The sequence below is a fragment of the Panicum virgatum genome, chromosome 4N (genome assembly GCF_016808335.1).
Source record: "Panicum virgatum strain AP13 chromosome 4N, P.virgatum_v5, whole genome shotgun sequence".
Lineage (NCBI taxonomy): Eukaryota > Viridiplantae > Streptophyta > Magnoliopsida > Poales > Poaceae > Panicum > Panicum virgatum.
In genome coordinates, this window is record NC_053148.1 from 13,485,449 (window position 1) to 13,539,432 (window position 53,984).

The window sequence follows — 53,984 nt, forward strand, 5'->3', positions numbered from 1 at the left end:
AATTAATTAGCATTACGAACGGAGGGACGAGAGAGAGGAGATTAGGAGCAATGGAGCAGCGGTGAGGAGCGTGGTTTGATATAATTATATAAATGGTGGTATAAAAGAGATATGCTAATTTTCAATAGCATATAGATGATGAGCTATATTTCTCAATACCATAAAGGAAATTTGCTCTGTACTTCATTGGTTAAGATTAGACATGGCTAGGGTCTTAATTGGGTACGATTAGACATATGGCTAATGGGTGTCAGGTCTAGATCTAATAATTGAATAACGTAAGAAATTAAGTAAACTAGAAACCTTCCCATCACTTAAACGGTAGACAAAGCCTGTTCTCTGCTTTAAAGTTCCTGAAAACATTCACTGTATCAATGTGATCCCAACATACTGCACTGTCCGTGCAATAGGTAATAAGCTAAACCTGTCCCTTTTTCGTGGAAAAGCTAACCCTGTCCTTGATCACACTAGGATCTCGAGATGTGTCAAGATAAAACAAACGCCAAATCGGGCCGTGCTGCCGTTAGCATGCATGCTTGAACCAACGAACCCGTACCTGGTATCTCCGCGGGTACCTTTTGTCATCCTAGCTTAGCAACCCTTCCAACACTGGTATCTGTTGGATAAAGTACAACAATGTATTCTGTTGGAGAGTGCTTATATATTCTAACGAAAATATCATGACAATGTCAGCAAATAGATACAAGGGGTCAGACCTTATGCAGATACACTCCAATCAGTATTTAACTCAAATAACTAACGGTAACAACGTCATCTGCATCCACAGAAAGTGGAAGTTGCGGATGGCGACCTGCTATCAGGTCATATGACTTTCAAGTCTACAAACCACATACGCATGAGTTGCCCAGCCATGGTGCCTTGGCGCATCTGCAAAAAGGAAAAATTATAGCCACCTCATGAAGTCATAAAGATCTCAGTGGAAACAAGTCAACAACAACAGTATAACACCGGATCAAATGCCATTGGCTAATCTACAGTCTATCCCATAAACGTACAGAAATAAGAGTATCCTGTAAGGGGGTTAGTTCTGTCATTCACCATTAAACCATGATGACTGAATTCAAAGTCCGCATCTGCAACTTTAAAGCATACATGCAGTTCTTGAGTCAGCTACACATCACTCATTGGAATCTTGGTCTTTTTGCTGGGCCTTGATCAATGATAGGGTCAAGTTGAGGCGGTGCCTCTGATGCCAGCACATCATCAGGTGCTTTCTCTTGTTCTGCTGATGGCGGGACATAACCCTCAGGATAAGGTGGAGGGGGAGGGGCAACGCCTATCTGCAAAGAAATTGTGTCAGAATTTTAAAATTTTAATTAATCAACAAGGGAATAGATAGCAGTTCGTCGGGATCAACAATTACCCTACAATTTCAAGTCACAAGTTAGCCAAGGAGGAATATCTGCACAACATTTATTCTTTTGTCTAATTAGTGTTATCATCTGTACCAAGTGACCATGTAACAGTCTAACAGAAGGCATTCCCCCCCTGAACCACAATCCCACATAACATTTTAAGTTATTAACCGCAGAAAAAAGAAACATATAACCTTCCGTTTCAAGGATGAGAGGATATGATCGATTCTTTTAAGTTCCTTCAAGTCAATTGCTTCCTTTTGTGTCTTTGATTCAGAGGCTGCTGCATCAGAGTCGGTTTCCACTGCAATGTACAAAACAGACATTCCTAGTGACACCTTTTCAAAGTGAAGCAGCATGTGATTTATGAATAACTCAGCAACTATTCATGCAACTATCACTACCAAGCATGACCAAGTGACCAACAGGTTAAGATAAAAGAAACTTTTGCATCAAAACTTAATTGCACCCACTATTTTGTTTCTGTTTTCAGCTCCAATAGTAGCCAAGCCAACAGGAATTATAAAAATAGCCAAGCCAAGCACTAATAGGCAAATAGATCAAGTTAACAATTCAGTTCCAGACTACCGCCAAAGATTGCAAAAAGCCTGTATCAAACTATACTCTTCTTCATGAGGGGTAAAAAATACAACTACTTTATTCACCTGTGCCAAGACCCATGACCCATACAAGGACAACAACAAAACCTTTTTCCTAAGCAAGTTAGGGTTAAGCTCTACGGTGATCCATGTGCTGCTAATGTATGCATAAGTTGCTGCTGATTTCTAAGAACACTGCCAAAAGCCAAGCATGGAACAACTATAGCCGCACCTACAAAAATGTTCACTACGGCCAGCACTCACTGTTCTGTAATAACAAAAATTACAGAACTTGTGCTCTTGGACTATGTTCTGTAAAGTTGGGTTCAGAGAGTTAAGTTCAGTTGTCAAATCAAACATAAAAACTAATACTCAGTAAGGTTAAAAGCCAACAAATCGGTAAAAATGAAAAGAAAACACACTTGACTCAGTAACATGAAACTGACAGGTAATCTATTTTCTGTTGGGAAACCAGATCGTAAAACATTGGTGTAAAAAGATGTGCATAGCTTGCAGCTTAAACCAATTTGGGCATCTCTAACAAATTTAATGCTCATGTTCTTTAGGAAATTACAAATTTCTGGGATTCATATTTGATGGTGCTATCATAAAACTGGGGAAAATTGAGAATGAAAATTCTTTTGTAAGCTAACTATTGCTTTTGCAATTAATTAAGCTATTTTATAAATCGAAAATATCAGATGCTTTAGAGATAGAATGACATGTTTCCATTTGAAAGTCTATACAGTCGTTTGCACATGATGAATCTGTCACAGTTTTTTCTGTGAGTATTGACAGTGGCAAATGTTTGATTCAGTAGGTAAACTATGGCACACCATGAAGAATTAGACCAGTTGATTGTTCCATGGGAGTATCTCGCTAGCGATACAAACAAAATTTTGGCCGCAAAGCTATTTAAGACACCAAGTTCTTTAACCAGGAATCATATACCACCATGGGGATGAAACACTTTTATCATCGATATGTGAGAAGCAGGCAAACAGCAGAGTAATGTAAAGAACAGGTAAGGAACCAGGATCATACCATTCCCAATCTTCTCCAACTTTGAGCATGCCACAGTGAAGGCTTTTGATATATGATGCATAGCCCTACTCTGCATGTTGCAAGAACAGTTCCAAGTAAATCTCGGAAGGACCAAAAATACACAATCCCATTAGCACAGCCTACTGAAAATGTCCACAGGATGAAATGCTCAGCTAACAAAAAAAATGTTCACAGCACATTTGATCGAATTGACAATCTAGAAAAGAAGCAGAAACTACAATCCCCTTGCAAAACATAGGAAAAAGAGGAGAGGACATACTATGCGTGAGGCGAAGACGTTGCAGAGCTGTGGCGCCTGGTAGATGGAGCCGAAGGATGTAGTACGCGAGCATGGGGCTTGATTTCTCGGGGCTCTCCCGCTTCTGCTTCCGGATCACGAACAGGTGCGGCTCCATCACCTCACTCAGCACGTACTCCATCCCGGTCATCTTCCTGCGACCACCGCACCACACGGATTGAACATCAAACCGAAAATTCCGACGAATTTTTTTTTTCAAAAGAAAATTCCGACGAATCGGTGGGAGATGGGGAGCCGAGCTAGGATCATACGTGAGGTGGGACATGTCGAGGGGGTGGATTTGTCGCGAGCGGAGGGACTCGTTGTTGCAGGTGATGTCGTAGAAGGGGGAGAGTGCGAAGTAGTCGAAGACGAGGTTGCGGTCGAGTGGGTAGTTGTTGAGCCATATCTGGTCGCGGAAGCAGATCCCCGTCATGTCCGTGCCCGGCGGGGGCGGGATCCCGCCCGCGCCGTCGGTCCCCGGGGGCGGAGGCGGCTGCCCCGGCGGGGCCAGCGGCGTCGCCGACATCGCTCCGCTCGGGGACTCTCTGTACCTCTTGTAAAGCGCCCTCGGAACACCGAACCGGATGGATGCGAGGACAGCGCTAGGCTAGAGGCATGGAGGGATGCCCGCGCTCTGGCCGAGCGGCACCGCCCTGGGCCTGCCGCCGCCGCTAGGGCACCGGTGCACCAAACGCGAGAGAAAACGAGTGAAGACAGAGGCTTGGCTCAATCTGGTTCGCAGAGAAGAAATGGAAAAAATTTCCTATGTAGACTAAAAAAATTGGGTCAATTCCCTGAATGGCCCTATAACAAATGTCAATCCCTGGCTTTCGAGAATTTAGACTCTCTTGTATGGCCTTGTTTTTATTTGACATCACTTCTATGACCCTGCAGTTATCTCTCCATTATCTCTCAGTTAAGTAGGCATAAAAAGACCAAAATACCCTTAGCACATACAACAGATATTTACATGTCACAAAGAGCATATAATCTGACTCCATGTACAAATCATATCTAACATATATGATCTTGGTAATAGCAGGATATTATGAATCAAATTTCCAATTTTTGAACACATTAAAGAGATTACCATGCACAGCAACATAATAGATTCACATTTAGTAAGTTGAACATAGAGTTAAGATATCTAATAAGTGCAACAGTACATTATAGAGCTTACATTATATTAGGTTCAGCCACTTCACTTAAAATGCATGATATACATGTTCACATACAACTCCACAAAAATAAGTGAATATATAAGCACAACTAGTCCAGAATTGGGTAATTCATAGACTGAGCCTTCTTTTGCTTCTTGTGCTCATTGTAGGGCTGCCAGGATCAACTTTTTTGCTTCTTGTGCCCATTGCAGGGCTATCAAACAACACATCATTTTTCTTTTCCTTCTCTTTAGTTTGCTTCTTAGCTTTGGGCTTTTGGAGGTTTCCTTTATCTTTATCCTGTTTAGCTTGCTTCTTCCCTTTTCCTTTGGTTGGAAAAAGTTGATTTGAGCCGCTAGACTTGGGAAACTCAATACTGATGGGCTTAGGCTGGTTTGTACTACCTCCTGACTTGCACCTATACATGGATAACAAACAAAAATGATAAAAATCTATAAATCGAACAAGACTGGTTTGTATTCATGAATTAATGTGATTCAGCTTAAAATTGCAGATTGCCGGTTCTAGATTGTAGGTTCAGATTTAATCTAAAATTCAGCAAAATAAGAAGCATGTATTACCTGTTTGAGCCTCCAGATTCCGATGTACCTTTCCACCTTTCTTAGTTTTCTTAGTTGTAGGTTCTACATTTTGGCTGTGATGGAAAGAGAGGTAATTAGAAGTGAAAGTATTAAGATGTGAATAAACAAAAGTGTAAAAGAGAAAACCTTGGTGGAAAAGTCATAGAGGATGCTGGTGCTTCATGATCAAAACATACAATGCTTTCCTGAGTTGATGATTTGGTGGTCTTTCTCTTCTTCTTTGGTGGACCTCTGCATGGGCATGAAACAAAGATGTAATTTTTAATGCAGAAATTAGTCTTTTCAGCACAGTTTATTGTACCTCAAACAAAACATAGTTTATTACCTCACAGCCAGCATTGCTGCAATGTCTTCTGGATTGCCCTTCTTGCAATTTTGCCAATGATGCCCATAACCTGTACAAATAGGACATTTGTGCTGTCCTTTTTTCTTTGTCTTGTCTGTGCATCCTTTGTACCTCTCAGTCTTTCTCCTACCAGCGGTAGCCTTTAACAAGGGTCGATGCATGAAAAACCCATGGCAAGATTGAGGCCACTGTGACTTGTCTTCCATAGCTGGGACTAGTTGAGCATAAGCTACTCTAAATTTTTCAACATAGTAATATATGTCAACATAGTTCTCTAGAGGCACATTGCTAAGTGAGGTAATGAATGCAATAGCATGTTTGCAAGGAATGCCAGAAACTTGCCATTGTCTACAAGAACATGTCTTCTCATGTAAGTTCACCACAAACCTAAAGCCACTACCTCCCAAAGCAGTAACCTCAACTACTTCTTCAGAGCATTCTACAACCTCCAAGTTTAGTTCTCTACTCTTCTCATTCAAGTGCTTAATAATGTGGGGTAGGATCAAGCCTTCCAACTTTCTAGAAACTTTTCTCCACTGGTTCCACTTCACTAGGAGCAATTGCCTAAGCTTGTCTAACAAGTCATCCAAATTCATAGCCTTGTGCTCTTTAATCCAATTATTAAAGCACTCTGCCAAATTGTTGGTCACATAATCAACCTTGCACATGGTTGAGAATTGACTCCTAGTCCACAACCTAGTGTGACAAGTCCTTAGATATGCAATTGCAGCAGGTTTTTCTGCATCCATGGCAGCCCAGTGCTTCTCAAATAAGTATGGGTTCCATGAGTAAGCTGCTGCCCAAAGATGTTTATCAAACACTTCGCCACTATATCTCTTCTTGAAGTTGGTAACTAGGGGATACATGCATTCCCTATGTTCTGCTTATGGATAAATAGTTTTAACCCCATTCATCACTACCTGCCCAGCATCTGTGCATATAGCTAATCCCCTTGGCGATCCAATGGCCTGCCTAAGGTTTTCCATGAACTAGATCCAATTTTCATTATCTTCAGAATCAAAAACCCCGACACACACTGGATACATCCAATTATGGCCATCAACAGCGGTGGCACTAGCAAATTGCCCCTTGTACTTGCATGTTAAGAAGGTGCTATCTATTGCCAAGTATGGACGACAACCATTTAGGAACCCCTCTATGCAAGGTTTCAAAGCAAAGAATAATCTTCTAAATTTGACCTTGCCATTGATTATATAATGATCAATAATTACTAAACTACCAGGACAAGACTTCTCAATTTGTTCCTTGAATCGAAATAGATTATTGAAATTGTTATCCTAATCACCAAAGAGTTGTCGCTCTGCTAGTACCTTACCCGCATAAACTCTCTTATAGTTGATCTTCACCTTGTGGTGCTCTTTAATTTTCTTCTGCAATGCCTTTGCTCCAAGACAAGGATCTTCAATGAGCCAATCCTTGACCTTCTCACATATCCAAAACTTGGTTGCATTCTTCACTTTCTTGCTCATTCGACTGCTCGAGTAGCAATGAACAAATGGATTTTTTTCACCTACAAACATGAGATGTAGTCAAATAAATACTATTGGCAAATAAAAATCACAGTATGTACATAGGAAAAAAAATTACCACAACATGGGAGCTCTTCTTCCTGGTTGAAGCATGCAGCCTCCAAGGACATTTATCTTCCACTTTCCTTGCACAATATACCGTGCATCTCTTCGGTGCACTTTTCACAGTATTATACTCAAATTTATGTTTGATTGCATGCTGAGATAGTGTCACCTTGAATTCATACATGTTCGGATAAGTTGAGCCTATTGTCATTGGAGGGTCTTCCTTGTCATAGGCAATTGGTTCCTCATGAGCCTCACGGTCACCAACCTCATCATCATCCTCATCGTCCTCATCCTCGTCCACATCCTCATCCTCATGAGCCCCATCCTCATCCTCATCCTCATCCTCATCCTCGGGAACATGGTCATGTTCTTTGTTACAAGCAACAACGATACCAGCTACGGGTTCAATGTTTATGTACATACCCTCCTCATGAACACCAACATATTCATTCTCGGTAAATGGATTTTGTAGGCTAGCTTCCAAATCTGGTTGTGTGCTGCTAGATATGGTTGGCTCAACCCCAGAAACCTGATTTCCATTGCTAGGATAACCCTCCCACTCAAGGATAGGCTCATAGCATCTAGAGGGATCATTGTATGCAATGAACATGTGCACGACCTTGCTGTTACTATGTTTCTCAAACATTGATATCAACTCTTGGTCTGTGTTAACTACTGGAAAGGTTTTCAAATTAGCATCATAGTATTGAACATGTGCTACTTCTAGATAACCAGGTGGATATTGATCTGTGATCTCATCAACTAAGTCCTTCAAATTTATTGTATCACTATCAACAGTCTTGTCAAAGCACCAACAACGGACATCCTTTCTAACTTTCTTTATGTTGGCAACAAGTTTGATTTCCAACAAATAAGTTGAATCTAAATCCATCCTGTGAATTAAATCATCCCACACGCATGAGCTATACTATTCTATCTTTCAATCTTCTAAAAATCTAAAAAACATATGTAATCTGTTGCATACAGGATACTAACCTTTGACAATCTAGATGCCGTAGCGGTGAAGACACACTACTAGGGTCGGGCCGCCTCCTCCTCCGAGCCCGCAGCCGTGAAATAAGGCTGCTGGCAACGCCGCCTCGCGCGCGTCCGGGCCTCTGACTGCCGCTGCCTGCGCGCGGCCCTCGCACGCGTGAGGGCCACCGGCCACCGACGCCTGCGCGCGGCCCTCGCGCGCGTGAAGCCCCCTGGCAGCCGACGCCTGCGTGCGGCCCTCGCGTGTGTGAGGCCCCCCGGCAGCCGACGCCTGCTCCCGGCCCCCGCGTGTGAGGGGCACTAGCCGCCGCCGCCGCCTGCGCGCGGATCTCGCGCGCGAGGGGCCCCGGCAGCCGCCGCTGCGCGTCACCGCCTGCACGCGTCGGGCCTCCGCCTCTTGCGGGGTCACCAGGCGGGGCGCGGTTCTTGCGGATCCGGGCGGCGCGTGCTGCGCCTGAGCGTGGGAGGGGCGCTCGGGTCGGGATTAGGGTGGGAGGGATCTGAGACACAGGGAGGGAAGGGTATTTTAGTCGCAAATTGTTTCAATAGGGGTGAGGCACAAACCCTAATGGAATATGCTTAACGGAGGTAACAGCAAGGCCATAGAAGGGATGCAAACTTAGAATAGTACCATAGAAGGGACTCTATATTTTTTAGGGCCATAGAAGGGTTTGGCATTTCTTTTAGGGCCATACAGGGAATTCACTCAAAAAAATTTGCTCTTCCCTGTATTTTTTTTAAATAAAAGGCAGGAGCACTGTCACATCATATAAGAAGAAGAAGAAGCATCCGTACATAACGTGCCAAAGCGAACACCACCACCACACAAACAACGCATGCAAACAACGCACACAATAAAACACTACACCACCACAACCTGGGAGAGGAGCCAAAAGTAGCCACCCGCGAATTGCGCCGTCGTCACCAACGCCGTGCCACGCCAAATGTCACAGCCCGCTACAGGCCTGAGCGGCAGCTCGAACTCCTCCACCATGGGACTATCACCCTCAAGCTACGCACACACGATCGTCGATTCCCCTGCTCCAATGGTGCATCAGCAGAACACTCCCATCGCAGCGCCGATGGAAAACACTGATCCTGGCCACTCTGCGTGGGGGCCTCGCCTGACCCACCGCCTCACACTTCTCTGCCAAGGACTCAGGTACCTGAAACGGCTCTGAAAGCAACAACCTCCATCCAGCCGTCACGGGGATCACCACTGCACCATATGCGCCAGCTCAAGACCTCCAGCACCTATGGGTCCTCAGCACCTCCCTGCTAGAACGGACCACGCACACCTCCTCTATCGTTGCGCACGGGCAACACCACCAACCACCACCACAGCCTGGCTAAGGCGGGACTCCAGATGCGGCGCCTCCAACGAGGACACAACGCCAATGGAGCCGCCGTCGCAAGTCCATAGATGGACAGGGTTTTCACTCTAAAGAGTCCAGTGTAGTAGAAACATGGTGCCCCCAGCAGGGAGAACGACGCCACACGGGCGCCGCCACCATCGCCACTGACAAAAGCGTCAGGGAAGGCTTTCGCCCGACTCAGCACCATGCCTGCTGCACGATCTTGGCCAAGTCCATAGCCCGCTCCTGCTTGCCTCCGCAACACCTCCACCGGAAGAAACGCGGCACAGCCCGAAGCACCACCACGGCGCCACCAGCAAGCACCAACCAGGCCCCCGACCCCACCACCAAGGCGGCGCCGGACCAGCATCGCCGTCGAGGAGGAGAAGGGGAGCACCAGCCTCCACATCTCAGACCCCGTTGCCCGCGCGCAGAAAACGCCCCCGGCCCCACCAACAGGCGAAGGCGGCGACATCCGACCGCAGTCGCCGCCGACGCCACCGCGCCAGCCGCAGCCGCCCCCTGTGCCATCACACATCAGCCACCGGTGCCGCCGCCATCGACCAGTGCCAGCCGCTGCCTAGTGCCCCCCATGCACATTCGCGCGCCTCAGTCGCGCAGCCACCAGATCCGCCCAAGGCCACGCTGGGGTCTGGGGGCCCCAACCTCCGCCGCCGAGAAGATGCTCGCCGCCGACTAGGGAGCGCAGAATTGGATCCACCCCCTGCCGCGCCCGCCCGATCGCCGCTGACCCCGCGCCCGCGCCCCAAGGCACCCGCGGGAGCCGCCGCCGCGAGGCCGCTGCGGAAGGCGCTGCTGCCATGATGACCCGCCCCGCCCAGGCCGCAGGCAAGCCGGTCCCCGGCCGCGGCCGCGGCCGCGGCCGGAGCCGGAGCGCGACCCGCCATGCCAAGGTCGCCGCGAGACGCAGGGAAGGCGGATCCGGTGGCCGCAGGCGCGAATCCGGCCGCACACCACGCCGCCGCCACCAGATCCGCCGCGGAGAGCCGCCTTCGACGAGGGAGCATCGGAGGGACCGGGCGGTCGCGCCTGCACGAGCCGCTGGTGAAGAAGAGGGAGGGCCCCGCCACCGCCTTCACCGTGGGTCGTGCGAGCACCGGCGACCCGCTCGGACGGCGTCGCGGCGGGAGGGGGCGGCGGCAGCTAGGTTTAGAGACCCGCTCGGTCGCCCGCGCAGGGGACGTCGCGAGCGGCGCGCTCTTTGTTAAAGTTTTGCTCTCCTGTATAGCATCCAAACTTCAAAAGTTTCCTATTTGTGCACTAACAAAATTCTGGGAACATATCTGGTGAAAACCACAACTTCGTGAAAACTCATGCAAACCACGACAAAAAAGTCGTCTAAATTCACCAAAAAATCACACATGTAGATGACATGATGATATACAATCTAGTAAAATATCTTGTCCAAACTCGACTTCATTTGTGAGATATAAAATATCTTGTCTAAACTCGAACTCCGTGCACTCTTAAGGGTCGGATCAGGGGCGGTTCGTGGTCGCCCGTGCTGCCGTGCAGCCTCCGGCGCAGCAGCCCGCGCCCGGAGCGTACCAGGCGGAGATTGACCCGCCCGTGCTCCGAGGCTCCCTGCGGCCTGCTCACCCACGCCGCCTGCGCCGGGTTGGCTGCTCGCCCACACCGGCCAGGGCCACGCCGCCCGCCGAGCGCCGGCCTGGGGCCTTGTCCTCCCGAGCGCCCCAGAGTGAGGGAGGGAGATAAGGGGTATTTCAATCTTTTCACACCGGATCCACATCCAAAATCAGGGTAGAGGCTGACAAATTGGACGGAAATGTTAGATACCGAATAAAATTCTCGATGGTGCACAGATAGGGTACTTTTGAAGTTTAGATGCTATACAGAGAAGAGCAAGTTTTTTTTATGCTATATAGGAAATTTTCTCGAAGAGAGAAAATAAGGGTATATTCATCTTTTCATAGGGTTTTATTATTTTTCTAATTATTTTATTTAGGATGCAACTAACAGTGTTAGAAATAAGGGTAGACGGAGGCTTAGTTTCCAAAAAGTAAGGATAAATATGCAAAGTAAGAGGGAGAGAGTAAAATCATAATTAGAGCTCAAAGTAGAGGCAAGAACGTAATAATCTCATATTAAAAGGATGTAGATCTCTACAGTAGGCACTAAATGTTGTACAGCAACAGGATGTCAAAATAGCTGCAAGTTTTTACAGTTGAGTTCTCTGCAATAGTTCGCACTTCGAAAAAAAATGAAGATTTACTTGGTTGGACGAAAGATGTACCAAAGTTTCAGTCATAGGTAGGGTAATTTAACCAATATTGTGAACAGCGGTATAGCCTTTGATTACGAATTTACGATGAGCGGCAATTCAGAACTCACTCCACAATAATAATGGAAAATCCTTCTAATAGAGAAATTATAGAACTTTCAAGACAAAAAAACAGAAAGTTCATTTATTAGAAAAATATAGAACTTTATTGTCAAAACGACGTTCAGTTTATATACGTGCACAGTTAAATTCTGCCCAACAGAATGCGAACATTTAAATGTGTTATTATTTTTCACATATATACCACTATATCCATTTTGCTGATCAGAAAGGTCAACATCTCCCTCATAAACGGGGTCCGGAATAGCAGTCAGTCAAAGCGCGCTGGGGGAATTGCAGTCACGAACCATTACTTCCTTGAGCTGGAAAGTAATCAGACTTACAGCAGTGCAGACATTTATCTACTGCAGCTACATTGTATTTCGGGACCTTACACATACATAGCATGACAGTTGGCAGGCACAGGCAAGGAATATCTCTTGCCAAAGAATAGTGTTACAACATAGGCTTCCTCTTAGTATAAACAAAAACAGTTACAAGGAATGCCATCAAATGGCATCCATATAGATCACATAACTCTACAAATGAACTAACTCTACTATGACCGGACATCCTTGAAAACACCACCTCTTTCCATCTCCGCAACGATCTCTTTCAAGGCTGGCACTTTGCTGGCTAAGGTTCTGTACAATCTTGAATACCTGGCTCTTGTACCATCGGCTGTTCGGGCCAAGGCAAGCAAGCTGACTGCCTCTGGCAATTGCTCAAACACGCCTTTTATTTCCTCAAAGCTCAAGTCTGCAAGAACAGATGGTCTTGGAACGACACGGATTACCTCACCACCTTTAGGCTCCTGAACTCGCAGATCAGCCTTAATCACCAGTTCACTGCTCGAGTTTGCTCCACATTTTATGATGAAAGGCGCGGTTGTTCCTGTGTTGAACTGCAGGACGTTCCACTGTGACACCTCGTTTTCTCCCAATGCATTAGACTGCAAGGCAGGATCATCGGGGTCTTCTTCCAATGACTGCACCAAATACATGGCATTATTGTGCAAATAGGGTTGAACTGCACGTTGTTGTGAAAATTACATTCTTTAAAGAAAAGATACTATGGAGACTGCATTACAAATGCTTGGAGTAAAGCTTGTGCAAATCATATACTAGCTTTATTCATGACTGACAAAGTGAAGGTATTGCTTAGTCTAATATATGCTACTCCCTCCGTTCCAAATTGTAGGTCGTTTGGGCAAATCTAGATGTATAATTTTTGTTATGCATCTAGATAAACACTATGTCTAAATACATGATAAAAATTATGTATCTAGATTTGCCAAAACGACCTACAATTTGGAACGGAGGGAGTAGAAGTCTTTAGCTAGTTCTAAATTCTAATTGTCTTATATATTGAATATTGAGTGCACTTATTTACATGTACTGTTGTTCCGCTCGTCTCTGTAGGAAAACTGTAGGAGAGAATAATTGTGTGTATTCCACCAAACCCTAGAAGGGTGGGTAATATAGTAGCTATACATGGGCCACTAGATGGGCCTCTAGACATGGGCTCACATATACACCAACACCCCCCCCCCCCCGGCGCAGTCTGAACAACCGGCGCAGCGGTGTTCAAGACTGGACAATAAGAAAGCCAACACCCCCTCGCAGCCTGAACAACAAGGACATTGGGAAGACGAAAAGAACTAGGAGTAGAACCCACGGCGGTGACAGGAAGGCAAGACCCATCACCAACCATGATGGAAGAAGGACAAGAAGGGTGTGGGAGTCAGACAGAAGAGAGGATGCCGGCATCAGGGGTGGTGTGGAAGGAGGCACCCGAGTCAGCGATCCACTCGGTGCTGCCCGGCAGTGTCAGCCCTATGGTGCTGAAGGATTGCGCCAACGCGGCCTGATCCCACCCCCCAGGTCAGGTCGGAGGCTGGCTAGGATGGGCGGGTGGAGTCCAGGACGACGCGAATAGCGGAGCAGTACCGGTGAATATGGCCGCTGGCTGGAGCTGAGGGCGAGGCCCCCCCCCTTGACCCTGAAACGGCCACATCAAGATGCGCCCCGACCATGGGTTGTTGAAGGATGACCAGGGCGTACCTCCAGGGGCAGGGGCAGGAGCAGGAGCCAGAGCCGTAGCCGGCGGGCCCCGACGACCCCCACCAGCACCACCAGGAGTAGTGCCTGCAGCACCCCCACCACCATAGTCACAGGATTCGGGGTCGATGCCTCGTCCCTCGACCCGGGAACACCGTTCCGATTCGAGGGTCGGGGTCGAAGAGGGTCAGTGTCCCATTCAAGGTTGGATCGTGTCCCGGTTTGAAAGGGGTCGCAGCCCCATTACTAGCAGATTTAGTTGGGATAAGGAGGTTAAGGACAGTGGATTGGTGTGGTTTTTGTTAGACAATGAGCTGAGTACGTGTAGCATGGTCTAAATGTACTCTTTTATACGTTTCTTATATGCTTGTGCAGATTAGTTTCTTCATTAGTAGCACATATATAGTTTTTGTCTTTATCGACCCGAAGATATCGACCCCGATGAATCAGGGTCGCGTTCCACATAATAATTTATCGTTCCATAGATGTATACCCTCTTCGTACCACAATTTTATAAAGTGACGACCCTCGACCATCGACCCCGTTCCTCGACCCGGTCGACCCAGGAACTTTGTGACTATGCCCACCACCACGACCGCCACGGCCCCCCCCCCCCGCCGACGATGGCCACACCCCCCCCCCCAACCGTCGTGCTGACCGGCAGGACAAGCACCAAGGAGGGAGGTGACAGGCGAGGCAGAGGGAGCCGGTGAAGCAGCCACGAGCGCGGTGGAGGTGGACGATGACGAAGCGCCGTGCGTGGTGAAGGGAACAACGACGAGCTGCTTGTCGGAGGAGACAAAGAAGTAGTGCTCCGACTCGGCGACCCGACGAGTGAGAGCGTCGGCGGTGGAGCGCTCGCGCTCCCAAGTGAGGGTAGCCGCGCGAATCCGCTCCTGAGACGCTGCAGCCTCGGACTTGGCGGCGAGGAGGGCCGCGGCGAGTGCAGCTTCGGCCGGAGCAGCTCGAGCGACGATCGGCGGCCCGCGGAAGGCAGTGGCGGCGAACGGCGCGTCCGCGCGGGGCATGCCGAGGGCAGGCCATGGAGGAGGAAGAGCAGCGGCGGCGGCGGCGTGCGCGGCGCCCGCGGCTGCCGCAGCACCCGCGGCGACAGCGTCCACGGGGGGCATGCCGAGGGCAGGCCATGGAGGAGGAGAAGCAGTGGCGGCGGCGGCGCCCCCGGCCAAAGTGGGCTCGAGGACGGCCAGGGCGTCGGCGGCGTTGCCCACACTGTAGGAGAGAATAATTGTGTGTATTCCTCCAAACCCTAGAAGAGTGGGTAATATAGTAGCTATACATGCGCCACTAGATGGGCCTCTAGACATGGGCTCACATATACACCAACAGTCTCTAGTGTGACAAGATATGGAGATGAGGCAATCTCTTGTACTTTCACAGGGTGATAGATATTTAACAGTTTCGCAATTGTAAAAAAAAATGTCTGGTGGATGCTGTGACAAACATTAATGACTGGATTAATTGTTGCAGGATGCTACTACCTCCGTCCTGGAAATAATGCAATTCTAATTTTGTCCTAAGCCAAATTTTCTCAAGTTTCACCAAAATTATAGAGAATTTGATCAACATTTGTAATATCTAACATGTGTACTATGGAAATATATGTCATGATCAATCTAATGATACTTATCTAGTATCATAAATGTTAATACTCTTCTCGGTAAACTTAGTCAAACTTATAACAGTTTGACTTAGGATAAAACTAGAATTGCATTTTTTTTCCGGGACAGAGGGAGCACCTCACAAAAAATAGCTCGCTTCTCGTACTTCCTGATTCTGAAAGTTAATTTCAATCTGGAAAAGACTGCCAAGATTTGGAGGAAATAATATGCTTGGGCTATATATTTGCCAATGTGCTTTCAAATAACCATAATTCTAAACTGGGATGTGTTGAGTTATACAAAAGGCATGAATGCCAACATTCATGCCTAAGAAAAGATGCAGAATACATGTAATGTCAAATCCTAGTTCCTGTTCAGAGACTCATTAATGTAGATTATATGTGCAAAGTTGGGCAGAAAAAAAAGGTAGGGCCTTGATTAGTTGCGAAATTCAAAATTCCAAATCTATCACATCAAAAGAGAATCTTACATGCACGGAGTATTAAATCTAGACGAAATAAAAAATGAATTGCATAGTTTGCTTGTAAATTGCGAGACGAAGCTAATGAGCCTAATTAGGCTATGATTGTACACTAAATTGCTACAGTAATTGCTACAGTACACATGCTCTAATGATGGATTAATTAGGATCATTAGATTCGTCTCGTGGTTTACAGACGAGTTCTGTAATTAGTTTTGTGATTAATCTATATTTAATGCTTCAAATGTGCAAAGATTCTATTTTTACAATTTTACACGGGCAACTAAACGAGGCCAAGTAGATAACTGAAAAGTCAAAGTAAGATGGGCATGCTTAAGTTTTACTCATAAATGATAATGGCAAAGATGTAGGGAAAACAAACTCATTGAGGCCTAGTTTGGAAGCCCGAATCCCCGCAGGGATCCTCGTCGATTCCCGGGGTCGGCAGCCCACGCAGAATTTTTCCACGCGAAGCCCATCATGCGCTTTTGGAAGCCTTGTGTGTGGGGTTTTTTTGGCCCGGGTAAGCCCAATTTCCCCGTGGAAGCTGGCCCGGCCTCTAGACAACGGGCGGCGCCCCCCCTCCCTCGTCTCACTCGCGAGTCATGCGACTCCGCGAGGAGAACGCCGCCGCCGCCTGGATCTCCTCCTCCGACCTGCTTCTCCCTCCGATGTTCCTGCAGCCAACTCCTCCTTCGCATCAGGTGATTCCCCTCTCCCCATCCCCCTGCATCTCCTTGCCCCCACGCTAGGGTTTCTCCTCTCCTCTCCTCACACCTTTTCTTGCAGATCCTGCAAAAAATCGCGGTCGGGGGAGCCCTACGGCGGCTGTGAGGGACCCGACGTTGAGCTCCGAGGCCACTTCGTCGGTATGTACGCACTCCTCCGCATCGCCCCGCACACGCACACGCACCTGGGCACACGCACCTCCGCAATTTTGCTTTGTAGGCTCTCGTCTCTACTGAGGATTAATTAATGTTTCTGAACAAAGCCTTTTTGCGTGCATGACGAGCTGGTTCCTGTTAATTAGACATGCATTACGAACTGGAAAGGTTGCTTAATCTAGCTAGTTGGGTCAGATCTTTGATTCGAGTTCTTTGTATATATCATCACATTCTTGCTCATCGATCCTGTCCTGACTGGAATGTCCTGAGTACAAGGTTGATAATAGCTTTTGTTCTTTTCATTTTTTTACATTACAGCTTCATCTATAGTCTGCCAGCTGCCAGGAAGTTCTGTTTTCTTGTTTTGATATGTATAATTTAGAAATGTAATTCTCACTTTGGTGCAGCCTAATCTGATTACAGCATATGCAAGTTGATTATGTAGTTCCTTATGGAATTAATTCCCCAAAGAAAAGAACTTTTTTTGTTGTTGCAAATGTTTGGTATATTCCTTCCTAATGTCCGTCAATGAGTATGAAACGCTCTGGTTATGTATGTGGACTGGGTATGATGGTCCGGAACATGGTTCAGACTCACCTAAATGAATATTTTGAAATGAAATCTAGAGGCCAGACGTAGGCATTAAAGAACCAAGCTGAGAGGTTGAATCAGCCGGCACTGCAGGAGCAGAAGCGTCACTTCCTGTTCTAACTCAATTATGCAGATATGCATAATAACATCTTCAGTTTTCTGATATAGATGCCTCTGACACCATCTTTGATTAATAAATCTACTGGTGATCAAAGTCTAATACACCAGATATGCATAATAACTTTTTTAATCTTTCTGCTTGCGTGAAATGTTAAACTTTAATATTTATTTTTCGAAAGATAAACTTTAATATTTACAACCTTCTGTTTCTATTTGTTCAAAGATCTGTTGATGGTACACTGACAACACATATAATTCTCTCTGTGATGCATATATCTTCCCACATATTCTTATCTTGAGGCAGATTTTGGTAACCACCTGTATTCACTAATGCTAGCAGTATAAAATCAATCATAAATTTGATACTTATTATTTGCTTCATCTTTTTAAATCTCACTGATACACCTGTGTGGATCATGACAGGCAAGGAAGAATGCTGCTATATTCGACAAGTAACAAGGATGAATGATGAATCAGAAATCTCAACTCCGCCTATGCTGACTGGAAGACTCTCTCTCCTGAGTCGTCTCAACATAGCCGGTCCCAAACCCGGGTAAAGGAGGAGGGTTGCGTTAGGTTTTGGCAAACCAGCATAAAAAATGCCACTCTAATGGATATGAAACCTACAAGAAACTCGTTGGGGCGTAACCCTCTTAGCGACGCGCTACATCGGAACCCGGGTGTGGTGATAAATGGGCAAGGGCCGGGTCGCCATCCCCCCAAGGGCGCGTCGTATCATGACCTGGGTACGATGATAAGTGAGCAAGGGTCGGGTCGTCACCTGAATGGCGCGCTACATCTACGCCCGGGTGTAGTGAAAAATGAGCAAGGGTCTTTGCACTTCCCTCGACGGGTGCGAAGGGTAAGGAAGCTAGCCGAGCCAACTAGGATTCGTATAGGTAGCTGGAACGTAGGGTCCCTAACGGGTAAGTTGCGAGAGCTAGTTGATGTAGCAATTAGGAGGCGTGTAAATATTCTATGCGTTCAAGAGACTAAATGGAAGGGCCAGAAGGCGAAGGAGGTTGAGGATACTGGCTTCAAGCTTTGGTACACGGGAGCAACTCCGGGTAGGAATGGTGTAGGCATCTTGATTGATAGGAACCTTAAGGATGGAGTCGTAGAGGTTAGAAGGCAAGGCGACCGGATTATCCTAATCCGGTTGGTAGTTGGAGATTCGGTTTTGAATGTGATCAGTGCCTATGCCCCTCAGGTAGGCCTTAGTGAGAGCACCAAGATACAGTTCTGGGAAGATCTAGATAGCATGGTTAGTACCGTGTCTACCAGCGAGAAACTCTTCATAGGAGGAGATCTCAACGGCCATGTGGGTGCGACTAATGTAGGGTTCGAGCGAGTGCACGGGGGTTTTGGGTATGGTAGCAGGAGTCAAGAGGGGGAGGATGTGTTGAACTTCGCGTTAGCCTACGACTTGTTGATAGCGAATACCGTGTTTAAGAAGAGGGAATCCCATCTTGTGACTTTTCGTAGTGGACAACACTCGAGCCAGATCGACTTTATCCTTACTAGGAGGGAGGATAGACGTGATTGCTTAGATTGTAAGGTGATACCTGGGGAGTGTGTTGTCCCTCAACACAAGCTTGTGGTGGCGGACTTTCGTCTTCGGGTACGTATCCACCGGGACAAATGTACTAAGATTGCGAGAACAAAGTGGTGGAAGCTTAGAGGGGAAGCGGCACAAGCGTTTAAGGAAAGGATGCTAGGTGAGGGGCCTTGGGAAGAAGGAGAAGACGCAGATGACATGTGGCTAAAGATGGCAACATGTGTTCGGAAGGTGGCCTCAGAGGTGTTTGGCGTGAGTAAGGGAGGCAAACAGGAGGGGAAAGACACCTGGTGGTGGAACGACGAGGTGCAAAAGGCTATTAAGGAGAAGGAGTGTTTCAAGCGCCTCCACCTTGACAAGAGTGCAGCCAACATCGAGGGCTATAAATTAGCGAAGAGGGTTGCAAAGCGAGCTGTGAGTGTAGCAAAGGGTAAGGCGTATGATGACCTGTATCAGCGGCTAGGCACGAAAGAAGGGGAGAAGGACATTTATAGGATGGCTAGGATCCGCGAGCGGAAGACAAGGGACATCAACCAAATCAAATGCATTAAGGATGGGACAGATCGACTGCTAGTGAAGGATGAGGAGATCATGGATAGATGGAGAGAGTACTTCGACAAGTTGTTTAATGGAGAGAGTGAGAGCCCTACCCTTGAGTTAGATGACTCTTTTGATGATACCAACAGACGTTTTGTGAGGAGAATTCAGGAGGTAGAGATCGGGGAGGCTTTGAAGAGGATGAAGAGAGGTAAAGCGATGGGTCCTGATGGTATTCCCATTGAGGTGTGGAGATGCCTAGGAGATAGAGCAATAGTTTGGTTAACTAAGCTTTTTAATCTTATTTTTCTGTCAAATAAGATGCCGGAAGAATGGAGGAGAAGTATATTAGTACCTATCTTCAAAAACAAGGGCGATGTTCAAAGTTGTACTAACTACCGTGGGATTAAGCTGATGAGCCATACGATGAAGCTTTGGGAGAGGGTTATCGAGCATCGCCTAAGAAGAGGGACAAGTGTGACCCAAAACCAATTTGGGTTCATGCCTGGAAGGTCAACTATGGAGGCGATTTTCTTAATACGACAATTGATGGAGAGATATAGGGAGCAGAAGAAGGACTTGCACATGGTCTTCATTGACCTTGAGAAGGCATATGACAAAGTACCGAGAAATGTCATGTGGTGGGCTTTGGAGAAGCACAAAGTCCCAACTAAGTACATTACCCTCATTAAGGATATGTACAAGGATGCGACGACGTTTGTCCGGACATGTGATGGCAACACCGCTGACTTTCCTATTAACATAGGCCTACATCAGGGGTCAGCATTGAGCCCTTATTTATTTGCTTTAGTGATGGATGAGGTCACAAGGGATATACAAGGTGAGATCCCTTGGTGTATGCTCTTTGCTGATGATGTGGTGCTAGTTGACGAGAGTAGGGCAGGGGTTAATAGGAAGTTAGAGCTGTGGAGACGCACGTTAGAGTCGAAAGGGTTCAGACTTAGTAGGACCAAGACCGAGTACATGATGTGCGATTTCAGCGCGACTAGGCATGAGGGGGGAGACGTTAGTCTAGATGGACAAGTGGTGGTCCAGAAGGATACGTTTCGGTATTTAGGATCGGTGCTACAAAAGGATGGCGACATTGATGAAGATGTTAGGCATAGAATTTCAGCTGGCTGGTTGAAATGGCGGCAAGCTTCTGGCATCCTTTGTGACAAGAGGGTGCCACAAAAGCTAAAAGGCAAATTCTATAGGACAGCAATTCGTCCGGCGATGTTATACGGTGCTGAATGTTGGCCTACAAAAAGGCGACATGTGCAGCAACTGAGTGTAGCAGAGATGCGGATGTTGCGGTGGTTTTGCGGGCACACAAGGAGGGATAGAGTCCGGAACGAAGTTATTCGGGATAGGGTCGGGGTGGCACCAATTGAGGAGAAACTTACTCAGCATCGGCTGAGATGGTTTGGACATGTCCAACGAAGGCCTCCTGAGGCGCCGGTGCGTAATGGGGTCCTTGAGCTAGTCGATAATGTAAAAAGGGGTAGAGGTAGACCTAAACTAACGTGGGTTGAGTCGGTTAAGAGAGACCTTAAGGATTGGAACATCTCTAAAGAGATAGCTTTGGATAGGAGCGCTTGGAGACTAGCTATTAATGTGCCTGAACCTTGAACTTATTTCTTTCGGGTTTCATCTCTAGCCTACCCCAACTTGCTTGGGAAAAAAGGTTATGTTGTTGTTGTTGTTGTTTGTATTCTCCTGAAGGGAATCGATCTATTTTTGGTGTCAGTTTCATATGCTGCTGAAAGCACTAGGAGGACGTAGTGCTTGAACGATATTGTATTCTAGTTATGCCCATCTCTGTTGGATGATGACATGAATAGATTGGCAGTAGTCTACTCTATGATCTCAACGTGCTCCTGAAGCCGGAATTCATGATGCAACAAATTTATTATGATTTTATCAAGCATTTTATGTGTTTTCCTGAATTTTCAGAGCAGCTTTTTTTATTTGTTTGAATTTTCTAGTATTTTCTTGAATTTCCTTGATTTTTCCATGGGCAAACAATTCCCTTCCTCCCAAATCAGGCGCGGGGATCACCAGCCTGCAGGGGAGGGAGTGCCCCAGGGGTGGGAGCGACAGGTATTTCCCCGCGGGGGGAGCCTTGCCCCGGGACATCACCCCTTGGTTGCCAAACTAGCCCTGAGGGATAACGGGATAAAATACCTTCATGATGTCATCATAATAATTTTCAAAGGTAGTATGTACGTTTCTAGCTTTCTTAATAAAATTAGGTAGTGCCCACTCCACCTAAACGGTGATATTTATTCTATTACCGTGTGTTTGGTTGCGGGATGAGTGGGTTGGGTTGGATCCAACCCTCATTTTGGGGACGGAGTCAACCCATCTTATTGTTTGGTTGCAGCTCTGATTTTGGGGACGGAGTGAACCCATCACATGTTTGGTTGAGGGAATTGGGAGTACGGGTTGGATGGCAACACTCACTCCGTTAGTGGGCCGTTAGTGGGCCCCACATGTCGGTCTCCTCTCCCTCCCCATCTCCTTTCTTCTTCTTCCTACCCGCTCCGCTCCCGACGCCACCGCCCCGCGCCCCGGCTGCCCGACATCCTCGCCCCCCGCCGCCCCCGACGCGCCGAAGCTCCCCGCCCCCGCCTCCCCGACACGGGCCCGCGCGCCGCCGCCGCCCCCGACGCGGGCCCGCGCGCCGCCGTCGCCACTTCCCCGCCCCGCCCCGCCGGACCTCCCCGCCCCCGCCGGCCGGCGCGGCCCTCGCCGGACCCGCCGGCCTGCGCCCGGCCCCACGCCGCTGGCCTGCGCGGCCCCCGCCGAAGCCGCCCCCGCCAGATCCGCCGTCCGTGGGCCGCCGCCGCCGCCTCGCGAGCTGCCCTGCTCGGCGCGCGCGCGCACGGCCGCGATTGGGAGTCCGGCTCTGCTCCCCCCCCCCCCCCCCCGCCTCCGCTGCGCCGGAGCCCGGCCTCCGCTGCCCCGCATCCTCCATCGCCCGTCATCGCAGTCTCCGTCATCGGACGTCGCGAAAAGTGGGTTCGCTGCAGGAGGTTCGCTCCGTCCGTCGTTTTTCGAGGAATCGGCCGAACCCGCATATTGGAGGAATATTCCTTCGCGGAGCCAATCCAACCCACCTCAATTGCATCCAAACAGCCATGGGGATGGGTCCAACCCAACCCAGCTCACTCCAACCCCCAACCAAACACACGGTTAATTCAGAAGCAATAATTCCAAAGTACTATCTACATACCTCTACAACTTTCCGAGCCTCCATGATCTGCTTCTGAGCACATGGATGATCTATGTCAAGTAGAGATGGCATCTGTGCCAAGAGATCATCCAATGATTCCAGCATAGCTTTCTTTTTTGATTTTCTCATAGGTCTTGTAGAGCTTTGTCTCATTACTTCCTGATGTCACAGGATGAACAAGCACCGCAAGTTAGCAAACATATTAAAAGCTAGATAACTATATCAGCATGGAAAAAGTATCAGACCTTGATTTGCTTCAAGATGTTATCTAGAGATATGAGAGATGCTAATCGCGCATCCTCAGCAGCAGTAGGAGGATTTCGAATAGGTGAACCACCTTCTTCTTTGGCTAATAAGGCCGTGTCAGTTCGCATTTGTTGCATGATCTGATAAGAGCACGAAATACTTTGGATCACTTAAGCACAAATGTTACACACACACACACACACAAAAAAAGAAGAAGCATGTGAAGCTACAGAAAGAATGCATCATCGCTTAAATTTCTGATTGCATAAGAATCAGCAATTTAAGATGCAGTCAAAGATCATTTGATTCAACGAAGCAGACAGATCTGGCAAATGCAACAGGTTAAAAGATGAATAATGGAGGGCATCATGCGGATTCAGGTAAGCACCTTTCTCCTTTTGTGATCAACAGACTCCAGAGCAGAACGGAGTTTACTGACATGTGCAGGATCATCAGCCTCCTCCGTTGCCAATGTGCCAGCTATGTCCTGAAAAATTATAAGATAAACAACTTAATGTACAAAATAGCGGGCTAAAGTATTTAGAGTTTGGTCTTCTAAAACAGCCAATAGTTGGCTAAATGAAGCTATAGCGGCTAAAATGCATATGGAAGCAAATAGCAGCACTCTCCCCAATCAGCTATAGCTGGAGATAGCGGAGCCTATAACCAGCTATTTTGAACTAAACTTTAATAAATTTGGTCGACCAGATGATGGGTCCAGGAAACAAAACCTTCAAGTGCTGTAGTTGTGATGTGTAGACACGCTTTGTGTATTCCGATAAAAGCTGGCCTAAAGCATCAGTGGTGGGGGGCTGTGCTGTACCAAGGCCAGCCATCCATCCATCCATAATAGCAGTTGACAGCAGTTCAAGCTGTCCTGAAGCTCCACCAGCTGCATCTCCACCAGTTACAGATAGAAACTCAAAGTTCTCAGCAAGCCATGCACGGATTTGGCGCTGTAATTCACCAGCTGGTGTGTGAACAAAGAGAGCAGCTAAAGCCTTGTTTCCAATTGAAAAGGCCTTGGCATCCTCAGTAATTTCCCGAAGCTTCCCTCCAGTTACATGTTGTCTCCAAGTCTCCTGTCCATTATTATGACATTAGCACTAGACTGATCCCAAAGGAAAATAAATGCCAGGTCAGATGGCTATCAATAGATCAGCATACCATGTGGAAGCTCAAGACATTGACTTCACTACAACTACCTAAATCCATATACTAGGACATGGTTACATTGGAAACAATGAAGCATAGGATCTCATTGGAACATATATGTGCTGCGAAGGTCCACTAGAATGGTATGTAAATGAGTTCCATAAAAATGATGCAACTAAGATTAAGGAGAGGCTAATAGAGACATAAGAAACATTCAAAGAAAAATATTTTACCTCCTCAATACCACGAAGCTTCAGAACAATCGAGGAGAATTTTGATTTCTTTTCCGGCCTAATGTTCACCTTGAAACCATGCACATGTTCATCAACTAGGGCAGCTCGCGAACCATGATCATGGTGGTAAACAGGAGACCTGCCAGGACTACTTCCCCTGCTTGAACTTCTACTTCGACCAGTATTTGATTTCTCCAAGAAACGCTCAACTGGAGAGACCTTTATGAAGCAAGGTCAGAGAGACATATACTGTTATTATTAACACAAAATGATAACATAGCTGCTTAGAGTTCTTATATATATATAGACACACACACAAAAAAGAGTAATGTCATCATACTTTGATGGACTGTAGTTCTGGTGACCTAGCAAGCAAAGATCTAATGTATAATATCCTGACTCTTGAAACTAGCATAGTATCCATAACTTTTCTTGGTTCCATTTTGCGAATGAATGAAAACACAGCATCACGGATCTCAGCAAGTATCTCATGCTCCCTAGCTGCACCAGCTTTGATAACTGCAGCCAAAACCTGCACATAAAACATTTTCACTATTGCTTGTGCTTGGAAAACATGAAATTGTAAAAATAACAGACACGAGCTCTGTACAAAATAAGCATTCAGAAGAAAAGGTGAATGGTATGTGTATGTACTCAGGAATTTCTTAGGGCAAGGGAGGGGGGACTATATAAGGGAAGAAGCAAAAGTAGTTTAGTTTCAAAAAAAACAAAAATAAAAGGAAAATCCAATATCGATACTATCTGTTGGGGTGGTATTCATTACCAGCATCAAAAGCTTGTTAGCACCATCAGCTATTGCAGCAAATCCCTCAAACTGGTCCGGATCAAAATCCATCAGTGCAGACGTAAGGTACTCCCCAGCAGGCGTAGTTTTTGCAAGCTCATTGCTTGATTTCACAATAGCTCCACTGATTCCAGTTTTATCCTGAGATACCGGTGATGCAAACACATCTGGCGATCGACTTTTGCTGCTGTCACTCCTGCAGATAGAGTTGTACATTTTGACTCCATCATATCTCAATGCTCTTTACATTCAGTAAGTATTGACTAATTGTATGTGTAGCAGTTAATTACCTGTCTATCACCCTTCCTTGAGCATTAGCTGGCTTGTTTGCTGAAGGGCTTGAAACCTATGAAAGTAGACAGTAAATCCCTGAGAACCTTGTAGTAATTTCTTGGAAACACAAGTACTAATAGGTCACATATTCACATATGTTAAGAACAAACTTTAGCACTATCACTGTTTATATAGAAAGTATTGTCCATTTTTAATATAGAAGACGAGATTTGAGATTTGACAGTGGGGGAAAAAAAGAAGGCATCAACTACAACTCTCATGCCGGTGCAATATATCTACACCGTAATAAGCTTCGCACAATAGAGTTTCAGAAAAATTGTTGTTAGAAATTCAAGTTTACTGAACATTGCAGAAATGAACAACCAGCAGTAGGCAAACTAGGGGCATTTTTTCTTAATATGTACAAACAGGTCCTTACTAAATCCATCACGTTAAAAACAAAAAAGAATATGCCAAAAACCTATGCTTCATACACTAAATTTGGGTAGAAGCTTAGACACCACAAGCAATGAATGATTTGATCGTCAACTACAGAATTTAGAATGTTGAATTTTTGTTGTTTCCTTTAACAAAAAAAGTAAGTTGCCACAAGATGTCCGACAAAGATCACAGACACAGCAAAATGTGACATGAATCTTTGGTGCTTTCCGCATGCACCATGCAGGAAGGCAGTCCCCCGAAACAACCAAATAATCGAAATGGAAGTTAAGAACACAGAGCACAACAAAAAGGATAAACAATACTTGTGACTACCTGTGGCGTGCTTCCCAATCTCGACTTCTCTGTAAGTCTGTCAAAAAGCTTCTCGTTCTCTTCATGCAATTTCTGCATTTGATTTTGCAGCAAGAAAAAAAAGGAAAGGTATGTAAAAATGAGATAAAACAAATGAAGGAGCTACAAAATAAATTTAGACCAAATTGCAAGAAAACGAGTTTCAACTCGAGGTCAACATGAACCTTGAATTTTGTTAACCTAAACATAAAGAATGGACAGATCATGCATCAGCGGTCACAATCAATCGCACAAGCATGGAAAGAATTTTCAAAAACAAAAGTGGCCAAAGGTAGGGAAAAGTCAACTTCTAATCAGCAAAAGTTCGAAAAAAAAGAATCAGGTACTCAGCCAAAGGTTTTAAAATAAACCAGTGTCAACAGATCTCTAAACTTATAGCTGAAGATAGCAAAGTAAATGTGAAAAACAGAGCAGTTAGAATTAAACTGGCAGGCCATATTTTCTCAGTTCAGAAATCAGGTAACAATTAAGAATATTGCACTTCCGATGATACCATGACAAAACAATAACATCCTTAACAAAGGAAACTTGTTCTACTACTCAACTTGCAATGCCAAGTTGCTCCGGGTAGGGAACCCATCCTATCTGCAGATTCTGTTCTATCATGCAACTATTGTTTCAAACAACTCAAGGTGGCCAAATTTAGGTCTCTCTATACAGGTGTACATTAACTGGCAATCAGAATAAGATTCTGTCCATCGTTCAAACTTTCAAGCCTTAGTGAAAGGTTCCATGGAGTATCTATACCTCAATAAGGGCATCTCTTTTTGCCAATTCCTCCTCAAGCCTTTTAGTCACTGATGATGAGTCAGCAGTTGACTCCATTATCTTTGGGGAAGAAATAACTGAAGTAGTTTCAGACCCAATAGTTGATCTGGCGTCACTAGCATTAAGGGCCTCATTAAGCTGAGATTCAATGGACTTGAGTTTTGCCTGCAAATTATATAAAAGAAACAAAAATGGAAGCCATAAGTGATGGTAGGACTAGGGATAGCAAGAAGAACTGGAATGATAGGGTAGATAGAACAAGGGCAAGATAAACCAGCTCGCCCTCCCTTGTGGAGGATCTGAACTATTTAGGTTGTGAACAAGGCTGTCTCTTTTACAGGGAAAAAAATGTTCATTTTACTCACCTCATCTATTCACTTTGTCCATCCCACCCCGTCATCAAACTGTTGACTCAATTTAAACCCTACTATTAATAAATTAACCCCTAAGCAGGATTTCCAACTGGTTTTGCTTATATGGACATGGTTTCGACCGAGTCCAATTTAGAGGCCAACTAATCCATTGATGTGGATAAATAGATCTGCCGATCGGGTCGACCACAGTGCCACACGCCAAGAACAGCCACTACTTCATCACCATCACCCCCAATTCACGACGCTCTGCACCGCACGAGCTGAGCCCACCAAAACCGACGCGTCGCCCCCACCCCACGCAACTACTTCATCACCATCACCCCCAACTCTGCCTCTCTGTTAGACGGATCAGTATCATGTGCTACAGTAACTGCATGAGCAGTACACAGCTAACCTATGTTTTTGATCCCTGTCCCACTACCATAACAATAAGGGAATATCATGGCATGGTAAAAAGTATATGCTTCAGACATTACAACAATTAGCAGAAACACAATCTCTGACCAGTCATCATGTTTGAGTATTTTATGCGCAACTAGTAAACACAATTAGCAGAAACACAATCGCTAACATTCAAATACTATCCCTAATGAACAAAGAACTACTAGAAAGAGATAGCAATTAAGTTTGAATATTTTATGCCCAACTACTAAATGTTTGTGAAGTCACTTAGGCAAAACATAATCTTAGCAGAGTTCAAATCTGGAATGTTTGGACATAGGACAAATAGGCACATATAGGATAATGTCACGGTTAAAGGCTTAAAGCAACAACTTCAAGGAGGCTGATACTGAGTTACTAAATGTGGCACAAAGCATGTCTCGGAAAAAGGGAGTATAGTGGCTGCATTCCGAAAAGCCCTCATCAGGAAATGATGTGATCCCATCCCATTGTTGTCTTCACTATGGAGCCAATACTTTCTAAATTGAAATTAAACTGCCCACCAATTAATGGATGCTTTATGTAAACAGTGGTTGCCATCTCGGTGAATTACCTAACATATACATTAATGAGAGTGATGGCATATAAGCCTAGTGTTTGTATCTTAATTATGTTTAAGACTTGCCTTGGCTATCAAGTTGATGCCTTGGCTTTATGCTTTTGCTTTAGCACTTTAGTGGTTGAGCTGCTGGCAATATAAGCACAGCCAACCCCCCTTTTGTAACCGTGAATTCAGTTGTTCAATTCAATCAAGCGGCCTTGGTCAAGCTGACCTCCGGCCTTTACCATGATTTGTGTGTGTTCTGGGCAACAATTGGCATCAAGAGCCTAGGGTTTTAATGCCTCTCCCTCCAGCGCCGCCGCCATGTCTACCTCCAGTTCTAGGCGCGACGCCGCCGCCGCGCAGGCACGCAGGGAGCGTCTTGAGGCCGCTGAGACAGCTGCGGCTCAGGCGGCCAAGGATGCAGCGGCCGCGGCCAAGGCTGCGGCGGAAGCCGCTGCAGCGCTGCGCGAGGAGCAGCAGGATGGCGACGAGGACGCGGAGGGCTCCATCACGTTGAAGGATCGCCGCCGCCGCGCATCGCCGTCTCCACCACGGCGTCGCAGGCGTTCTCCGGTCGTGCAGGTCTACCGTGAGATCGGGACCGGATGGCCGATGCTCACGCGCTCCAATTACTACGAGTGGAGCCTCCTCATGAAGGTGAAGCTCCAATGCTCCAGGCGCTCTTCCTCTGGGACGCCATCAAATACGACGGCGCCGACTATGAGCAAGATCGCCACGCGCTGGAGGCTCTCTGCGCCGCCGTCCCGCCGGAGATCGGCGCCACCATCGCCACCAAGCCCACCGCCAAGCTCGCCTGGGAGGCGATCGAGGCCAGGCGTGTTGGGGGAGACCGCGTGCGACGCGCCGCGCTCCAGCGCCTCCGCGGCGAGTGGGAAGGTCTCACCTTTCGCCCCCGACAAGCAAGTTGAAGACTTTGCCGTCCGCCTCACCAATCTGATGGAGCAGATGGTGCGCAACGGCGACACCGATCTCGACGAGGGATGCGCCGTGGAGAAGTTTCTCCGGTGCATGCCTAAGAGGTACGAGCAATTGGTCTTCTCGATCGAGACCCTCCTCGACCTCCAGGATCTCACCATCGACGACGTCGCCGAGCGATTCAAGGTGGTGGAGGATCGGGACCGCGCGTCGGAGGAGCAGGGCAAGCTGCTGTACTCCGAGCAGCGGCGCGCCGGCAGCAAGAAGGGGGACAATGCCAGCTCGGCCAAGGACGGCCAGGAGCGGCGTCGTCGACCCCGTGGCGGAAGGAAGAACAAGCCTAGGGGAGAGCGCGAGGCCGGTGCTGGTGATTCCGGCGGCGAACCGCGACGACACCTGCCACAACTGCAACCGCGCCGGGCACTGGGCAAGGGACTGCCCCCAACCTCGCCGGAACCGCGGCGCGGCTCACGTCGCGGAGGGAGACGTGGACATCGGGCTGTTCCTGGCGCACGGCGTCGTCGAGCTGGGCGCGCACCAGGCTGCTGCGCACGGCCACGTCCTCCAGCTTGACAAACCGCGAGCCCAGGCGATCCTCAACGCCACCATCGACGAGGAAGCGATCGACGGGTGGTACCTCGACAGCGGTGCGACCCACCACATGACTGGACGCCGCGAGCTCTTCGCCAACATCGACGGCGACGTGCGCGGGTCGGTGCGGTTCGGCGACACGTCGAGGGTGGACACTCAGGGCATCGGCTCCATCGCGTTCGAGGGCAAGAACGGCGAGAAGTGGGTGCTGCACGACATCTTCTACATCCCAGCGCTCAAGAACTCCATTCTGAGCGTCGGCCGGCTGGATGAGGGAGGATCGGAGGTGAGGATCAAAGGTGGGGTTTTGAGGATGTGGGATGAGCGCGGACGTCTGATGATCAAGGTCCAGCGCAGCCCCAACCACCTCTACATCCACCACTTCGTGGCGGCCGAGCCATCTCGTCGTGACCAAGCCTCGTCGCAGCAGGGTGGCGATGTGCTCTGTCTTGCCACACGCAAGGACGAGCAAGCCTGGCTGTGGCACGAGCGCTACGGCCATCTGCACTTCGACGCGCTGCACAAGCTAAGCTGTGCAAGGAGAACATGGTGCGCGGGATGCCAGTGATCAAGCACGACGGCCATCTCTGCGACACCTGCGTCGTTACCAAGCAGAGGCGTTCCCCCTTCCCCGCTCAAGCCAAGTACCGCGCGCAGAAGCAGCTCGAGCTCGTGCATGGCGACCTGTGCGGGCCAGTGTCGCCGGCGACGCTTGGCGGCCGACGCTTCTTCCTGCTCCTGGTGGACGACGCCACGCGCTTTATGTGGGTGTCACTGCTGACCACCAAGTCGGCCACAGCGGACGCCATCAAGCGCACGCAGGCGGAGGACGAGAAGGTGTGCGGGCGCAAGCTGAACGTGCTCCGCACCGACAACGGCCGGGAGTTCACCGCCGGGGAGTTCGCCGACTACTGCGCCGACGAGGGCATCACGCGTCACTACTCTGCTCCCTACTCGCCTCAGCAGAATGTAGTGGAGCGGAGAAATCAGACCGTGGTGGGCATGGCGCGGGCACTGCTCAAGCAGCGGGGCATGCCGGCCAAGTTCTGGGGCGAGGCGATGGTCACCGCGGTGCACCTGTTGAACAAGTCGCCGACCAAGAGCCTGCAGGGCAAGACGCCCTACGAGGCATGGTACGGGCGAGCACCGGCGGTGGCACACCTGCGCGTCTTCAGCTGCCTCTGCTTCGCCAAGGAGCTGAACCAGGTGCGCAAGCTCAATGATCGCAGCCGGCCAGGGGTGTTCCTCGGGTACGCGAACAATGCCAAGGCGTATCGCGTCTACGAGCCAGTGTCCCGGCGCGTGCTCGTGTCCCGCGACGTCTTCGACGAGACGCGTGGCTAGGACTGGAACAGCAGCGCAGAGCACGCTGCGTCCATGGCGGAGGAGCTCAGCATCGACTTCGAGCTTGCCGCCGCAGGAGTGCCAGAAGATCAGGACGCGCCCTCATCATCGTCGGCTGCCACGTCAACTGTCACGCTCGCCAGCTCCGGGGGAGCTCGGTGACGCTGTATCGCCGGCTGGTGCGTCGACTCTGCCTTCCCCTGCCTCGACGTCGTGCGCGTCGCCCTCCTCTGCTCCGGCACATTCCCCTGCTCTGGAGACTCCAGCGGCAACAGAGCCGGATCCGGCGGAGCAGGCCACTCCCCTGGAGGACGACGAGAAGCGGCTGGATGCGTTCTACGGCGGCGAACCCCTCCGCTACCGCACAATGGACAACATCCCCAAGGTGGAGCCTCGGATGTGCGCGCAGCTGCACTTGACGCATGCTGGCGAGCCGACCACGCACGCGGAGGCGCAAGGCGATCCAGCGTGGCGCAAGGCGATGGAGATCGAGCTCGAGTCCGTGGAGAAGAACCGGACCTGGGAGCTTGTGGATCCGCCGGCTGGATACCGCCCAATTACCCTGAAATGGGTCTTCAAGCTTAAGAAGGACGAGAAAGGGGCGGTGATCAAGCACAAGGCGCGGCTGGTGGCGCACGGCTTCGTCCAGCAGGAAGGGATCGACTACGAGGACGCGTTCGCGCCGGTGGCGAGGATGGAATCCGTCCGAGTTCTCCTCGCCCTGGCGGCTCAGGAAGGATGGCGCGTGCACCACATGGACGTGAAGTCCGCCTTCCTCAACGACGACCTCAAGGAGGAGGTGTACGTGCGTCAGCCGCCGAGCTTGGCCGTTCCCGGAGAAGAAGGCAAGGTGTACCGCCTGCGCAAGGCGCTGTACGGGCTCAGGCAGGCGCCGCGGGGCTGGAACGCGAAGCTGGATGCGACGCTTAAGGAGATGGGCTTCCAGCAGAGCGCGCACGAGGCGGCGATGTACCGGCGGGGCAGTGGGCGCTCTGTCCTGTTGGTTGGGGTCTACGTCGACGACCTCGTCATCGCCGGCGCTGATGCGGAGGTGGAGGAGTTCAAGGCGGCCATGAAGCAGAGATTCGACATGAGCGATCTTGGGCTCCTGAGCTTCTACCTCGGCATTGAGGTGCGCCAGCGCGCCAGCGGCATCTCTCTGTCCCAGGCACACTACGCCAAGAGGATCCTCGTGCTCGGCGACATGGTGGACTGCAACTCCGTCCACACGCCCATGGAGGAGAAGCTCAAGCTCAATCGCGAGAGCGAGGCAGAGGAGGTCGATGTCACACACTACCGGCGACTGGTGGGGAGTCTCCGGTACCTGGTGCACACCCGGCCGGACCTGGCGTTCGCGGTCGGGTACGTGAGCCGGTTCATGGAGCGGCCTACGGCGTAGCACCTGCAGGCTGTCAAGCGCATCCTCCGCTACGTGGCTGGGACGCTGGACTACGGTTTGGTCTACAAGCGCATCCCCGGCACGGCGAGCTTCGTCGGCTACTGCGACAGCGACCTCGCCGGCGACGTCGACACAAGTAAGAGCACCAGCGGGACCATGTTCTTCCTCGGCGGATGCTTGGTCTGCTGGCAATCCATCAAGCAGAAGGTGGTGGCGCTTTCGAGCTGCGAGGCAGAGTACATCGCCGCCGCTTCTGCAGCAACTCAAGCATTGTGGTTGTCCAAGCTGCTCGGGGAGCTGCTGGGCAGCAAGGTGGATGTGGTGGAGCTCAAGGTGGACAGCAAGTCTGCCCTTGCGCTGGCCAAGAACCCGGTCTTCCATGGCAGGAGCAAGCACATCAGGATCAAGTACCACTTCATCAGGGATTGCCTGGAGGATGGGAGCATCAAGGCTGATCACATCCCCACTACTGATCAACTGGCCGACATCCTCACCAAGTCGCTAGGCAGAAGCAGGTTCCTGGAGATAAAGAAGAGGATTGGGCTGGAGCAGATCACTCAGTACTAGGCTTAGGAGGAGATTGATGGCATATAAGCCTAGTGTTTGTATCTTAATTATGTTTAAGACTTGCCTTGGCTATCAAGTTGATGCCTTGGCTATCAAGTTGATGCCTTGGCTTTATGCTTTTGCTTTAGCACTTTAGTGGTTGAGCTGCTGGCAATATAAGCACAGCCAACCCCCCCCCCCCCCCCCTTTTGTAACCATGAATTCAGTTGTTCAATTCAATCAAGCGGCCTTGGTCAAGCTGACCTCCGGCCTTTACCATGATTTGTGTGTGTTCTGGGCAACAGAGAGATTGAGCAGCCCACATATAAACCACAAAACTAACATTATCTTAGCTCTCATATTACCATAAATAATAGACTGACAGTACAGTGGAGGTAAGGACATGTCATATATATGTCACAATGCATGTTTGCAATCATGAAGACAAATAATAGCAAAAACCTAAAACATTTATACATAAGTGACTGGAAAAAAAGGCAATACAAAAAAAATGTAAGTGCTCCCAAACATGATTCAATGAATATACTTGTTAAAAAAATATACAGATTGATAAAATTGAACCTGCAGTGACTGAATTGTTAAATCGCGTTCTTGCATCTTTAGTTTCTGTTCTTGTTCAACTTTCAAAAGTTGAGAAATCTGATCCCTTAGCTGGTTATTCTGCTCTTTCTCAATCTTGTGCTTCTCAGCAAGCATTAAATTTTCAGACTGCAACCAACAAAGAGACAACTAAAATGTCAAGTATCTTCAATATATAAGAACTCAAAAAGAAATGGATGGAATACTGTATATCAAGTCTGGAAGCTATTGCTAAGTAAACTGCAACCAAGAGTCAGGGTATCATATTGCATGGATTTTGTTAGAAAGGAGTATTAGCCCTGTAGGGCCGGCCCATGCGGGCTGTGCGCCCGGCCTGTTGCCGCGGCTAGGTTTTATGGTATTATTGATAGGACAGGCCGGGCGCAAAGCCCGCATGGGCCGGCCCTACAGGGCTAATACTCCTTTCTAACAGATTTAATAAATGCATCGTAACAGGAGTAAGAATGAATAGTGAAGGTGAAGCAAATATGACTATCCACTTAAGCAAGCAAGGCCTTCTTCTCAGGGAATAGCAGGTAAGGAGCCTAGTGAAATATACTGATGATAACATTAAGATCCACAGGATCCAATGAAAAGGTACATACGAGACAACAAGAAATGACCAGCACAAGAAAAAAAAATGGCTTATATAAAGCCTGTCTCTAAAGAAATATCAACAACTCCTCTTCTTGCTCCTCAAGAACAAACAATTACGATTCAGTATATGTACCTTTTCAGAACAATGTTTCATTGCTTCATCCATTGAGAGAAAAAAAAAAGATTCCACTGGTGAGAGAGAGAGAGAGAGAGAGAGAAATCCACTAAATATAGTATCTGAATGTGCATCCTTATTGCTGCTAACATATTAGAATCAACTAGTCCCAGGATGCTGAAATCTCTGACCTCAGAGAAATTATCATCCAAACTTCAGATAACTCAACAGAAGAATTTCTAATTGCATCATGATTGACTGTCTTGGGTACTAATTTAATAAAATCAGAAGCAAAAACTGCAGACAAATCAAAAGCAACCTTGAGATCAGCTTGGAGTGTAGAAGAAACTCTCCAGGCCTTCTGAACTTCATTGAAGAGCAGTGTGCATTGGTTGTTAGCCTCTTTTAGAGAATGTTTTAATCCCAGAACTTCTTGCCGCAAGTCTAGAACCTCCTTTTCTTTGTCATGCAATTCTTTGCGTGAATCATTTGCCTGTAAATAAACCAGAAAGGTGGTTACAGGTAGTTATACTATGAATGATGCTGGTGCAGTGCCAGACTTGCATGTGGGTTGTTCAACAAACAAATGGGATCCAAGGATCAAGCTTCCTAACATATTTATGCTAATAAAAATATTATTTAATAATTCTACCCACTAGATTGGATGTTTATGCAGCACTAAAACTAGCAAAACATTGTTAGAGTATATTTGGTAGACAGCATAGCTCCCAATGGCTCTTCTTTCCCACCTCCCTTCCCTTCTTCCTTCCCAGCACTACAAACTTTTACTATGGCTGTGTAGCATGCTAATTATGAGCACCCAAGAAGAAAATGTGACACGAAGCCAACAACATCGAACATGTAGACACACAGGAAAAAAATCTGGGATTGAGTGTATCAGTAACACAGGTTATTGGAACAATTTAGATATCAATCAAAATATTCAGAATCATACCACATCTTTCCATTTCTTTATTGTGTCACGATTGCCAAGGCTCAGTTCAGCGTTTCTTGCTCTTGCAGAAAAACTGAGTGTGGACAAAGTTTTTGACAAATTTGAAGCACTTGGACTTACATGCACAATCAACAAGATCTTTGAGCTACTTCCTGCACCAATGAAGGTATGTCAAAATACAGGCACTAACAGAGGGCAAAGATCACACTATGCCTCTGCTTCTAATGGAGGAGCAGAAGCACTCCATAGTCAAAAGACGACTTTGTTTTCCACAACAAAGGTGCATTTTGTTTGGGGGAAAAGAAGCTAAGAAAAATTATTAACTAATTCAACAACTTACAGTACTTAGCATTTCATTTTGTTCCTTGCGACTATTCAGGTGGATTACCTCCAATTCATCAAGCAACAATTTTTCCAACATGTTTACAGCAGAAAGGCATCAAAACAAAGTAATAGCCCAAGAACAGAGCTACCTAGTGAGTCAGCTAAGATTTGTGTGATTCTTGAATTCCCTGATAGAATAGGCTCCTTCTTGGCGCTTAAAGAGGCAAAAGCATCACCCAACCTATGCAAACAAAAGATGGGGGCAGCTTTAGGTACAAGGAAAATAATGCACCATCAAAGGTAGTATGCCACATAACAAGGACCCAGTTTACTAGGAACCAAATGGCCAATGATTATAACAAACAGAAACTAAGAAATATGGTCTCAAATTGAACTACTTACGCAGAAAGTGACTTCGAGACATGAAGGAAATCTGCTACATTGTCCCTACTGGCATCTTCTTCAAGCAAGCATTCACTTGCTGACAAATCCACTAGAGAAAGCTTACTGTACAGATGCTCTCCTGTTACGTAGTTTCTGTAGTGTATATGAATGGTAATGATCCTGAGAAGAACAATTAAAACAACAAACCAAAAACTCAAATTTCAATAGACAGGTGACGATGAAGGAAACAGAACACTGCAAAACAGAGTATTAGCAGCCTATAACCAGCTGCTGAGAAGAAAAAAAGTGACTAACAAGCAAGCAGGAAAGAGCCTCATTTTTATTTGCAGAAGAGAAAGTGTGCTATTATTAAATTATCCAGCAAGCAAATGGAGCTGGCAGTTTATGTTCAAGGAACAAAGCCCGAGATGGCAGTCTATCACCTAACTTGCATGAATCATTACATGCTAAAAATAATTATATCAAGAGTTAAACAAGTAAATTAAAAAGAATATAAGTATACATAATAATAAACAGTGATAGCATACTACAGAAGCAAAACAAGAAATGTTTCACGTACAGGTGAGAAACCATGGCCTTTGGCAAATTTACTGATCGATTTTGAAGTGCTGTCTTTAGTGCCCCAGAAAACTCCAGTGGATTTTCAACCTTTTCTTGGACAAGTTCCACAAAAGATTCTTGAACACCCATTCGAACTTTTGGGACAGTGCTGCTAGATTCTGACAGCAAGTCCCTAACCTGTGTTGGAAAGAATACGCAACCTTAGCTCCTTATTAGACCACACACAGTAAAATAACATGGAGCATGTCTTTATAGCATAAAGAAAATCAGTGACAATATTGTAGAGCTCAAAGGCACCTGATCATTGTAAAGCTCACAGGCAGTAAAATAGAAGTTAAAATGCGCAGTACAAGTAGTATCTGAGTTTGAAAGATCAAACAGTTCTTCAAAGCTCCGCAGATATAAGCCACGATCGTGACTAGATCCTTCCTGGAAAGAGCACATGAAAATTATGTAAAAGATGTTGCACACATGTATTTATACACATGTCAGAAAACAGCTAAGAAATCATGTAAGAATATCAAGTAGACTACTGATACTAAATGACAAAGTGGTACATAGATATCCGAGGAGTCGAAATCAGATTTACCCAAACAAAGTAATTCTAAAACATTAGCATCACCAGACAAAGAAACCGTAGCATCACCCATGAAAGCTCATAACATACAACATTTACCCACCAAACCAATGTAAGAGTGTCACTTCAGAAGTCTGCTATGTTTCTATGTGCAAGCAATTAACACTTATGTTTTATTCTGGTAGCTTTGTAAAATATGTTTCTTTTGTGAGATGGCATAAATTTGCGAAAGACCAACATATAGCAAGCCATTGTTTAGACATAGGAAATGAACTTTGATTGAAGTATGAAATCAAAGTGTCAGATTGCATCAGATCCCACAATTCATATTAAGTTGGGAGCTTGGTGGTTCAAATGCTGTGTAGCCTTGCCCTATGAAGAAGTATTTAAGACAGTATCTGCCATATCAGGTAAGAAATTAATATGGTTCTAAAAGACAGTTTGCACATGACTAATCCAAAAGAGTAGTTAAAAAGTGGCACGTGCGAAGGTGTTAAAAATAACCCAAGCAATGAACTTTCTAGTATGGGAGTTAAGGGGGGATAAAATGTGACAAAAAAAAAGTGATGCTTACCAGTGTATGTGTTTTGCCGGAACAGCTTTGACCATATGCAAATATGGAAATATTGTAACCATCCAGGGCAGATTGCACAAATGGTTGAACATCGTGGAAAAGTTCACCTGAAAGGAAAATTGAATGACTGAAAAATGTATGGGCAATATTGTAGGACAACATTGTATTCAATGACGATTTTGCACAATGTAGATCCTTTGAAGTGCATCCTACATTGCTGTACAGCTACCAATAAGAAAGAATATTTAGAACTCCACTCCACAAGTCTTACCTTGCCCAATGTGGGGCCCATATACCCTATCAAACTCATAATCCTTTTTAGGATTGGTTAGAGATTCATCTCCTGTGTTTACACGGATAGTAAAATCATCTGGAAACTCTACTACTGATGGACCCTCATCTTCAAACAGTGGCCTGCTACGACAAAACACTTTGACATTGCCTGAAAGATGGTGAAATTTTCTAAATTATTACAAACAACTAAAATATGCCATATATAAAAGAAATTTTTAAGCTGGAAAATACTAGAACATTGCCTGTACCTTTCAATGTCAATAGGTCATTGAAAAGCCTTTTCTTCTCATGAATCAAAGGGGTGATCCTAGCTTCAGTCTCAAGGGCAGCTTGATCTAAACCAGAAAAAAAAATCTCAGAAAACAATGCAAGAGAATACAAAGCACAAGGATGATAACTCAAAAGAGAGCATGAGTTTGGGGATATGAGAGTTGCCACTATACAATAAGCCTCCTTGGCACCTGCACAATTGACTGGGATACAAATAGGGAAATAAAGGTATCCCAACCGCAATACCATATGGTGTGCCAATCAACTAAATTTACTAAAATAAGGACAATGCTTCAGTTTACTGAAAGACGTGAAGAGTGAATTTACCTAATTTTCGAGTTCTGTCAGCAAGAAATCCAAGATAGCGGGTGACACGGCCCAGTTTCGCATTAGAATACTCAAGAAGATCGCTAGCTTCCTGTCTAAGCTCCAAGCAGTCCTCTCTAGCAAGCTAAAAGAGTTTAAAAATGTAAGTTGGCCATAAATGAGTAGATGGCAACATAGAGAGAGAGAGAGAGAGAGAGAACATGAACTGGATAAATACACTATCAAGGACAATAGAATGAATAGATCACATTTTTATGTGATACTACTATCGTGCTAAACCATGGCAGTAAACATATAAAACTGGATTACAGTGTTGCCCAGGAATTTCTTTTTTGGGACTCTATAACTCATTTGCACTACTTCATTCCTTGTGATCAGGTCGTACATTACTTCTAACACTGTCCTCCCATCACACAATAGTCAAACGGAAGCGCACAACACTATCACAGTATCACTAATGGCCAACCACATCAGTAGCTGAAGCAAATTGGCTCCCTAATCCCCTGAATTTACAGCAGTGCCAATCAAACACGCTCCAATTTAGTTCACACATCCAACAAATTTTAAATTTCCCAACATTTATCTGCAACAGAACCACCACGGCGAGCTGACCCACTATTATACCTTCACTAAGGCCCAAACAAAATCGACCAAAATGGTTTCCAATCAAATCACCTCAACTGTCAGAAGCCCAAATCATCTGCGTCAGTAAACTCAACAGATGCAAAATGCTTCATCAACGGCGGCACTCCAGCACCTTACAAGCTACAACGCCAGCTCACAGCGGCTCCCGCGAACAAATCGAGCAAACCCCAGACACGCCACGAGCATCCGCCGTCACCGAATCAGAACCCAAGAGGCGGGAGACGCGCACCTGGACGCTGTCCGCGAGCTGCTCGAGCCGGTCCGCGACGAGCACCGCGTCCCCGGGCGGCGCGCGGGGCGCCCCGGCGGAGGGGCGGAGCACCATGGCCGTCGGCGGCGCCCGCGGCATCGCGGTCGGGGCCGCCGCCGCCGCCGGCGTCGCAGGCTGCGGCGGCTCGAACCCCGGGACGTCCCAGGACCAGCGGCCGCGCATGTCCGCCATTGGCGCCGCGGCGGCCGGAAACCCTAGATCGCGAGGGGGTTTAGGGGAGGGGAGGGAAGGCCGGACCGAGGAGGAGGAGGCGGTGGTGGTGGACGGAGGAGGGAGACGCCCGCCTCTATTCTATCTATCGCTTCGAATGGGGGAGAGAGCGGAGGACAGGGGCCAGAAATTTTTCCGCTCTCGCATTTCGTTTTGTTCCTTCGCCTTCTTTTGTTCGGGTGACCCCGCCTCGGCCGATGGTCGTGGTGGGAGCTTTCCAGCATCGGTTTCTGGACGTGTTTAGATGTTTTGAAAAAAAAATTGTTATGGAATTTTGTGAATTTGAAGTACTGAATGAAGTTTATTTATAAAACTTTTTGCACAGATGGGTTGTAAATCGCGAAACGAATCTAATGATGTTAATTAATCCATAATTAATTAATAATTAGCGAATGATACTGTAGCATCACTGTTGCAAATCATTTATTAAGTAGGCTCATTAGATTCGTCTCGCGATTTACAACTAATCTATGTAAAAAATTTTATAAATAGACTTTATTTAGTACTCCATACATATGTCGAAATATTTAATATGATATGATGTTTTTTTGTTTACGGAGTGGGAAGAGCCTCCGTTCGTTTCTGGCCGGGGTTTGAAATCGACGGGCTCGACGCGTGGGGGCGCAGGGTAGTGAAGTCGTGAAGGGAGTAACTGCTTGGCGTACCCGGTGTTTTACCTGCGGGGTCATTAATGCCCCTTGACAAACCTTGGGAAACTGTTTGGAGTAATAAATGGAGCGTGTTGGCAAATCTTTCGGGTCTTGTTTAGATTCCAAAACGCAAAATGTAAAATTTTTGTAAATCACTTGCATAGTATATTAAATGTAGTCAAAAAATAAATCGCATTACACAAATAAACTGTAAATCGCGAGACGAATCTAATGAGCCTAATTATGATGTGATTAGACACTAAATTGCTACAATAATGCTACAATAAATATACTCTAATGATGAAATAGTTAGGCTCATTAGATTCGTTTCGTAGTTTACAGACGAGATCTATAATTAGTTTTGTGATTAGTCTACATTTAATAGTTCAAATATTGAAGATTCCTTTATAAAAATGTAAAATGCAAAGTGATCTAAACACACCCTCAATTTTGGAGTTCAAACGCAAAGGATAAATCGATATCTTTTTCTATTATTTTTGCCAATTCATTCTTTCCTTGAGAAATGAGAAAATTAGTTGATCGGCATACTTTGCCACTTGCCACCGGAGCAGGTGGTGCGGCTATCAATTTCTCAATTGTTGTAGAAAAGTGAATGAAAAACTGATGATCAATTATTGTACTGTATATATATATATATATATATATATATATATATATATACCTATGTGCTAATCTACACCCTAGGTGTAGAATAGCATTCTACACCCCAGCCACATCAAATCAGCCCACTCAGCCACAACCGAACCGAACCAGTCCACCACCTCCGGCCCGACCCACCAGCTCCCACCCCGCAGGCCCACGCCACCCCCATTCGCGCTCACCCCCCCCCCCCCCCCCCCCCGCGCGGGCCCGACTGCCCCTCCTGAAGCACCCCGAAGGCCCGACCCCCACCCACCCCACGCAAAACCTAATCCAATCGCGCCCCTCCAGGTCTCGGCGACGGAAGCGCGCCGCATCCCAGGCGGGCGGGGGACGGCGGCGGAGGCGCGGCCGCAGCCCGGCGTCGGGATCCACTCCCGCGCCCTCGAACGGCGGCGTCCGGAACCGAGGTATCCCCCTAGCGCCCTCGACCTCACAGCGAGCCGAAGCTCGGCCGGCCTGGACCCTCGCGGCCAGGTGCGCCCCCGGAGGTGTGAGAGGAGTCGCCCCTGCTAGGGGTGGGGGAGCGCGGCTTGGTGTGAGCGCCACTCGCCCAACGCGCCTAGCCCCCATTTTCTGCACATTCCACGATGAGCGTGCGTTTTTCCGCTGTGCAATCCCCCGATTCCGGAATTTTCCATGCAATTTTTTTATTCTAATTCGATTTTTTTGGGCGCATATCGTGCAGTGTCTTGCTAGTGTTTGAACAAGCAATCCAGTAATCCAGTAGTAATCAGTAGTTAGACTTTACTGAATGTTTTTGTTAGGATTTCAGCACCAATAAGTAATTTGTTAGACTTTACTAGATTTAGTATTTTTTTTGAGATTACTGAGTGATGATGATTTAAACCGAGTGGTTAGTCTAGTAGGCTAGCATTTAAGTCTTGGTAATTTTTACCGAACGTTGTTCGCTCTAAATTTATGACCTAGTCTATTATTTTTGTTATGTCAGTAGTTCAGTATCTCTTATTTTTCTTAGGGTCAGTAATATTGCCAGCATCACTTTTTTATTTTGGTCATTACGGATCATGAACTGAGTAGTAGTTAGTCCACTTGCTATGTTTTAAGTCTCAGTAATTTTGTTAGTTCCTGCATAAAGATTTTTCTTACTTAGACTAGGTCATTAGTCCAGTAGTAGCTAGCAGCATATGCATTCAGTATTTTTCATTTTCTTTATGATCCATATGTAGTTTGTTGGCTTTTAGTATTTTTTTCATTTACTGAACATTGATAATCTAAATCAAGTAGTTAGTCTAGTAGTTCGGTAATTTGATATTTCCAGCACAATTATTCTTTTTTGTTGTTTATTAGTTTAGGTTCAACACTATGTTAATCAATGTCAGCAGTAGTATAATTTTTGAATCATTACTAAATATTTGATGCTTGATTTAGTAATTCAGAGTTTTCAGTTATCCAGTAATACCTATGCATATGTAGATTTAGTAATACACCAAGTAGTACCTATGTATACATATGTATATTTTGGATTCAGCAATACAGAGATCTGGTATTCCAATATTTTTTGCATGCATCTAGTTGATTTTCACATTTTTTCTTATTACCAAGCTTCGATAATCTGAACTGAGTAATTCAGTAAAGCAGTAACCCAGTAATTCAGTAGTACATCCAGCAATTTTCTATGTACGTCTTGAATTCAGTATTCTGGAGATCTGATATTCATTACCTATGTATATCTTGATTTCAGTAACTTTTAGGTTTGTATAAATAGACTAGTATTTTTTTACCAATTTTAGTAACCACATTAGTGATCACACAAATATCTTGAACTCATTTTTTGACCAGGTGTATTAATGGATGACCCACTGGAAGATGCGGAGGGTGCACAATCGTCCACCAGACGTAGGTGCACTCTGCGGAAGGCCCCTTCGAGGAATGCCTCCCAAGAAACAAATAGAAGCACTGATTCTGATTTTGTTGATGCTCGTTCAAAGACTCGAAAGGCAGCTGCTATCAAAAGTACCAAGCCTGTTGCTAGGGCTGCTACCAAGCCTGTTGCTAGGACCGCTACCAATCCTATACCCACTGCTGCTGCCGAGGTTCGCCCCCCCTCTCCCCCACATTTTCTTCTCATGATATTGATTTTGTCTCAGCATTTTTTTTAGTTTTTTCTGTGTGCCCTTTCAGTTACTTAATTTCATGTATTTAGTTCATTGTCTAGGCAAAAACTATTCAGTTTTTTTTATCCGGAATCTGTCATAAATTAAATTCAGTACTACCATTTGGTTACGTGCATTTTTCCAGTATTTTTTTAGCTAGCATCACATGTATTTTTTATTCGTGTACTCCAGTAATCCCATTAATTCTAGTATTTTTTAGCTAGCAGCACATGTATTTTTCCTGTATTTTTTTCATTGGTTCCCTTTTTTTTGTAATGACATGAACAGAAGGGAAACTATGCCACCATACGTTGTGCTCCCGGTTCCATTTTTGATATATTGAATGGCATGGACAATGCTATGAAGGATAAGTTGAAGGATTTGGGTTTTGAGGATTTTCTTGGGTTCTCATTAAATGCAATCGAAGACAGGTCGTTGGTCATATTCATCATGGACCACCTCAAGGTTGACCCTCTTCGTATTGCTGTTGAAGGGAGGGAGTTGCCAATCACCCCGCACGTGGTGAAATCCGTGCTTGGCATTCCAAATGGCCCCAACACTCTCCCGGTTGTATCTGGCATAGAAAGGAAGAATCACCAGATTGAGCTTAGGCGTATATGCGATGAAAAAGGAATGGAGGAATTGCACGATGATAGGCAATTACAGAAACCTAACACCAGGGGTTACAGTGATCTGAAGCCAAACGAGGTCCCTAGGTGGGTTATAGAATATTTTGCAAAACATGGTGATGGTGACGATTGGAGCATCACCTGCTTCTTCATGGCATTGTTTGATGGATTGTTGTTCCCGACAACTAGCTTGTCGATAACTGGTGACACCTATTTTTACTGCAAGAATATAAATGATGTTTGCAAGTTTGATCTTTGCTCGGCTGTTGTCGATGATCTGGCAAACAAGGTACCCAAATGGAAGAAATCGTCATCATCCAATTCACCTTCAGTTCAGGGCTGTGTCGCACTTTTATTGGTATGACCGCTCCTTTTCTTGCCCTTTTAGTATTATTTTTTCTGTTTAAGTAGGTCAGTAATTCTACCGAATTTCAGTATTTCAGTAATCCTGTATCAAAATAATTCATTGATCCGGTAATCATGTAATCCACATGAATCTCAGTAATTTTAAATGTTCATTAGTATTTTTTTTGGACGACACTTCTATGATTTCAGTAGTATATTTTTTTAGCTTATGCATTTCTTTGAACAAGCAACAATATCCCTGCCATTTGTTGCTTTTCCTATTAATCTTAATGGAGACATTGACAACTCCTGCATGTGCTATTTTAGAATTCATATGCACCATCCAATGTCTTGAAGTGCATCCAGTTCATATGAACATGCATGTGAAATCAATTTGTTCTTTGCAGAATTCTTGTGCACATTAGCACACAAATGTCTTCAGTAGTTCAGTAATTCTTTATCATACTTCAACAGCCCATCTTCTTTTCTTTCTGAAATTGACTATAGTTCAGTAATTCTCATTTTTCAATACCTCCAAAGTATTCAATCTGGGGTTCAGCTCTTTAACTACTGATATTGCACATTTAGTACAATGTCTTTTCTCAGTAATTATGTTTAGTAATCCAGCAGATTCTTATTAGTCGATCCAATGTCTTCTGTAATTAATCTTTATTTAGTAATCCATGTTATATAATTCTGAAATAATTTCTGAACCAATACAATTTAGTTGTTCCAAGCAAGAGTAAATATTATGCTTTAGTAGTTTGAGCTATAGCAGTACCACCCCTCTTGTAGTGTTCAGTAGTAAGCTTGTAAAGTTTCAGTAACTTTGTTTCAGTTATTTTTGGATTTGATACTTAGCTAAGCTTGTTCACAAAAGAAATTAAGTAGTCCTCTTTTGTCCAGTAACTCCTTAAGCATGCAATTTTGGGTTTGGTAGTCAGTAGTTACAGTAGTTTTAGCATTTTTTCAGCAGTTTCAGTAATTTTTTTTGTTAAGCAAGCCGTTCAGCATTTTTCAGCAGTAATTTCCAGCATTTTCAGCAGTAATTTTCAGTACTCATTGAAGTTTTTCAGTAATATGAAATGCAGCATTTTCCCTTTTTTTTCTTTAACATGTTGCTCTTTCTTTTATTAGATATATTACTTGGACAACCTTTTTTGTCCTTCGCACATGCTCATAGATGCAAAAGAAACTCCACGTGCTGTATTGTTCAACAAGACAATTGTCGACAAGCTTGCAAAGGCTGACAGGAAACAATCCCAAGATGACGGAACCGTCACATATGGCAATCTCCCAGTAAGCGATAATCTTTTTTTTTCTCCACTTGAATGTCTTTATTCTTTAACCTTTTTTCTAATTAGTTTTTCTACTTTCACTACTTTTTTTAGTTTCGCAGCAAAGTAGGAATGTGCTATGAAGATGTGCGTGGCGATGATGCTCCCAGTCCCGAGGAGGTTGTGGCCCCTCCACCAAAGCGCAGTCGTGCAAAGACAAAGGAAGCTGCTGCCCCCATCGCACCCAGCGCCCCTAGAGTAAGCAAGCGCATACGATTAGTTGCGCCATCCACGCGCACTGCGCACCCAACTGGAAATGCGCCTGGGGGCACGTGTGATGTCACAGCTACCTCGATGCGTCTCTTGCCCCATTTCGCTGACTTCATCTCTCAGATTGGCAATGTCAAGCAGCAAAATGATGCCTTGAAAGCTCTACACGATTGTGATAGAAGAATTTATGCGGGGATGGAGAAATTTGAGCAGGGCAGCAGACTTGTAGCCGAAGGGAAACTTGAAATCAACGAAGCACACAAGCATGCTGTTGATGAAATCAAGAGGATCTTTGGAGGCGTTGGAGCGGTCAGTTTCCTAACTATTTAACTTTTTGTCAGCAATCCCCCCTGCCTTTTTTTGTTCAGAATTTTTTCTGAAAGTTGTTTCTAGTAACTATAGGGTTACATTTTTTTTCTTATTATTAGGGAATGTTTGGTCGCGGCGCTGATGTAATGCAAAAGGGTGCTGCGTCTAGTTCTACGGCACAACCAGCAGCAGCAGCACCACCACCAGTGCACCACCCCCTCCCCCTCAGGTGTGCACTCACACATAAGTTTTTCTTTTTTTAGTATTTTTTTGAGTGGTCTGATTCGTTAGTAATTTGAGACAGTTCAGTAACTGTAATTCTTTCAGTAAGTCTATCTCTTCAGTAATTATTCTTTTTCAGTAATTCCAATCTTTTCAGTAGTAATTTGATTGTTGACTTTTTTCAGCAGCCCCCCTTTTTTTGTTCAGAATTTTTTATGAAAGTTGTTTCTAGTAACTATAGGCTTATATTTTTTCCATATGATTAGGGAATGTTTGGTCACGAAGCTGATGTAATGCAAAAGGGTGCTGTGCCTAGTTCTATGGCGCAACCAGCTGCACCACCACCACCACCACCCCCACCTCCGGTGTGCACTCACACACAAGCTTTTCTTTTAATTATTTTTTTCTGAGTGGTCTGATTCGTCAGTAATTTCGAGACAGTTCAGCAATTGTATATTTTTTCATGCTACATTTTTTAACTTTTTTCTTTCTGCATGGGTGGGGGGGGTAGGGGGACATGAGGATGCCCGTGGATGATAGCGGAAGTGGTCAGGTTGACGTGGAAAAGGAACATGGATCAAGCTCTGGGACACCGCCACCACCGCTGCCTACTGTAGGGACTTCACTTTGATGTTTAGGACCTTTGTAATTCAGTCATAGTTCCGGATCAGCATTACTTACCTTTCAAATATGTTAAGTATTTTTTTTATTTCCAAGACATCTCCAGTATTTTAGTAAATTATAATACCCCAAGCATTCAGCATTTTTTTCACTGTTTTGACCGATCCAGTAATCCAGCCAATTATTATTGTTTTATAATTCCTCCCATCTAATAATTTTTTATCAGATTGATAAATTGGTGCCGGCCTTTGATGCAACGCCCTCATTTGAGTAGCAAAACACTCAATCCACATATGGTTCTGCTGGTGTAGTTGAGCACTTGTTTGATCGGGAGACATGGAATGACAAGGCAAGTTTGCTCCGTGAAATCAGCGAAACCCCGCTTCCAACAAATGATGAAGGCAGAACGATGAAACTTGCCTTTGATGCAACGCCCTCATTTGAGCAGCAAAACACTCAATCCACACATGGTTCTGCTGGTGTAGTTGAGCACTTGTTTGATCGGGAGACATGGAATGACAAGGCAAGTTTGCTCCGTGAAATCAGCGAAACCCCGCTTTCAACAAATGATGAAGGCAGAACGATGAAACTTGGTGCATGCAAGGGACATGGATCCAGCTCTAGGACATCAGTTCCTCCTCCACCACCACCACCACCACCACCACATCCTGTTGTATGGACTTTTTTCACTCCATGTTTAGCAAGGTTCTAAAAAACGCTAGACGCTAGGTGAACGCTTGCCTATGGTTTAGAGTTTTTTGTGATTAAACGTAGATTGAACATGATTAAACGTGTGTTGTGATTAAATGACACTGTGATTAAACGCAACGCTTGGCCACCATTCAGCATTTAATCAAGATTAAACGACGTTTAAAAATGTTTTTTTAGAACACTGATGTTTAGCAGTTTTTTTTAATTCATACCGTGTCTAGTATTCTATTCTTGATTCTTTGCAAGTTATGTCCAGTATTTTAGTAAATTATGTTCATTATTTTATCCAGTAATTTAGTAATCCAGTACTTCAGTATCCCTTTTTTTGCATTTATCTTTTTTTTTGCTTTATATGTGATCCAGTATTTTATTTGATCCAGTAACCCAGTACTTCAGTATCCCTTTTTTTGCATTTGTCATTTTTTTTTGCTTTATATGTGATCCAGTTTTTTATTTTATCCAGTAATGCAGTATTTTTTAATCACTGTTTTTATACTAGTGTATTTATATTGTTTTCATTTTTCAAACCACCATTTATTACTTTGTAATTTTCCTTTTTTCCATGAAATTTTTTTGTTTCCAGATTGGTGAGCCGGTCCATGAGGAACATGATGCACCCAGTCTGACAGCACCTTCACCTCACCCACCGATGTTTGACAAAGTCGCCACATTCGCTCGATAAATCATATCCGGCCTTTGATGCAACGCCCTCATTTGACCATCGAAATACTAAATCCACAAATGGTTCTTGTGGCGTCGGTGATCATTTGTTTGATCGGGAGTCTTGGAATGATATGTCAAGTATCCTCCGCGAAATCAATGAAACTCAGAGATCAACAAATGATCAAAGTGGAATTTGTGAATCACTGACAAGGCCACGACATAAGATAACCGAGGTCATTTTCTGGCACCCCCTCTCCCCCCAGCTTTATTTTTTTTTCACACAAAGGAGAGTGCTTTGATGAGGTCTTTTTTTTCCTTCTCTTTTTGTAGGGTGACATGTCAAAAGAAACAATCTATGATTCAACCCCAGTGCACACCTATAAGAGGCGGTATCCGAAAAAAAGATGGACATACCAGAGGAGTATCGGCCCCCTGCCGAGTTAGGATGTGAATTGGTCACATTCCAACTGACTAACAAGGTTACAACTAGAAGCAGCAAGTTCGTGTCCCCTTTCAAAGCACCAATTTTATATCGCCAGCCACCTAATGTCGAAAAAGCAATGAAACTTCGGGACATAATCTTGGCATCACCTCCGAGCAAAGAGTTGCGCACGTAAGACTCTCCACTAATAATCTTGGGATATTTCCTTTTTTTTCTTGCCCTTTTTCTTTTTTGACATTTTTTATTGTTTTGTATATGATGCAGGCGCAGGTTTCTGAAAGCAAAAGAAGAGTACCACGTCCACATAATTGATACCTATCTCGAGGATAGATCAAACGTTTGCGATTCTTTCGCGGACAATATGCCATGTAAATACTCATTCATCCAGTTCTTCGGGATGTGCTTGATGCTAGACGAGAAAGAACTAAACCCCAATTCTACTGGATATAGGATCATCCTACCACCCTCACTTACGGTATGTCTGCAGTAATAAAGTACTAGTCTCAAATTTCAGCAAAGCCCCATCCCCCTAGCAATTTGTAATTTATCCAGTAATAAAGTACTAGTCTCAAATTTCAGCAAAGCCCCATCCCCCTAGCAATTTGTAATTTATCCCAGCAACCTGTAATGCACATGTATTTTTTTAGTAACCCAGTAATTCTGTTATCAAGTATACTTGATAATTCAGTAACCCAATAATTCAGTATCTTGCCTGGCTCCTTATACTATCACGCTCATTTCAGTAATTCAGCAACATGCCATTTCAGTAATTCAGCAACATGCTGTTATATCATTTTTTTAACAACTTTTACTGACTGAACAAAAAAAAAAGGATATGGTACTGTATAAACAGTATTGCACAGGGTCCCTGTACTCACCTGAAATCGCACTTTCATATTTGGAGGGTTCTTTCGACCCGGAAGAAATACTGCATGCTAAAATTGTAAGCAATGCATTTTTTCAGTTACGTTTGTTTTCAGTAATTCAGTAACTGATACGTTTGTTTTCATTTATTAACAATTCATTTTTTACTCTTTTTTCTACTATTTCCCCCAGGTTTTCCTACCTGTTCTATAGAAAATGCACTGGTCAGTATACTGTGTGAACTTGGTACACGGACAAATTGATATTCTGGACCCATCCCCGTGGACTGACCAACAACAAAAGGAGATCCATGGAGGCATAGCTCATCGGATACGCAAGAGGCTTAATGATATTTTTCAGAGCTTTACCGGTGGCAGGTTCATAGATTTCAGCCATTGGGGTTTGCCATACGTTCCGGTCCCGAAGGTTGTGGTTAGCAATGATTGTGAATTCTTTACCATGCTTTTCCTAGAACATTATGATGGTGAGAATCGGAAGTTGAATATCAACATAGATCCGGTGAGATAGTCGTTCTTTCACACAGTTTTTTTCTCCATGCCATCCCCCTTTTTTTTGCTGTTTTCGCTCAACTGATTTTATACGTGTTGTTCAAATGCAGCTACATGGAGCACAATACAGGGCCCAACTCCTCTACTATATTGTGTTCCACAAGCGCAACGACATAACCCCTCTACCTGATGTGATTGAAGAACTAGCGCCATGGCATTCGCATCATATTGAGATGCCACAGTAGGACTTGTTGCCTCATTCACATGACACCCAAGTTCACAAGGGAGACAGTTCCAAGTGAAGAGGATGGATGCTTTGAGTTTTCTGTAGACTTTTTCATTTTTTTAGAGTTTGCATGAGATAACTAGACTAACTATGTGAATATGCTCCCCCACAGATAACCAGTTATTTTCAGTACTGTCCACCTTGTACATGCGGAGGTTCAGTAATCAGTAGTTTCAGCATGTTTTTCCTTTTTTTTTACTGAAGTCTGGATTCAGTAATCAGTACTCCAGTAATCTCATGATTTCATTAACCACGAGATTCAACTTTTTTTTTCGTGTACATATCTGGATTTAGGAATCAGGAGATTCAGTAACCAGTTATTTTTCCAGTACCGTGCATTTTTGTACATGCGGATGTTCAGTTCAGTATTTTTTCTTTTTAGACGTGGCAGGATTCAGTAATCAGTAGTTTTTAGTTGTAATGCGGAGCAAATGCATAGCTTTTTTTCCGCGTACATATCTGGATTCAGTAATCAGGAGATTCAGTATTTTTTTCCTTTTTTTTTGCTTACATGTCTGCATTAAGTAGATCCGAAATTTCAAAACACAATTCAGAAATCCAGTTATAGACATTCACGCAATCCAGTAGAATAGGCTTTAACATCTATAAACAAAGATATCTACTTTTGCTCTCATCATCTTTACCATCTTCTATTGTGCTATATCCAAAAATAGGTCACCACTAACTACATGATAGGATTCAGTAATTCGAAGAAGCAGTAATAAATACTTTTAGCAATCCAGTAATACATTTGTTTCATTTCAAAAAATCTACTCGGTCTCGTCATCTTCCATTTCAGAAGCAAGGTCATCTTGTGTGTCATCGCTCTCATAGCTACCCTTCCTCTTTTTTGTTCCACTCCCCACGGGCCTGCCCCTAGGCCTTTTGGGAGGTGGGGCTTCTCTCCCACACGTAGTAATATTGTGTCCGCTCTTGTTGCATCTTTTACAGCAACGCTTACGGTTTCTTCCTTGCGGTCTTTTGAAGTGTGGGGCCGGGAGATCAACACCCTCCACCCCCTTTGTACGGCTCCCTTTTGTGCTAGAGATTGGGGGGGGGGGGGCGATGCTGATACAACATGATTCTGCCCAGCCGGCACCCCTGATGCAGCAGCTGGTGGATTCAAATCATGTGCCACCCCTAATGCAGCATTTGGTGGACCCAAATCATGAGGTATCTGGTCAACAACTTGAAGTGCCTGGCGAAGCAATTCTTTGCACTTGGCTACCCCCTGCCAGTAATCCAGTAATATATATATGAGATCATCAGCCCATTAATATAAGAGAGTGTCAACAGCATACTTAGTAATTCAGTAATACAGCACCAAACATCAAAAAAAAATTTCTAACCTCACTGGACATGACAGACTTCTGTTGCAGTGCACACCAATCAGGTAATAGCTCCAGCATGCGGCTTGCTTTAGTGTCTCCACTCGGTCCAACATATACTTTATCGTGTCTATCAAAGGGGTAGCTTCCCTGGCATTCCTTGTATACCTTTTGGGGATATACCGGGATGGGATATGCGCCACTTGCAGGTTTGTAAGCACACACAAAAGATGCGGGCAAAACATACCTGCAAGTTCAGTAATTCAGTAAAGCGGATAAACATTTTTCTGCAACGAACGAGAAAACACAAGGAACATTTTTCTGCAAGGAACATACCCGTGTGCTCAATTCTCATGCACTCGCAATTAAATTCTGATTCCTCAGGAATTTCCTCATTCACTACAGCTTTCACCCAAAATTCATGACATAACCAAGGGAAATCAGTTGGGGGCCTTGTGTGCTTCACCAGGTAGTAACCAGCCTTGTCCGGGTCTGGACGCACACGGAAAGCAGTGCTTGATTTGAGTCTACTCGCGAACACCTTGTACACAGCTCTGGTGTACACTCTGCTAAGCTGATTGTCGTAGCCATAAAATGTCGAGGCAATAACTGGGGCCTGCAACAGCAAAAATCATTTTGTTAACGCACAAATTACTGGAAGTTCACATTTTTTTCTATCCCTTTTTTTTCTAAATTTCTTTGGACTTAGGTTTTCACCTGCGAATTGAATTCCTCTTCTGCCTCTTTCTCCTTATTATGCGCCAAAAGTTCCAAGAATGACTTCGCAAACTCATGTATTGCCGTTGAATTGTCACAATAACCATGCTTGACGGTAGAATTGACACTCTCACTTCTTTGTGTCGAAGTCATCGTCCCGCAGAATATCTCTTTGAAATAAGCACCCACCCACATGTTCCTTTCGTCGTACAACTTCATCAGCACTTTGGACTCATGAACTTCATATTTGTCAAGCATTGCAGCCCAGGCTTGCTCAAATTCAATCGGTCTGAGTGGATGATTGATAACAGAAGTTAAGGTTTCAGACAGGCCGGGATGTTGGGTATTAAGCTGATTCAGCTCATTCCGAAACTTGTTCGTGACATGCCAGCGGCAATATATGTGGTACGTCTTTTCAAATACCAAATTTATTGCCTTCTCAATTGAAGAATCTTGATCTGCGTCAAACAATCAACATTAGCATTTGTATCAGTAATTCGGTAATTCAAATTTCATAGCAGTAATTCTACGAACAAATTCAGTAAACGATACACTTCAGTAATTCGGTAATTTAAATTTCATAGCAGTCATTCTACAAACAAATTCAGTAAATGATACACTTCAGTAATATTTTTCGAGTATCCCAGTAATTTTTTTATCCTCTGAAGTAATCAAAGCAAATCCATTTACGCAATATTGGTGGATTTCAAAATAAAGCAACAATCCATTCAGTAATCCTTATTTTTTTTTTAGTAATCTGAGCAAAACTCAAGCAAGCAATAAGCCAATAATCATGTTAAATTCAGTAATGATTACCTACGAGGCACAAGTCATAGCATACATACCTGTGAAGATAACAATAGGATCCTTGCCCCCCATACAAGCTCTAAATTGCTTGAACAACCACTCAAAGGTATCTGCTCTTTCGTCCCTCAACAATGCCTGACCAAAAACAACATTTTGCAACTTGTTGAATCCAACAAACATTGCTAAAGGCATGCTATATTGATTGGTGCGGTACGTCGTGTCAAATGTCACCACGCTAGAGTAGTCTGCATACACACGGCAAAAAAAACCCCCAAAGTCACTAATCCAGTACGTGTGTAGTTTTTTTTGCCCAGCCCCCAAACTGAGTATCCCAGTAAAACTTGATCAGTAATTCAGTACCTACATAGTCACCCTGTTGACTGGCGTGGCTCCAAAAGACATTCTTGACGACGTTCTTATCATCAAGTTGGAACTCATAAAAGAATTGTGGATTATTTGCTTTGCACTCTCTAAAGAAGGCCAGGAGCTTCGGTATATCATCCATCCGTTCTTCCCGAACATGCGCAGCTCTCCTGC

At 45.4% G+C, this 53,984-nt stretch overlaps 1 protein-coding gene, 1 long non-coding RNA gene and 1 pseudogene across 2 annotated transcripts; 1 reads left to right on the forward strand and 2 right to left on the reverse strand.

Annotated features, from left to right (window-relative positions):
- Nucleotides 1-621: 621 nt before the first annotated feature.
- On the reverse strand, nt 622-4,073 carry LOC120670717 (annotated as a pseudogene).
- Nucleotides 4,074-12,092: 8,019 nt separating this feature from the next.
- Nucleotides 12,093-40,126, reverse strand: LOC120670844 (kinesin-like protein KIN-14L). The gene is made up of 23 exons (XM_039951012.1): nt 39,769-40,126; nt 38,895-39,018; nt 38,546-38,632; nt 38,275-38,445; nt 38,004-38,110; nt 37,150-37,281; nt 36,851-37,029; nt 36,289-36,450; nt 36,036-36,127; nt 35,563-35,714; nt 34,927-35,100; nt 33,878-34,024; nt 27,100-27,285; nt 26,314-26,385; nt 25,557-25,612; nt 25,246-25,462; nt 24,802-24,993; nt 24,462-24,680; nt 23,805-24,155; nt 23,462-23,560; nt 23,073-23,213; nt 22,828-22,986; nt 12,093-12,727 (listed from the first exon to the last, which is right to left on the reverse strand). Exons 1-23 carry the CDS (start codon nt 39,979-39,981, stop codon nt 12,299-12,301), a joined length of 3,861 nt encoding a protein of 1,286 aa, XP_039806946.1. The 5' UTR covers nt 39,982-40,126; the 3' UTR covers nt 12,093-12,298.
- Nucleotides 16,043-17,984, forward strand: LOC120670845. Its single transcript, XR_005673403.1, has 3 exons — nt 16,043-16,603; nt 16,689-16,768; nt 17,918-17,984. It is a non-coding gene; the product is annotated as an uncharacterized LOC120670845 (long non-coding RNA).
- Nucleotides 40,127-53,984: the final 13,858 nt, after the last annotated feature.

What these genes read in the sequence shown, in the direction of transcription:
- LOC120670844 (XM_039951012.1), bottom strand. Translation starts at nt 39,981, where the DNA reads ATGGCGGACATGCGCGGCCGCTGGTCCTGGGACGTCCCGGGGTTCGAG. An exon ending in AATCTTAGCTGACTCACTAG is followed by an intron (nt 35,715 to 36,035) that starts GTAGCTCTGTTC and finishes TCATTGGTGCAG; the next exon opens with GAAGTAGCTCAAAGATCTTG. An exon ending in TTGATCACAAAAGGAGAAAG is followed by an intron (nt 23,214 to 23,461) that starts GTGCTTACCTGA and finishes TGCTCTTATCAG; the next exon opens with ATCATGCAACAAATGCGAAC.